General features: G+C 36.0%; 3 protein-coding genes and 1 long non-coding RNA gene across 4 annotated transcripts; all 4 read left to right on the top strand.

Annotated features, from left to right (window-relative positions):
- The first annotated feature begins 33,357 nt into the window (after positions 1 to 33,357).
- On the top strand, positions 33,358 to 33,972 carry LOC143570430 (uncharacterized). Its single transcript, XR_013141930.1, has 3 exons — positions 33,358 to 33,433; positions 33,672 to 33,768; positions 33,851 to 33,972. It is a non-coding gene; the product is annotated as an uncharacterized LOC143570430 (long non-coding RNA).
- A 121-nt stretch (positions 33,973 to 34,093) lies between these two features.
- Positions 34,094 to 34,814, top strand: LOC143570429 (auxin response factor 12-like). Its single transcript, XM_077056085.1, has 3 exons — positions 34,094 to 34,286; positions 34,445 to 34,592; positions 34,701 to 34,814. The coding sequence occupies exons 1-3, from the start codon at positions 34,161 to 34,163 to the stop codon at positions 34,805 to 34,807; spliced, it is 381 nt and encodes a 126-aa protein (XP_076912200.1). The 5' UTR covers positions 34,094 to 34,160; the 3' UTR covers positions 34,808 to 34,814.
- A 7,957-nt stretch (positions 34,815 to 42,771) lies between these two features.
- Positions 42,772 to 45,487, top strand: LOC143570440 (uncharacterized). Its single transcript, XM_077056093.1, has 3 exons — positions 42,772 to 43,041; positions 43,871 to 44,911; positions 45,080 to 45,487. The coding sequence occupies exons 1-3, from the start codon at positions 42,772 to 42,774 to the stop codon at positions 45,485 to 45,487; spliced, it is 1,719 nt and encodes a 572-aa protein (XP_076912208.1).
- A 10,284-nt stretch (positions 45,488 to 55,771) lies between these two features.
- LOC143570428 (serine/threonine-protein kinase ppk15-like) lies at positions 55,772 to 61,061 on the top strand. The gene is made up of 6 exons (XM_077056084.1): positions 55,772 to 56,546; positions 58,027 to 58,306; positions 58,395 to 58,502; positions 58,588 to 58,866; positions 59,113 to 59,256; positions 60,507 to 61,061. The coding sequence occupies exons 1-6, from the start codon at positions 55,792 to 55,794 to the stop codon at positions 60,690 to 60,692; spliced, it is 1,752 nt and encodes a 583-aa protein (XP_076912199.1). The 5' UTR covers positions 55,772 to 55,791; the 3' UTR covers positions 60,693 to 61,061.
- The last annotated feature ends 11,028 nt before the right edge of the window (positions 61,062 to 72,089 follow it).

The following is a 72,089-nucleotide window of genomic DNA, read 5'->3' as shown; positions in this document are numbered from 1 at the left end:
AGTGATCCAAATTAGTCGTTAAAAAAAGAGCATAACTAGCAAAGTTAACAAATTGTTAGGGTGGGATTTTTATGGGTAAAACTGAAATTTTAGATTGTCACTAGTGACACTGATAGTAGGGATTATTATCGCCCAATGTCTCATAATTTGGATTATTAAAATCCAATTTTTTATTTATAAATAACAATATCTATATCTATCAATCTATAATATATATAAATGAAAACCCTAAAATCCTATGTGTCGTGATGTGGTCGCTCCCCTTTTTTATGGAAGCCACCAAATTGCTTTATTTATAAACGGTGAACTCTCATTGATTTAGCCCGTTTTTATCCCGTTTAAGCTTTAAAATTCGCGGGTCATGGGTCTTTGGATGGGTATAGATTGGGTCAAACTATATCCTCTAACCCTAACTCTTCCATTCCTTAACCACCGCCCTCATTCGGATACAGAACCTTAAATCAATTCACCTCATCATCGCATCAGAGTCTCTCTCTCTCTCTCTCATCGGTAGGTAAGCTTCTTCGAATTCTTCATCAGAATCCATCTTAGAATAGGGATTTGCAAGTTTTCAATTTCAAGTAGATTGTGAGTTCAGTTCATGTTGTTAATTATTTAGTAGTTCATTCTACAAACCCCAATTGAAGACTTGAAATCTGCCTCACGATTTGAAGCGACGAATAAAAGCTATGTGATTTTTTAGGGTTTGGTTTATGAACTGGTGAAATTGAAGTGCTTATTGCTGATTTTTACCAGGTGCTGCTCTGATTCCTTCAATTTTGTCAAATTTCGTTTTAGTATGATGTAGATGACGATGATTATGTAGTTTTTGGGCAAACGTAACCCTAACTTTACCTCTAATTATGCTCATCAGGTAATCTAAGTAAAGATAAATATTCAAACATGTACAATTGTTTGTTAATTATAATGTTAACTAAATTACTCTTCACAAATTTGCTACATATTTTGTTAATTAGGTGAGTTTTCTTGGTAATTCAATAATTACATAAAGACTAAATTAAGGTTTTGACATGTGAGTTTCCATGGTAATTCAATAATTACATAAAGACTAAATTAATCTCTTAATTTAGTCTGATAATGGCATAAACTTTACAATTACCGTATCTGATCTTTCATTTTAGTGGTGTTTTTCAAGTAATTTCTTAGGTTCCGAGTTATTTGGGTCGGGTTGTTCGGTTCGGAGCTTAATGGAAATTGACCCAAGAACTGACCGACCCAATTACGCTTGGGTTGTTCAGATTTCGGGTTGAAGGGGCTGGCCAGGTTTCGGATTGGGACTGTAATGGGCTGTGCAAAATAAAAAAAATGATCAAACAATAATCGTTACCACAGTTTACATGGTTTGTGATAAAGAACATATAGTGATAATAGTTATATGGTATTAAACCAATTAATTACTTAAAGAGATTATTATAATAAAAAAGTTACGTGATATCTATCAGAAAACACGATGAAAATATGTGATTTAGACTGGGAGGCATAATTTGTTGCTGATACTTAAAATAAAAAGTTCTATAAAAAATGATCTAACAATAATCGTTACCGCAATTTACATGGTTTATGATAAAGAACATATAATAGTTATATGGTATTAAACCGATTAATTACTTAAAGAGATTATTATAATAAAAAAATTACGTGATATCTATCAGAAAACACTATGAAAATATGTGATTTAGACTGGGAGGCATAATTTGTTGCTGATAATTAAGATAAAAAGTTTTTTGATTTTCATATTATTTTATCTCTATTTGATCTTGCGTTATTGGGTGTTGAAGTGTTAACTAAATAAACATTAGTTTTGGTCAAAGTTCATCGTATTAGATACTAGATTACATGATCAATGCTTTGTGTTCTTGTGCAATGTTTAGAATTCAGGTCAAATAGCTCCACTGGATGAGATAACAGACTCAAGGAGAAGTATAGGTTTCATGTTTTGTTGGATGAAAGCAATTCTTTTTGTGTTCTTAGAAAATTTGGTAGAGGTCTCACTCAACGCTACAAAGTTCCCGTATATTATCTTTCTCAAACTCACTTTTAATTTTCATTATTTTGTTTAAATTCACACAAAAATTAATTAATAATAGATTAATATTTATCTTATTGTAGATTAATAAAGTAGATATATTAACTGCTGCTATGGGATATGCGTTGGCATCTGAAGGTGGATTATGCACCGGAAGTGGTAGAGTTGTTGATCACTAAACATGTATGAACGAAAATTATTTGTAAATTTGAACGATGATTACGAGCAAAAAGGTAATTTAACCTTGAACATGTAGTTCCTTAGCAACTCGGGTTATGTCCTTCTGCATCTTTGTCATCTTACTTGGAAATTGTTGCACTTATGGCTATTGATGTCTTTGAAACAAACCCTATATTTTAAATAAAGTTAAGGGATAATATCAAAGGGTTATGTACCGGTTTGTTTTATATGTACTTTATTTTACTATAATATTATTGATAACTATAACTATTAGTTTTGAATCCTTCTGATATGATCCAAAGATCTACTTGAGTTGACGCATTGTAATTTGAAGCATAACTGTTAACCTGATTATTGGTTTGTAATTCTTGATCAAGATCTTGATAAATCTTTATTATCATCACTATTTGACCAAGAAAAGGTCAAATGCTTGATTGAAAACCATTGAAATTTCTTCTTTTTTTTATTTTTTATTTTTTCACTTAAAAGATTGTTTTATTCATGAACCATTAAAACTTAAAAGAGTGGCACTGGTTGAAAAAATTATTTTGTAGGAAACCCCAAACTTTTGTCATGATTTGTTGTTGTTGGCCCAACAATGAGGTGTTTAATCGCAAAACAAAGATTATGCCCACATCATTAAAGGTGAAAATTTATGTAGGAGATGGATGACTTCGTTTGAGGGTTCTTCGTTTTCATGTTAGTTTGTTAAACATATCGTGTTTGTTTATGTTCTTTCATTTAAAATCTAACAACGAATGCAAATGAACATAATTGAAAACAAACATAAATAAACATATATTAATTAACAAATGTAAATGTCACGATTTCCAAATTTAATTAGAGGAAATTGTATGCCATTAGAAGTGTTTAATATACGACTAGGACTCACTCCAACCCAATACAAACATACAAAAAAAATAAAAAAATACTTAAATTTAACTTCAACTCCAACTATAAACAAAACATAATTTATTGATTCATGTACGTAATATTTGATTTTAATACAAAATATACTTCTCAAAGTATATGTTTAACTTGAAACCTAAACATTTCATCATACAAGAAAATTATATATTCATAATGACATTAAAAAAATCTAAAAGTAACCCGCGTGATACGCAGGTTAGAAGCTAGCATATATATAAATATTAAAAACGAATAATGTAATTGAAAAAAAAAGTATTGTGATAAAATTGAAAGGCAGCGTACCGTAATATTTGGTTGGACGAATTGAAATTGATAGAAAGAAATAGTGACGATGTATTTCTCTTCTCTTCTCTTCTCTTCTCGGAAGGAATTAATAATCATGCTTATCACAACCACAACGTAAGGTAAGGTAAGGTAAGCTTTATCTTTATGTGAAGATTTCATTTAGCCATGGTAATTTCGTTAGCACATGTATCTCATAAGTGTACTCACAGGTGAATACACTAATAGCATGTTTACACTTCAATACACAGGTGAATACACTATGGTTTTGAATTGTGTAGTCACTGCACTGGTGTTTATTGGTACTCATGGATGAATGCACCATATCCAGTGAATACGTGCTTCACATTAGTTATGTGATACCAACATAGTGTATTATTATCATTAATATATGCATATATTCTGGTATATATTTGTATTAACTGGACGTGTAATATAAAGTACCCTCCTCTGTTCCTATCGGCTAGTGCCTCAAATTGTGCATTTCATTTCCAAAAGGATACATGCTTTACACCATTAGTTTAAAATCTTCACAAAATTCCACATCATATTTCTCTAATCTAAAATTAAAAGACCATTTTTTTTGTAACGCCTGTTAATTCCGGTTTCAAGAATTAAAGCTTGTAGAATATGTATAATTCTCGGGATTTATTCGGCGTTTCTCGGAAGCCTTTACGTCATCTCGGTACGTTAAGCCATTTAACTCTTCTTCCATAATGCCTTATGTTTCAATTTGGAGGGACTTGTATGTAACTTGTTATTTTCTATCATAAAACAATTACCCTAACCCTAACTTCATTCTAGCGGCCGATCGCAGCTACGACCCCCCCTGCTCGTTTTTCTACTGCCCGGCCAAGTTTCAGCTGTGAAAACTTCAATTCAAGGTCGGTTTTACGATTCTCCATGTCTTTTACACCTTAATTGATCTTATTAACGCGCTTATTGGTCGTTAAGATTGAGTTTTGATGATAACAGTTTGCTGACAGATTCGTATACGTTTATTGTAGGGTATGTAACGCGATGATACTCCACTGTTTTTGATAGATTCTTGATTCCATGATATTCTACTTTGAGTCTAGTTTCCAGAAAAGTATAATACGTAATTTTTGGACGAGATTTAAATGGTTTTTATGATTTTATAAAATCGAGTGTCAAAGCTGATGCGGGATGTCGGATTCTGGTCTGTCTTCCTGACATCATAACTCTTTTTCAAAAAGTCCAAATTAGTTGGTTCTACTTCTGGAAATTAATATTTTGAGTTACGAATCAAACCCAATTGGAATCGTTTAATTTGGTTCGGTAATGAATTTTATAAAAATAAAACCATTTTGTTGCGCACTGAAATAGCTGCACATACCTTTCTGTGTTGGAGGAATTTTTATGAATTTTGTGTCCACTAGAAAAATATAATAAAAATATTTTTATAAACCGAAGACATTTACTAAAGTCTGGTAAAAATTTAATAATTTATTTCAAAGGTTATCCTATATAATTAAATCCATCTTCGCATGCTAAAATCTGCACGTTTTACTTGTTATTGATCGATAAGTTAGTTTTAGGCTTAACCGGTGGATGTTCAATTGTGTTCTTGTCGGGGATGTTTGAAGTGAGTTTTTGCACCACAATATTCCTAGGTATGTCCCGTATATCATACTTAAAGATCATGTTCATAGGTGTTCGTTAAGTTGATCAACTAGTTGTAGTTTAATTTTTATGTTCGGTTGTCTAGAATTATAGTTTGGCGCGTTTAACGCGAGGGTTGAAGTGATTAATGACCAATTAAGCTCGGGAACACTTGGTTTGACGTACGGGCTGTTCAAAATTCATTTTTATAAGTCATGGGGCTGAATTGGTTGTCGGTTACCCCAATGGGCCGGTACAACGCGCAATTTCGTTTATTGAGTAGTTGGTGCGTCGTACTTGCGAGTTACCGACCCATTTGACTCGTGTAGGGTCGTGTGGACTTGTTGGCTGTGATTTTATCATGTTGGGTCCACACGGGGCTGAGTTGAATGTTAATGGCCTAAACGACTCTTAAACGTGCGTATCGGTATCACGTAGTGCTTCCGGGGGTAATTTGGGAAATCTTTATTCCCGGGAGTACCTAAGGGTCGATTTGGTGAATGTGAGACCTCGGGGGCTGTTATTAACCCGAAATTTTTTAAGTGTTCCTTCTGGTTGCGTGAGGTTCAATTCTTGGGTCATGTTATTAACCCGAGTGGTATTGTGGTTGACCCTGCAAAGGTGGAAGCCGTGAATGAATGGGAGTCTCCAAAGTCTCCATTTGAAATCCGTAGCTTTCTGGGTTTGGCGGGGTATTACCGCCCCTTTATTCCCGATTTTTTGAAAATTGCTTCTTCGCTGACCAGGTTGACTAAGAAGAGTGTTAAGTTCGTTTGGGTTACTGAGTAGGAGGAGGCTTTTCTTGAGTTGAAGAACCGGTTGACGCATTCCCTGATTTTAGCTCTACCTGATGGCACCGACGATCTAGTGGTTTATTCTGATGCCTCTTACCAGGGGCTTGGGTGTGTTTTGATGCAGTGAGGTTGAGTCATCGCTTATGCCTCACGGCAGTTGAAGCCTCATGAGGCGAATTATCCTACCCACGATTTGGAGCTGGCGGCGGTGGTGTTTGCGCTTAAGTTGTGGAGACATTATTTGTATGGTGTTCCTTGCGTTATTTATACCGATCATAAGAGCTTAAAGTATTTCTTCGAGCAAAAGGAACTGAATATGCGACAGCGTCGATGGTTGGAGTCGATTAAGGACTACGATCTGGAGATTATGTACCATTCGGGAAAGGCTAACGTGGTAGCCAACGCGTTAAGCCGGAAGGAGAGACCAAAACCTATTCATGTGAAATCCTATCAGCTTATTCTCAAACCCGACATTTTGAAACAAATAGCCAACGTCCAAAATGAAGCATTACAGGTGGAATGGATTATGTCAGAACATATTTGGGGTCAGGAAAAGTTGTTGGAAGACGTCAGCGATGGGGTAAAGTATAAGGATGGGCGTTTATGGGTACCGAGGTATGGTGGATTCAGAGGTAAAATTCTTGACGAAGCGCACAAGTCACGCTATTCCATTCATCCGGGCTCGACCAAGATGTACCAAGACTTGAAAAAGAATTATTGGTGGCCTGCGATGAAGTTTGAGGTGACTCAGTATGTAAGTAAGTGTTTGACATGTTTACAAGTTAAGGCCGAGCATCAGAAGCCGTTTGGGAAACTTCAGCCATTGGAAATACCTGAGTGGAAATGGGAGCATCTTACTATGGATTTTGTGACTAAACTGCCTCGTACTCCTAGAGGTAATTATGACACCATTTGGGTAATCGTGGATAGACTGACCAAGAGTGCTCACTTCTTGCCGATTCGAGAGACTTTTAATTCTGAGCAGCTGGCCGATGTGTTTATTAGTGAGATCGTCTCTAGGAACGGGGTTCCAGTATCTATTGTTTCGGATAGGGATACGCGTTTCACCTCCAGGTTTTGGAAAAGGTTTCACGAGGAGATGGGCACCAAGCTCCTCATCAGTACTGCTTATCACCCGCAGACGGATGGTCAGTCCGATAGGACCATTCAGACTCTCGAGGATATGTTGCGGGCTAGTGTTATCGACTTTGGTGGTAGTTGGGACCGTCACTTACCGTTGGTAGAGTTCTCGTATAATAATAGTTATCACGCCACGATTGGGATGCCACCGTTTGAGATGCTGTATGGTAGGAGGTGTAGGACTCTGGTTTGTTGGGGTTCCATTGGTTAGAAGCAATTGGGTAGTTTGGAGGTGGTCGAGGCTACGACTGAGAAGCTCGATAAGATTAAGGCTTTTATGAAAGCCGCGCAGGATCGTCAGAAGTCTTACACAGATAAAAGGCGAAGGCCTATTGTGTTTGAGGCGGGGGACCGGGTTATGTTGAATGTTTCTCCATGGAAGGCATTATTCGTTTTCGTAAGAGGGTGAAGCTCAGTCCGAGGATTATTGGTCCGTTCCGTATTTTGGCCCGAGTTGGTGAGGTAGCTTATAGGCTAGATTTACCCGAGGAGCTCGCGGGGATTCATCCTACTTTTCACATGTCCCATATGAGGAAATGCTTAGCGGATGAAGAGGCCCATGTGCCTCTTGATGATATTGAGCTCGATAGTAAGCTGAACTACGTCGAGCAACCGATTGCCATTTTTGACCGTTAGGAGAGGCGTCTGAGGAATAAGGCGGTTAGGCAGGTGAAGGTGCAGTGGAGACACCGTAGGGGTTTCGAGGCTACTTGGGAGTCCGAAGACGAGATGATGAAGCACTATCCGTGGTTGTTCCTGCCGCATCGGGGTTCGGGGACGAATCCCATTGTAAGGGGGGTGGACTTGTAACGTCCGTTAATTTCGGTTTCAAGAATTAAAGCTTGTAGAGTATGTATAATTCTCGGGATTTATTCGGCGTTTCCTGAAGCCTTTACGTCATCTCGGTACGTTAAGCCATTTAACTTTTCTTCCATAATGCCTTATGTTTCAATTTGGAGGGACTTGGATGTAACCTTTTATTTTATATCATAAAACAATTACCCTAACCCTAACTTCATTCCTAGCGGCCGATCGCAGCTAAGACCCCCTGCTCGTTTTTCTTCTGCCCAGCCAAGTTTCAGCTGTGAAAACTTCAATTCAAGGTCGGTTTTACGATTCTCCATGTCTTTTACACCTTAATTGATCATATTAACGCGCTTATTAGTCGTTAAGGTTGAGTTTTGATGATAACAGTTTGCTGACAGATTCGTATACGTTTATTGTAGGGTCTGTAATGCGATGATACTCCACTTTTTTTGATCGATTCTTGATTCCATGATATTCTACTTTGAGTCTAGTTTCCAGAAAGGTATAATACGTAATTTTTGGACGAGATTTAAATGGTTTTTATGATTTTATAAAATCGAGTGTCAAAGCTGATGCGGGATGTCGGATTCTGGTCTGTCTTCCCGACATCATAACTCTTTTTCAAAAAGTCCAAATTAGTTGGTTCTACTTCTGGAAATTAATATTTTGAGTTACGAATCAAACCTTATTGGAATCGTTTAATTTGGTTCGGTAATGAATTTTATAAAAATAAAAACATTTTGTTGCGCACTGAAATAGCTGCACATACCTTTCTGTGTTGGAGGAATTTTTATGAATTTTGTGTCCACTAGAAAAATATAATAAAAATATTTTTATAAACATAAGACATTTGCTAAAGTCTGGTAAAAATTTAATAATTTATTTCAAAGGTTATCCTATATAATTAAATCCATCTTCGCATGCTAAAATCTGCACGTTTTACTTGTTATGGATCGATAAGTTAGTTTTAGGCTTAACCGGTGGATGTTCAATTGTGTTCTTGTCGGGGCTGTTTGAAGTGAGTTTTTGCACCACAATCTTCCTAGGTATGTCCCGTATATCATACTTAAAGATCATGTTCATAGGTGTTCGTTAAGTTGATCAACTAGTTGTAGTTTGATTGTTATGTTTGGTTGTCTAGAATTGTAGTTTGGCGCGTTTAACGCTAGGGTTGAAGTGATTAACGACCAATTCAGCTCGGGAACACTTGGTTTGACGTACGGGCTGTTCAAAATTCATTTTTATAAGTCATGGGGCTGAATTGGTTGTCGGTTACCCCAACGGGTCGGTACAACGCGCAATTTCGTTTATTGAGTAGTTGGTCCGTCGTACTTGCGAGTTACCGACCCATTTGACTCGTGTAGCGTCGTGTGGACTTGTTGGCTGTGATTTTATCATGTTGGGTGCACACGGGGCTGAGTTGAATTTTAATGGCCTAAACGACTCTTAAACGCGCGTATCGGTATCACGTAGTGCTTCCGAGGGTAATTTGGGAAATCTTTATTCCCGGGAGTACCTAAGGGTCGATTTGGTGAATGTGAGACCTCGGGGGCTTTTGTGATTAAGTTTGATGAGGTAGAGGGTTTAGGTAACTCGGACCATGTTAGAACGTCTCGTAGGATAAACGAGTCATCTTAATGTCATTAGTATTAGTATTGATTGAATGTAAACCGACAGGTGTTTGAGTTTTGGAATTTCTTAGGGAGTCTCTAGCTCGTGATGAATCCGCATCTTGTATCAGGTGAGTTCTTGATACCCCATTTAACTCTTTTTACGTTTTGGGCTAGCATGCACACCTAAGCGATTTTGCTTGATGAAATGTTTTAAACGATTTTACATAGGCTTCCTAGTATTGGTAGGCCTTGGAATGTTAAAGAATGCTTATATGTATATATATATATATATATATATATATTAGAATGGCCAATATTTGGTGAATGTTGTTTTTTTTTCGACTACTGAATGTTGCGTATGCGTACTTTGTGTTTGCATGCGCTGAATGTTACGTGTTTGGGTTGTACGTTTTCTCGGCCCTGAATGTTATTATTGAATGTTATATATATATATCTATATATATAGGAATGCACGTATAGATGATTATTTATTGAATGTGGTGACCTAACCAATGTATTTCCGTTTAACGTTTTAAAAACATTGGAATGATTATTAAGACTTTTGGTATTTAAAACTTGAACTCACCCAGCTTAAGCTGACTTTGTATGCATGTTAGTGTGAGTTTCAGGTTAGGAAGAGGATGCCTTATCGCTTGGACGTGCACGAAGCTACTTGGACGGTGAAGAGCATACGGGATTTGAAGATTTTATTATTAAACATTTATTTTTAAAAATTTTATTTAAAGATAATTATGTTGGTTTTGGGCAAAATTCCCGGGTTTTGAGAACTTATTTTATTATTTACGTTTTCCGCCGAATTGTACTCTGTGATGCTTATTTTGATGAAAAGGATTGTTTTAAGTTTAATTATTTTTACGAGTGTTTTGAATGATTACCAACTGTGGGGTTCACGGGGTTCGGGGCCTTACGTTTTTCAACTTTGTCTTTATATTAATAACTCCATTTTATATATAAGTGAAAATTGAAAAACTAAATCATCTGTTTTGTAATGCATGTTCTTGCATAAAACTGTGTTTTTTCTTGAACCCTCTACTCACATGTGTGTTGTGTGTTTACCGGAGTTTATGATGTAACAACAAAGTTAACAGATGCTACTAAATTTGAATTTGAGTAAATATGAATTTGGTAAACATGTGAATAAAGGTTTTTAAACTAATACTGTGAAGCATGTATCATTTCAGAAATGAAAGGCGTGATTTGAGCACTATCTAATGGTTTCTTCCTAGCCTTTTTAGCCTAACTCCACCTTTCGATAAATCGAGAATATGTAATCTCGTTACAAAAGTATAATATTGCTTTATTTTTTAGAGAAAAGGGTATTTATAGGAAAGTATAACGTGTAAAAATAAGAATCACTAGAATTTGAAAAACCACTTGAAAAACGAGAACCACTTTTTAGCCATCGGATCTACATGCGATGGCTATTTCATAATTAACGTGAAAACACATGTTTTTCATAAGTGTATTCACCATTTCACCTGTCGATAAATGTATTCAATGCTAAATAATATTTTTAATAGTGTATCACCAATAAATACAGCTTCTAATAGCATATTTACACGTGAATACACTATGACATATGCGTAGTGTATTCACGGATGAATACAAGTGGATTTAAGTGATTAGTCACTGGTTTTTACTTGTACTCACGTGTCAATACACGAAATCCAGTGAATATTATGAAAACACTCACATGGCATATTACCGTGAATGTATTTACTCCGGTATTTACTTGTATTCACTTAATAGCACACGTGTTTACATCAAAATTAAGAAAATACCACCGCGTTATATAAATATCAAAATAGTTGATAGCGTTATATAGACACGTTTTACCCGGCGGGATGTATTGATATGAACCCGTCTTAAGCTGAAGGGTCCAAGGGAGACAAATGGGTGGGGACACTGAACGGTCTACGTAACAGCAATATTTATTAATAAAATTGTGTCTATATAGGTGTTTATGTTTTAGTTTATGGATATGAATGTTTATGTTTATGTTTATGTTTATCAAATTTAAAGTTTTTATACCTCTTCTAATCGGAGATCTAATCCTTCTCGAAGTGGATTAACCAGAGACTAGCCCATCTCGAATCGGGTCAACTATCCTTGTTCTTGTTTATTTTAATCAATCAAATTTCGGGGCTTTGTCATTTGGTTCCAATGCCGGGAAAATTCAAATGGCGCTACCCTGAATTCGATTATCGCTATCCAATTATCAGCCATTGCGTTACGATTAGACTCCATCCTAGAAAATCTGAAGGATGATATTGAAGCAATCAAGACTCAGATGATCGGAGATGGCAGTTACCTTGAAAAAGCATGCGAGGATCGGAAGAACACAGTGGCGAAGGACAGTTTAAAGGCCGACAAAAAGATGCGATGGTCAGCTCTGATAGCTAGAAGGGTCACGATCAGATTCTTGAAATTAGATCCCATTAACTTGATTCACCTGTCAAACCTCAGTCATCACAATCCACTCTCAAAATCCATTTACACAAATCTGATTCGAAAGACGCAACATGTAAACTGTTGGAATCAGGGGGAGGGGAAGGGAATACCGAATCACTTGTGATTGAAGGGAACACACATGATAAGAAGGAAATGATTGAAATTAAACATGCCATCAAACGATCATTTAGATGAGGTTCAAATCTGTTAGAAAACAAAAGCTGGGGTCCATATGCAAAACACAAGAAAATTGTAAGGCCTTCACAATCCGCTTTAGCTTATGTATGGGTCTACGATGCGGGTCAGCCTACAATTGAATGGCTGATTGCTTGGCACAACAGTCAACAAGTCGTTTGTCCGGGTGGGATGTATTGATACAAACCCGAATTCTCTATGGGTTTGTTTTAGACTTTTTGGTTCGGATCCAAGGGAGCTTATGGGTCAAAGAAGTTATTAAGAGGGGTAGCTAGAAGATGAAGAGCTAAGGCTTAGATAATAAATTATGCAACAGTTACTAAGCAATTAGGATTTTATATATATATATATATATATATATATATATATATATATATGCTCTTGTTCTAGTTTACTGGATATCCATGTTTATATATTAAAAATTACGTGATATCTATCAGAAAACACTATGAAAGTATGTGATTTAGACTGGGAGGCATAATTTGTTGCTGATACTTAAGATAAAAAGTTTTTTGATTTTCATATTATTTTATCTCTATTTGATCTTGCGTTATTGGGTGTTGAAGTGTTAACTAAATAAACATTAGTTTTGGTCAAAGTTCATCGTATTAGATACTAGATAACATGATCAATGCTTTGTGTTCTTCTGCAGGACGCTTTGCCCTTTGAAGAAATGAATCTAGCCGAGGTGCATTGTCAACGAGCCTGTAGCAGGTATTTTATCTCAAAAGTGTCTATTGGTATTGTGTTTTATCTTTAATGGGTCAATCCATATAGTAATTTATTGAAACTGCTCAATTAAGATTGAGGTATATCTGAAACGGAAGTTTGTATTGTGGTTTATCTCAAACGAGTCAATTCAAACTGTGATTCATCACAAATAGGACAGTTTGAGTTCTAGTTTTATCTTAAATGGTGTTTTATCTCAAACGGGTCAAGGACTACTGAACAGATTACATAAATGTTTGAACCATGAAAGTACTTTGAACAATAAGTACATGATAAATTATATATATTTATCATTGTAAATATTGACATTTTTTTAAACTTTAATTATTTTTTTTCATACTATTTATAGTAGTTATGATAATATTATGTTAAAAATTAATTAATAAACGAGCCATACTTGAGGTGAAATCGAGCTTTATAATAGAACTCGAAACAAGCTAAGCCCAAGCTAAAGCTTTAAAATACAACTCGAAAGCAGCCAAGTTCGAGTAAGCGATAGAAATGTATGCATACCTCCTCAGCTGGTTTAAAACCAACTTTAGCTTTTTATGTTTCACTTTTTTTTCCTGTTTCAGGCTAGGCTTGCTCTTGAAACCCTGAATTCTGTAGATCTATACGATTTGAAGACCTTAGCTGTACTTTTCCTCAATTGTTACTTAGTCGAAATCCGTTTATTGACAATTGAAAGCATGGACACAGGATATATATGCAAATTGTTCCTCAAAATAACTTTCCATTAATTTTTTGCAACCCTCCCTTGCGTTTCAAACGAATCTTCTATCAGAACTTGGGATTTTGGTCCGAAGGAGAGACAGGTCTAGATACTAACACTCATGTTGATTTGATAATTTGTAGGAGGCATTTTTACAGTGATGAAAAACAACTACGGGACGTGCATCACCAAAGATGATAATGATTTTTAACACGTTTATAGCCAGATGGTCATTGGAACCGGCTATTCGAGATTGGATATTTGGATCTTAAATATGTGGTGACCTTGACACCAACGTCATCTTACGAGACTGGCCCATCATTTATTGAGTACATGCAATCGCAACAAAGGGTATGATATTGTTATTATTACAGTTAAGTAGGGCTGCTCTCCCGGTTAATGAATCGGGTTTCCGATAGATCATTTTTTTCATATTATAATCGATGCCCGATCCATATGGTTTTCGGGTAGATCAGTTCATGTTGTTTGGTGAACATATGAATTGAAATAAATTATTAGATAAATATCACTTAAAGTTTGATGAAATGTTTAGAATTCAGGTCAAATAGCTCCACTGGATGAGATAACAAACTCAAGGAGAAGTATAGGTTTCATATTTTGTTGGATGAAAGCAATTCTTTTTGTGTTCTTGGAAAATTTGGTAGAGGTCGCAGTCAACGCTACAAAGTTCACGTATATTATCTTTCTCAAACTCACTTTTAATTTTCATTATTTTGTTTAAATTCACACAAAAATTAATTAATAATAGATTAATATTTAACTTATTGTAGATTAATAAAGTAGATATATTAACTGCTGCTATGGGATATGTGTTGGCATCAGAAGGTGGATTATGCACCGGAAGTGGTAGAGTTGTTGATCACCAAACATGTATGACGAGCAAAAAGGTAATTTAACCTTGAACATGTAGTTCCTTAGCAACTCGGGTTATGTCTTTCTGCATCTTTGTCATCTTACTTGGCAATTGTTGCACTTATGGCTATTGATGTCTTTGAAACAAACCCTATACTTTAAATAAAGTTAAGGGATAATATCAAGGGGTTGTGTACGGGTTTGTTTTATATGTACTTTATTTTACTATAATATTATTGATAACTATAACTATTAGTTTTGAATCCTTCTGATATGATCCAAAGATCTCATTGAGTTGACGCGTTGTAATTTGAAGCATAACTGTTAACATGATTATTGGTTGGTAATTCTTGATCAAGATCTTGATAAATCTTCATTATCATCACTATTTGACCAAGAAAAGGTCAAATGCTTAATTGCAAACCATTGAAATTTCTTCTTTTTTTTATTTTTTATTTTTTCACTTAAAAGATTGTTTTATTCATGAACCATTAAAACTTAAAAGAGTGGCACTGGTTAAAAAAATTATTTTGTAGGAAAACCCAAACTTTTGTCTTGATTTGTCGTTGTTTGCCCAACAATGAGGTGTTTAATCGCAAACCAAAGATTATGCCCACATCATTAAAGGTGAAAATTTATGTAGGAGATGGATGACTTCGTTTGAGGGTTCTTTGTGTTCATGTTAGTTTGTTAAACATATCGTGTTTGTTTATGTTCTTTCATTTAAAATCTAACAACGAACGCAAATGAATATAATTGAAAACGAACATAAATGAACATATATTAATTAACAATGTAAATGTCACGATTTCAAAATTTAATTAGAGGAAATTGTATGCCATTAGAAGTGTTTAATATACGACTAGGACTCACTCCAACCCAATACAAAAAAAATAAAAAAAATACTTAAATTTAACTTCAACTCTAACTATAAACATAACATAATTTATTGATTCATGTACGTAATATTTGATTTTAATGCAAAATATACTTCTCAAAGTATATGTTTAACTTGAAACCTAAACATATCATCATACAAGAAAATTATATATTCATAATGACATTAAAAAAATCTAAAAGTAATCCGCGTGACACGCGGGTTAAAAGCTAGCATATATATAAATATTAAAAAATAATAATGTAATTGAAAAAAAAAGTATTGTGATAAAACTGAAAGGCAGCGTACCGTAATATTTGGTTGGACGAATTGAAATTGATAGAAAGAAATAGTGACGATGTATTTCTCTTCTCTTCTCTTCTCGGAAGGAATTAATAATCATGCTTATCACAACCACAACGTAAGGTAAGGTAAGGTAAGGTAAGGTAAGCTTTATCTTTATGTGAAGATTTCATTTAGCCATGGTAATTTCGTTAGCACATGTATCTCATAAGTGTACTCACAGGTGAATACACTAATAGCATGTTTACACTTCAATACACAGGTGAATACACTATGGTTTTGAATTGTGTAGTCACTGCACTGGTGTTTATTGGTACTCATGGATGAATGCACCATATCCAGTGAATACGTGCTTCACATTAGTTATGTGATACCAACATAGTGTATTATTATCATTAATATATGCATATATTCTGGTATATATTTGTATTAACTGGACGTGTAATATAAAGTACCATCCTCTGTTCTATCGGCTAGTGCCTCAAATTGTGCATTTCATTTCCAAAAGGATACATGCTTTACACCATTAGTTTAAAATCTTCACCAAATTCCACATCATATTTCTCTAATCTAAAATTAAAAGACCATTTTTTTCAACTTTGTCTTTATATTAATAACTCCATTTTATATATAAGTGAAAATTGAAAAACTAAATCATTTGTTTTGTGATGCATGTTCTTGCATAAAACTGTGTTTTTTCTTGAACCCTCTACTCACATGTGTGTTGTGTGTATACCAGAGTTTATGATGTAACAACAAAGTTAACAGATGCTACTAAATTTGGATTTGAGTAAATATGAATTTGGTAAACATGTGAATAAAGGTTTTTACACCAATACTGTGAAGCATGTATCATTTCAGAAATGAAAGGCGTGATTTGAGCACTATCTAATGGTTTCTTCCTAGCCTTTTTAGCCTAAATCCACCTTTCGATAAATCGAGAATATGTAATCTCGTTACAAAAGTATAATATTGCTTTCAGTTTTAGAGAAAAGGGTATTTATAGGAAAGTATAACGTGTAAAAATAAGAATCACTAGAATTTGAAAAAACACTTGAAAAACGAGAACCACTTTTTAGCCATCGGATCTACATGCGATGGCTATTTCATAATTAACGTGAAAACACGTGTTTTTCGTAAGTGTATTCACCATTTCACCTGTCGATAAATGTATTCAATGCTAAATAATATTTTTAATAGTGTATCACCAATAAATACAATAAATACAGCTTCTAATAGCATATTTACACACGAATACACTGTGATATATGCGTAGTGTATTCACGGGTGAATACAATGTGGATTTAAGTGATTAGTCACTGGTGTTTACTTGTACTCACGTGTCAATACACGAAATCCAGTGAATATTATGAAAACACTCACATGGCATATTACCGTGAATGTATTTACTCCGGTATTTACTTGTATTCACTTAATAGCACACGTGTTTAAATCAATTAAGAAAATACCACCGTGTTACATAAATGTCCAATACTTGATAGCGTTATATAGACACGTTTTACCCGGTGGGATGTATTGATAAGAACCCGTCTTAAGCTGAAGGGTCTTAAGCTGAAGGGTCCAGGTCCAGGGGAGACAAATGGGTGGGGACACTAAACGGTCTACGTAACAGCAATATTTATTAATAAAATTGTGTCTATATAGGTGTTTATGGTTTAGTTTATGGATATGAATGTTTATGTTTATGTTTATGTTTATCAAATTTGAAGTTTTTATACCTCTTCTAATCGGAGATCTAATCCTTCTCGAAGTGGATTAACCAGAGACTAGCCCATCTCGAATCGGGTCAACTGTCCTTGTTCTTGTTTATTTTAATCAATCAAATTTCGGGGCTTTGTCATTTGGTTCCAATGCCGGGAAAATTCGAATGGCGCTACCCAGAATTCGGTTATCGCTACCCAGTTATCAGCCATTGCGTTACGATTAGACTCCATCCTAGAAAATCTGAAGGATGATATTGCAGCAATCAAGACTCAGATGATCGCAGATGGCAGTTACCTTGAAAAAGCATGCGAGGATCGGAAGAACACAGTGGCGGAGGACAGTTTAAAGACCGACAAAAAGATGCGATGGTCAGCTCTGATAGCTAGAAGGGTCACGATCAGAGTCTGGAAACTAGATCCCATAAACTTGATTCACCTGTCAAACCTCAGTCATCACAATCCACTCTCAAAATCCATTTACACAAATCTGATTCGAACAACGCAACATGTAAACTGTTGGAATAAGGGGGAGGGGAAGGGAATACCGAATCACTTGTGATTGATGGGAACACATGATAAGAAGGAAATGATTGAAATTAAACATGCCATCAAACGATCATTTAGATGGGGTCCAAATCTGTTAGAAAACAACAGGTGGGGTCCGTATGCAAAACACAAGAAAATTGTAAGGCCTTCACAATCCGCTTTAGCTTATGTATGGGTCTACGATGCGGGTCATCCTACAATTGAATGGCTGATTGCTTGGCACAACAGTCAACAGATGTCGAATTGTCGACTTGAGGACAAGTCGTTTGTCCGGGTGGGATGTATTGATACAAACCCGAATTCTCTATGGGTTTGTCTTAGACTTTTTGGTTCGGATCCAAGGGAGCTTATGGGTCAAAGAAGTTATTAAGGGGGGTAGCTGGAAGATGAAGAGCTAAGGCTTAGATAATAAATTATGCAACAGTTACTAAGCAATTAGGATATATATATATATATATATATATATATATATATATATATATATATATATATATATGCTCTTGTTCTAGTTTACTGGATATCGATGTTTATATGTTAAAAATATTAGGGTTTGTTAACCTTGTATTTGGACAATTTCCATCTCGAATCGGCTAGCCGGAGACCAGCCCATCTTGAATCGGGTCAATTATCCTTGTTCTTGTTTATTTTAATCAATCAAATTTCGGGGTTCTATCAATACACACGTGTTTACATCAATAAAGAAAATACCACCGCGTTATATAAATATATCCAATTGTTGATAGTGCCTCAAATTACGCTTTTCATTTTCAAAATGATACATGCTTTATACCATGAGTTTAAAACCTTTATTCACATTTTACAAAATCCAATGCCATATTGCTCTAATATAAAATTAATTAAAGCATTTTTTTTCTACTTTGTCTTAATATGATAATCCCATTATATATTTAAAAAATTGAAAATTGAAACAGTAAATCCTTTATTTTGTGCTGCAAGTACTCGCAAAAAACTATGTTTTGCCTCTATTCTGTGCACACACATATTTGTGTAAATGAGTTGGATGCAATGTCAAAGTTAAAAGATGTTATTAATTTTGGATTTGAGTAATATGAATGTGGTAAACTTGTGATTTTAAACTAACGGTGTAAAGCATGATCATTTTGAGAGTGTAATGCGTGATTTGAGGCACTATCTGCCTGGAACCCTCCCTACATAATAACTTAACTTTATTGTTAATATTGTTGTGATTTAAGTAACAACCCTTTCTGTTTGTATGTTATTGGTTTTTAGGTGGTTAGGGCCATGGAAGGAGATGAGGCTTTAAAATGTTACCCATTTGGTCTGCTTCTCAGGTTTGCTTGGTTGAACTGAAATATGAGATTGTTTATTGAGTATGTGTTTATAATGTGTTTATTGTGTTTGACAGAAGAATTCAATAGCATGCTGCTTCTGGAATGAAGTGGATCCTCAGGATGCCTGCCTAATGTAAGAAATAACTACTGCTTTTTATAATTAGTTAACTAGTTAGTTGCACATAATAATTAGTTAACTTGATGTCACCATGCATTTTTAATGGGTCCTGCTATATGCACCATAATGGGTCAACTTTGAAAAGTTTAATGGAGAGAGAAAGAGAAATAAGATTGTCAGCTTTCCTCTTTTTCATAATTTTGTGTCAGTCTTAACTTTTATTTTATTTTTTTGGTCAAACAAGATATGATCAGCTTTTTTATCTTTGAAAACTTCAATTTAACTTTCCAAATCACTTTCTCTCTTGATCAGATACAAACCTTAGAAAACACCATTTGTATTGAAAAGAAAAATACAGTTAGAAAGTAACTTCAAATTCTGGCTTCGATAAATTTGTAACTTGTGTTGACCAAATTGTGAAGTCACAACATACAATAATCAAAGCAATCTTAGGAACTAGCAGAATTCAGAAGATTCACCAGCATGACCTACAATGTTTTAAGCTATTGCATGGCTTTGTTTCAATTGAAGCTCTCGAATTACTTAAAAAAGAGTGTAAACGGTTGAACGAGGATCGGGTAGATTGTGATTGTCGACTTCGCACCTGTAAAGGGTTGCCATGTGCTTGTGAACTTTCAATGTTTATAAGTTCAGGTAAGTATCTTCATCTACATCGGATTGATTTTTTAAAGTTGTTCATTTTAAAATTAATACTTATTTACTTTAAATGCAGGTCAATATATTCCTTTAGATAGGATTGATGTTTTTTGGAGGAAGCTAGATGTTTCACCTTTAACTTCTATGCAAGATGATGATGTTGATTGTGATGATGAACTACAAAGTTTTAAGGAAAGTTTCAACAGGTTGTCCAAAGATGGAAAGAGAAGTTGGATAAGAAAGCTCAAGGATATATTCACTCCAGGTACAAAATTATTATATATTTTATTACTTGAAATTTAACACGTATATTATAAAATAATCATTATACAAAATTCGTTTTAGGTAAAATCGACATTCGGGAACCTCGTGTCCAAAGGAATACTCATGGACGACCGAGTTTGAAGAAAACGCAACAAAAAAGGCATGACGATCCCGTTCGTCAACAGTCTTGCAGATTTACAACTGATAAACCTCCCCTTCAGCGAACCGACTCCCATATGCCTCCGAGGCATAGTTCATATGTGCAACCCGTAGAACGTGATTATGCCCAAGAGCTTACAAGGCACAATTCATTAAGAGACCATGACAATTCTCCCGGTTACAACAGTGGATGGGGGAACTACGAAACACTTGGTTTTTACGGGAACTATGATGATCATCCAACTTACAATAGTGCATACGTGAATACTGGTGAACAAACGTATTTTGGAAGCACTTCAAGTGTAATAGATGATTTATTCGGGTTTAACCAGAATACTGCTGAACAGACGTATTTCACCAACACTGCAAGGGTAACAGAATATGATTTCATGGGGTTGAGCCAGCATAGTGTTACATGTCAAAAATCAATAGACTATCGCACTTATATTGGTGAAATTCCAGAAATATTTCAACCGTATGTGGAGGATATAGAAAACGTCGACGGTGATAGAAATTGTGGGTTTCGGGCTACAGCTGTTGCTCTCGGGTACCACCAAAATGATTGGGCATCAATCCGAAGGTCCCTAATTGAGGAGATGGTGCAGTATGAACAACTTTACAGACTCGCTTTCAACGACAAAAACAATACGGTGGACGAATACAATGCTGTGTTCTCATCCTTGAACTGGTTTGGTAAAGGTTTTGCACCAACACAATACTGGATGATTATGCCAGAGACGGGGTATTTGATTGCAAACAGGTTTAACGTCATTTTTCATTTCATTAGTAAAGATAATAATAGTAGCTCGACAATATTTCCGCTTTGGAGAGGACCTGACCAGTTCCCAGAAAAAAGAATCATTACAATGGCACTGGTGCATTCAAATCATTATGTAGCGGTGAAAATGCAAGGCGAGTTTCCAATGGGTGTCACACAAAAGTTATGGACACTAAACAGACAAACTGCCGCATCTGAGTGGGAACAAATATATCAATCACGTCAACAACTATATAAAGATTGGATATGGAAACCTCCTGTATATAAAGTTATAGATTAATTGTATATCTTATTTATTTGTCTTTTATTTATTTAATTATATATCTTGTTTATATATAAGTAATAATAGTATAATAAAATATAAAATAAAAATAAAATTGTAATTAGTTTAATAAAGAAATAGTAATTAGTAATTAGTAATAATATAAAGAAAAAAAAAAGAAAAAGAAAAAATTAAACAAAGAAAAATAAAACGTAATCATTACAATGGGTGTCACACAAAATCATTACATAATCATTAAAAAGAAAAAGAAAAAATTAAACACAATCATTATTTAATAATTAGCGGTGTAAAATGAAATTTAAATGGTGTATTTAGCTCACCCCTTTTTAATGTTTAGTGCCTATATTATCCCGTGCCATTATGATTATAAACTTCATTCATTATCTATCTCTACAACCGTGCTGTAAAAAGGAAACTTGCCAATCAGTAATTACTTAACAGTATATACCATACGTAGTTATGCTTGTTTACAATTTAGGCTTTGACATCCGGTTCGTGTGCAAACAACATCTTACAATTTAGAATTTTTGTTGTTTTCTTTTACTTTGGCTGTTTACATTGGACATGCGTTGCCCTATCCTTTCTACCCTTTGTGCGTTTTTAAAGACTTTTTTACTTGAATCAGTCCATTTTATATGTGTTTGTGTATGCACAAATATATGAAAGCATATTATATTGGACCCGCATTTTAGCCTTCACATCTGCTTGGTGAATATTTATTTTACGTGGTTGTATCTAATACATTACAAGAAGCTATAGCGAATTACACTATAGTTTTGTGAATACACTATTAAAAATTATAGTGTAGTCATAAGTGAATACATTGTATCTACATATACAGGGGCGCGTTCTTTTTAGAACCCAATTTATGTTGAGCACCTTGTGAATCGCATAAAGCACCTGCACTTAGCCCGTTAAGGAATTAATAAGATAGTGGGGTATAATCGTCTGCTATATCACACTTAAAGCAAAGATACAAGTTCATTGTGCGGTACTCGCAGTTCTCAGCGTATTCTTGGATCTGAAACGAATAGCCTTCTTACTAGAACCAAACTCTAGATGTACATACTATATTATATCATATCTGTATATATATGTATAGAATGAGGTTTAGGTAAAAAGACACAAAATCCTAAAAAGGATAGGAAGGATCCGAAACCATTGATTAAAGAGCATGAATTGGGAGATTTTTATCAACCTTCACCAACTTTTTGAAATGCTAATAACTTTTTTATACACCTTTGTAATATTTTTTAAATTACACCATAAAATCTAGCTTTATCTTCAATGAGTATGAACATGCTATATTATTAAACAAAATGTCTTTTAATTAAAGTTTCTTGAACTGGGTTTGTTTGAACATTGTGTTATGACATTTAAATGGTGTTTTACATCTGGGCGCCAATTTGCATATGGCGTTTTACAACTAAGCGTCAATTTATGCACTGTGTTATACACCCTGCCTCAATTTACACACGGTGTTTTGCACACGGTTGCCAATTTACACACGGCGTTCTTCAATTGGGCGTTTATTTACATATGGTGTTTTACACTTAACAGATGCCATTCTACAGCTAGGTATTAATTTACAGATGGTGTTTTACACTTTACAGATGCTATTCTACAACTGGGTGCCATACGCGTTTTTACACCTTGAATTTTTTTTTACCCATTTGCCATTGCCCCCATGATACGTGTCATGTGTCGCACACTAGTTTTTCCCTATCCATTTTAGCCTAAATCTACTCTGATAAAATTGAGATTCTTTTTTCTTTAATAAAAGTATAATATTGTTTTATATTTTTTTAAAAAAAGAGGTTTTTTTGAAAAGTATACTGTGCAAAATTAAGAACCACTAAAAATTTGAAAAACCATTAGAAAAATGAGAACCACTTTTAGCCATTGGATCTACATGAAGATTTCATTTTGCCATAGCAATTTCGTAATTAACACGATAGCACGCGTATTTCATAGTGTATCACCAATAGATATAGCTTCTAATGGCATACTTACATGTGAATACACTATAGCATATACATAGTGTATTCACTGGTGTTTACTTGTACTCATGGGTGAATACACCATATCCAATGAATACGTGCTTTACATATTTAGTTATGAGATACTAACATAGTGTATTACCGTGAATATATGTATATACTATTGTATTTACCTGTATGAATCGAATAACATGTGTTTTTACCTTAATTAAGAAGATACCACTGTGTAATATAAATATTCATTAGTCAATAGTGCCTCAAATTGTGCATTTCATTTCTAAAAAGATACATGCTTTACACCATCAGTTTAAAACTTTTGTTCATTTCACAAAATTCTACATCATGTTACTCTAATCTAAAATTAATAAGAGCATCTTTTTTTAATTTTGTCTTTATATCAATAACCCCAGCATATATAAATGAAAATTGAAAAAGTAAATCATTTATTTTGTGTTGAATGTTCTTGTAAAAAATTGTGTCTTGCCTCGAACCCTCTCTAATACACACATTTGTGTGTATAATAGAGTTTATTGATGCAACGGCGAAGTTAAAAGATGTTATTTGTTTTGGATTTGAGTAATATGAATTTGAAAAACATGTGAATAAAGGTTTTTAAACTAATGGTGTAAAATGTATCATTTCAGAAATGAAAAATATGAGTTGAGCAATTGCTTCCTAGCCTTTTCAGCCTAACTCCACTTTATGATAAAATCGAGAATATATAATTGCTTTCTGTATTAAAGAAAACGGTATTTATAGGAAAGTATAATGCGTAAAAATATGAACCACAAAAAATTCGAAAAGCCACTTGAAAATAGAGAACCGCTACATGAATATTTCATTTAGCCCATGATACGTGTCATAATACACATGTTTTTCATAAGTGTATTCATCATTCAATAAATGTATTCATTGGCAAATAATATTTCTAATACAAGTGAATACACTATGGTATATACATAGCCTATTCACGAGTGAATACACTATGGCTTTATGTAATATAGTCACTGGTGGTTACTTGTACTCACATGTGAATACGCTATATCCAATGAATACATGCTTTAAGTTAATTATGAAACTACTAACATAGTGTATTGCCGTGAATGAATGTATTTGCTTTGGTATTTACTTGTATTCACCCTGCTTGTGGTGCGCACATATAATGTATATATGTGTGAACCATCGGGTGGGCAAAACTGAAATTACACTAGTTTTGACGTTATTTTATTAATCTCGTGAAAATAACGTTAAAAGTGGCGGAAGGTTAATCAAGCATCATGTGGTGGCGTTGATAGCCGAAAGACAAGGGTACATGCACCAATCGGCTGGTGTCCTGATGGTTGATGCAAAACTGCTATCGAGCCAATCCATCCCGAGCACCACATCGAAACAACCAAGCGGGATCAAATACAATCGCACCGGAAATCAATAACCGGACAACTCTATGGAACAACCCTTAATAACCCTAGACACGGACACAAATTTTCCTACGGCGACCTCAACCTCAAACCCATCGATTACGCGCTCGGGTGATTTATTCAACAAGGAACAAAAAGCGGTAGACACAAAACTCCTACTGGCGCCCGAATCAAATAAAACTGACGCCTGTAACTCATCCAGTAGGAAAGTACCTGGGATGATATTATACTACTGCTCAGCTACACGGTCAACACATACGATTTCAAAGGAACAAGAAATTATAACGGTGGAATGAAAGCTAAATAAGGAAAAAGTACCTGAAACGACATCCGCATCCTCCTTCGCTTCCTTCTTAGAGATGTTGAAAGCCCTCGCCCTGGCCTTCGGCTTCTCATCCATCTTCCCCCTCGAGGAAGTCCCCTGCCCGGACCCCCCCCCCCCCCCCCGCCTTACTGGAAGGACAGTTTGATGCCAAGTGACCCGAACCCTTACAGCGGAAACAGGTTAATGTCGGACACTCGAAATGAGGGTGTCCTACCTTATCACAATGAAAACAAGTGCCAGACCCAATCCTACATTCCCCTTTGTGCGGCTTCCCGCACTTCTTGCAATTACCCAACTCCGCACCCCTTTTGAACTCAGAAGTCTCAGTCTTTACCCTTTTCTCAAACGGATTAAATTTGCGTCCCCCGGGACGCTTACCGTACGAATTTGAGTTCCATGTCTTCCTATTCTCGGGCGGCAGTAACTTCTCCCTCTGATCATACACTGCTAGAGTGACCACCGAGTGAAAAGAGTTCATGTCGGTAGTCAACACACCCCAACGAATATCCACCGGAAGCCCCTTCACGTACTTCTTAATCCTCTTGGTTTCAGGAGTAACCAAGTCGGGACATAAACGAGCCATCTTGTTAAACTTGGTGATATACTCCCGACGCGACATAGTACCAGCCTCCAAGGTCAAGAATTCCTGCTCTATCTTATCCAATTCATGTGGAGGACAAAACTGATCGAGAACCAATTTCTTCAACTCATCCCATGTCATCCTCTTAATCGAACGATCACCCATAACTTGTGCCAAGTTATCCCACCAACATAATGCCTCGGAACGAAACGAGGCAGTAGCATAAGTTACCATATCATCCCCCTTGCACTTACTAACCCTCAGAACAGCCTCCATCTCTCTCACCCACTGATGTGCTGCCAATGCATCTTTAGTACCATCAAAAGAAGGGGGTCGCACTTCTTAAAGTCACCATACGAGCAACCCCGGGTCGATACACTAACTGTCCGCACCTCAGATTCATCCTCACTTGGCACATACACTTCCTCTTCCTCTTGTACCTCCGTACTCTTCCTTCCCCTATCCGAACCGTTACCAACCAGTGACTCCTCCATGGCCCTGACGGCCTCAGCAACGATCTCAGGAATGGCGCTATGAAGCACCTGGTAAACCTCATCCGCGATAGCCGCACGCATAGCAGGATCTAAGGCGGGGTTATCCCCCTCCTCATGAATCGAGGTGTCCTGCTGGGAAGTAGGAATCTCACTCTCGGCTTCGGCACGTGGCTTACGACCACGACCACGAACACTAGAACCATCTCTCTTAGCTTCTCGAGTATTAACCATGACTTATCCCTACAAAGACAGAATTTTAATATGGTCAGGTACAAGTGGCATTTAGAACATGTAAGGTAAGGGTAAACTGCTAATGACATTGATCAAGTGTAATTAGTCGTTTACTTTACCCGTCCGTCCTAATCACCCCTGCCCCTATCCACATTAGCCTTCTATCTAACACTTAAACAGTTAATCGCATACTGGAAGCTTTTAATTTTAAAGGAATGACTAAATAATTAAAAGTTACCTCTTGGCGTGCAGCTACTCGCGGTGGGCATACTGGTCTCTTTTCTTACAGTTCGTGTCCAAGCATTCGGGGATACCCGGATCCCTCGAACCAAGGCTCTGATACCAACTTGTAAGGCCCCGAACCCCGGGAACCCCAAAGTTGGTAATCATTCAAAACTCTTGTAAAATAATTAAGCTTAAAAACAATTCTTTTCATTAAAACCAACATCTCAAGGTATAATTCAGCGGAAAACATAAATAATAAAATAAGTTCACAAAACCCGGGAATTTTGCCCAAAATCAACATAGTTATCTATAAATAAAAACTTTTAATAATAAATGTTTAATAGTAAAACTTCAGTTCCCGTATGCCCTTCACCGTCCAAGTAGCTTCGTGCACGTCCAAGCGATAAGGCATCATCTTCCTAACCTGAAACTCACACTAACATGCACACAAAGTCAGCTCAAGCTGAGTGAGTTCAAGTTTTAAGTAAATAACATCAGTAGTAATTATACACAACACGTTACTAGACTAGACCGTAAGAACACTCTTGCCTAATGGGCCGTTCAAGCCCAACACTTTGGCCCAAGGCCCAACAACTTGGCCCGAGGCCTAACACTTGGCCCGAGGCCCAAAACTTGGCCCAAGGCCCAACAACTTGGCCTAAGGCCCAACTCTTGGCCCAAGGCCCAAGGACAATCAAATCAGGTCGAATGCGCGTGTAATAAACCTTAAAACCATTTATTAACGAATCAGCCCCGAATGGACCAAATTCCATTTTAAATCTTTTCATTCATCAAGGATATGGCACCCGAGTTGATAGGGTTGACGGTTTCTTTTTACAACTCTTACTTTAACGTTTAAACGAAAATTCGCGCACCCGCCGACTCGATTGACGAAGCACTAACCCCAACAGCCCCGAGCATCAAAAAAATAATTTTTCCACAGCCCTTAAACCCCCTCTAGGGCTGTACAAACTGATTCGGTCGGTCACCCGATCAATTAACGCATCAAACTCAACAATTTGCAATTCTACACCCGATAAACCCTAGTTTTCGAACTAAAATCGATTGACCAACCTAAACACCTCCATTGGCCATGAAATTATAATATGATGTACATGTCATATCTAGTGGGATGTTGATGCAAAAACCTCACTCGAAACAGCCCCGGAAAAGCTCAATTGGGCAGCCACCCGGTTAGCCTACAACATGACGTTTTTCAATCAATACGCGCAATATAAGGATCAATTAACGTGTAAAAGACTTGGGGAATCGTAGTACATACCTTGAATTGAATTTCTAAGGCTTAGAATTGGCTGCAAAAAAGAAAATCGTGGGTCTTGGGTCTCCTACCTGCCGATCGCATCTAGGGGGGGGGGATAGGGTTAGTTTATGTTATAACATAATATTTTACACTCTAGACCCTCCAGATTGAAGTGTAAGGCAAAATGAAAGGAAAATTTAGGTTCTTTAACGTACCGGGATGACGTAAAGGCTTCCGAGAAACGTCGGTTAAGTCCCGAGAGTTATATATATATACTTTACACGCGCTAAATCCTTAAACCGGAAGTTTGACGGGTGTTACATTTCATTAATATTTAACAAATAAATATTGAAAAAGTAAATCATTTATTTTATGTTGCATGTTCTCGCAAAAACCCACCCCTATACACACACACATATAGATGTGTGTGTAAAAGAGGCATGAATGTAATGTTAAAGATGTTATTAATTTTGGATTTGAGTAATTGAACGTGGTAAACATGTGATTTTAAACTAGTGTGTAAAGCATGATTTTCGGAAATGTAATCCGTGATTTGAGGCACTATCTACCTAGAACTCTCCCCTACATAATAACTTAGCTTCATTGTAAAGAGTTATCTATATAAGGCGTATAGTGGTAGAAAAGGTGAATAGCAAGTTTCTTTTAATGTGCCTGTTCATATTATTTGTGCTTTTCATTTTCCTAAGATCAGAAAGAAAGATGGGTTCTTCAAGTCAAAAGATAGGTGAATCATTTTTCCTTATTGTTATTTCTTTTATAATCTTATATTCATTTTTGTTGATTTCTTGATACGGTGTAACGTGTTCTTTGGGGCTTTGATTATATTGGTTTGAAGCTTTTGGGAGACATATTGGTCCTTTGTGTTTTTGTTTGATTAGTTTTATTCTTGTTATGGTTCTAGGTTTTAAGATCTCAAGAATCTTTTTTTTTACAATGATCCGATGAAAATCATTCAGATTGTTTATAAATTTCTATAAACATCTGTAACCAAAAAGGACATTTCTATGAACATTCGTAACCAGTTTTGATCCAAATAGAACATTTTAATTCATAACGAATTGAGTTCTCAAAAGTAAATTTCTTGAAGTAATCGGGGTGTTCATACATTTAATGTGTTTGAAATGAAATTCATGTTTTTATTGATGCGTAACTCTGAAGCAGAGTGTATAGATCCCAAAAAAACTATGAAATATCTTCTTTTTATGATTAAAATTTTGTTTCCGTTATCTTTTTCTCACACCATAAGCACAGAAATTAACAGTCTTGGATACAATCGCATTTTTTTTATTAAAGTTTTATTATATTCTTATTTTCTTCTCTCATCATAAACACAAAAATAAATAATTTGTTTGCTATTTTGGTTTTAGTTTTAGGTAATGGTGATCTTAATCTTTATGAGCAGCTATGGCATGAATGTGCTGGCCCTGCTGCTAAAATTCCTCAAGCCGGTGATAGGGTATATTACTTCCCGCAGGGCCACATCGAGCAGGTTTGTTTTTCTTTGTTCTTCTGCACAATAGTTGAATTGAGTAATTTTTTGTAATCTTATTGTTCGACCACATTTAATACACTTTAAAATAACTCCATAATTATTTTATTTTATTTTTTTTGTTTATATGTTTGTTTAATCAAGTTGGAATGAGTATTGGAATTGCACTGAAATTGTTGAAATAACTTTTTTGTTAATGCTAATTAATTATTTATTAATAATTCATTATAGTTCTATAAGGAGTTGCGGATTTTTTTTGTAATAGTGTAAGACCCCGAATTTCGGGAATCCTACAGTTGGTAATCACGTCCCCAAATTCACAAAATTTTAAAACCAATCAATTCGTTTTATTTAAAACAAGTTCAGAGTAAATAACAGCGGAAAAGTTTAAGTATTAAAAATCCAAAACACGGGTGCAAGTGTGCAAAAATCAAATGTAAATAAAATATTCGTTTTATTTGAAATCTTCATCTCATTAAAATCGTTTCAGAGTAGTAAACAGTGGAATAGATAACATCAAAATTCCTAAACCAGGAAAGTGACCAAAATTAAAATTTAAATACTTATGGTAATAATTTAAAAGAAACAGTTTGCGTTATTAATTCTTCGACTAGATGTGCCTTCAACCGTCCGGGTAGTCTCTAGCACGTCCAAGCGGAAATCTCTAATCCTCAACCTGAAAGTCAATCTAACATACACACAAAGTCAGCTTGAGCTTGAGCTGAGTGAGTTCAAGTTTTCATAAACAATAATTTATACTTTATTTCAAAGCTATAGTTATAAACAATAGAGAAGGTATAAATAAAATAAATTATATATAATTCACCAATTAATACAATCATCGTCGAACACACGTACACGGGCCTCTCCACCACGAGTCAAGCCTCGAGTAATATATTTGACCCGGACGCGGTAAGACCTAAGCATGTGACACGAGCCTCTCCACCACGAGTCAAACCCGAGTAATATATTTGACTCGGTCACAGCTTATACATCCGAGCACGAGATACGGGCCTCTCCACCACGGGTACAACCCGAGTAACATATTTGACCCGATCCCGGCTCACACATCCAAGCACGTGATACGGGCCTCTTCACCACGGGTACAACCCGAGTAATATATTTGACCCGATCACGGCTCAACATCCAACGGGCCTCTTCACCACGGGATTTTAAAACCCGAGTAATATATTTGACCCGCCAAAATGATGATCACGTCACACAGGCCTCTTCACTACGGGTACAACCCGAGTAATATATTTGACCCGGCCATGAATCACCATGCACACACACAACAATAAGCCTACATACATCATTCTTAGTCACGAGAAACTAAATATCATTACACAATCGTAGGCTATAAGGTACACATCCTCATACGTACATACATACCTCCATATATACATACATATATATATATTCCTACATAAATATATATATATATATATCATCCCATACGGGAACTAAGTAGATAGGTCTACTCATATTCAATTACTACCAAGTCTGCTAACGTCCTCGAGTCTAGACCATCAATAGTGTATGTAACCTTAAGGACACAAGACCATGAACGAGTCTAAAATATCCTAAGGCATATAAAATAATTCAAATATAGCTTTCAAAATGCACCATCACGAGTGATACCATGTAAAACTATTCAAATCATTGTAACGAGTAAAATCATTTAAAATTCTATTTCGGTGTGTATGCTAGCCCAAAACATAAAAGAGTAAAAAGGGCATCATGAACTCACCTGAATCAACCGAACACCTGCAATGAGCTAAGAAATCCCTAAGAGCACAATCACAAGCAAGGGCCTGTAAATTATACACAACGCGTTACTAAACTAAACTGTAACAACACTCTAGCCTAATGGGCCATTCAGGCCCAACACTCCGGCCCAAGACCCAACAACTGGGCCCAAGGCCCAACAACTTGGCCCGAGGCCCAACACTTGGCCCGAGGCCCAACCACTTGGCCCGAGGCCCAACCACTTGGCCCGAGGCCCAACACTTGGCCCAAGGCCCCTAAAACCTTTCAACTAACTAAAACCACCGGTTAAGCCTAAAACGAACTTGTTGATTAATAACGAGTAAAACGTGCAGATTTTAGCATGCGAAGATGCATTTAATTACATAGGATAACCTTTTAATTAAATTATTAAATTTTTACCAGACTTTAATAAATGTCTTAGGTTTATAAAAATATTTTTATTATATTTTTCTATTGGACACAAAAATCATAAAAATTCTTCCAACACAGAAAGGTATGTGCAGCTATTTCAGCGCGCAACAAAATGGTTTTATTTTTATAAAATTCATTACCAAACCAAATTAAACGATTCCAATTGGGTTTGATTCCTAACTCAAAACACTAACTTCCAGAAGTGGAACCAACCAATTTGGACTTGTCGAAAAAAGGTTATGACGTCAGGAAGACAGACCAGAATCCGTCATCCCACATCAGCTTTGACACTCGATTTTATAAATTCATAAAAACTATTCAAATCTCGTCCAAAAATTACGTATTATACCTTTCTGGAAACTAGACTCAAAGTAGAACATCATGGAATCAAGAATCGATCAAAAACAGTGGATTAACATCGCGTTACAGACCCTACAATAAACGTATACTAATCTGTCAGCAAGCTGTTATCATCAAAACTCAATCTTAACGACCAATAAACGCGTTAATATGATCAATTAAGGTGTAAAAGACATGGGAATCATAAAACCGACCTTGAATTGAAGTTTTCACGGCGGAAACATGGCGGGGCAGAAGAAAAACGAACAGGGGGGGTCCAGGTCCGACGGCTGCAAATAGGTTTAGGGTTTGAGTTTTCTTTTGTTTTATGATATAAAATAGTTACATCCAAGTCCCTCCAAATTGAAGTATGTATCAACTTGGGTGGAAAGTTAAGTGAGAACGTTTACGAGGTTTGCAAGGAGCTCCCGGGAAAATGCCGGGTCAAGCCCGAAAGGTGTACATAACACTACAAGATTAAACCTTTTGTCGGAAATTAACGGGCGTTACAAATAGCACTTGTTATCATAGACGTTTATGTTATTTTATATATCATTTGCTAATCTTTTTGACCCTGCTCATTTTTTTACCTGACGCAGTTGTAATGTAGATTTTTGAATCTGCCACTGATATGTAGTTATGTACATGCTTCACTAATTGGTTAAAAACTTTTAATTATTACTTATGATTTTTAATTTTTCTGAAAATTGCAACCCTGATGAATCCAGCTGTATTTGGAATTCCAAACTATTATTGTTACTTTTTATTTTTTTAATTTCTTATTGAATAAACCTGTCACTATTATAACCTGCTAGGTGAATGCATTCGTTGTGGACAGGGATGATCCAACTCCGCTAACCTTTGGGTTACCGGCAAAAGTTCCTTTCAAGGTGGTTGATGTTACGTTAAAGGTATGTTTTGACTTTGACCAGTGCATTGTATTTGACTATTGCTTAACTTTAGGTGTTTTAATCTTGTATATCTTTGGCAGTCTTTCAATTTTCAGCTGTAACTTTTTTGCAGGCAAATCCCGACACTGATGAGGTGTTTGCTCAGTTTGTGCTGCTCCGAATTGTAAGGGCGTTTATTTTTTATTTGTTATTTTTCATATTGTTGGATTGATTATGTAATATGGATTATTATCTAGAATGAAGGTGAGGGGGGTCAGGATGCGCCAGAAGCATTCTTGTAAATATTCCTTCAAATTGTTTCAGGAAGATTCTTACCATTTCTGACGCAAGTGGGCTTGGGGGATGCGGCTTACCCAAAGCCGATGTTGCAAAAGCACTTCCACTTTTGGTACAAGTCATATGTTTTAGAGATGATAATTATTATTCATTGTTTTAACTAATGTCATCTGCGCAGGATGTGAGCCAGGATCAAGCATCCCAACCTTTAGCGGCGACGGATCTACATGGAGTTAGATGGGGATTTGAACATGTTTTTCGTGGTAATGCCTGCCCTTTCGATATCATAAAGTTCATTGGAATGAAAAGTGTTTTGTGTAATGCCCTTTCGATATTATAAAGTAATGTTGTAGAATCTTGAGTACCTTTTTGTTTTTTTAATGAGAGATGGTTTGGGACTTTTGACATCAAACGTAAATGCTACCCAAGCTGAATATTATTTAGATCTTTTTTTGTGAGTTTATTACACAAGAGTTAATTGATTTCTGTTTGCAAGTGCAGGCAATCCAACGAGGCATTTACTAGTAACAGGTTGGAAAGAGTTTGTGAAGGGAAAAAAGCTTAAAGCAGGCGACACTTGCATCTTCATCAGAGGACTGTAAGTATATTTCCTTTCCTCTCAATGTGTTTACATAGAATTTTTTTTCCCTTTTTACAAAATGTTTATTTTCTTGTGACAGACACCGAAGTGAGTTTTACATCGGCGTTAAACGAGCGGTTAGGATACACAGAGAATGTATGGATTTATCCGGATTAAGTATGCGACTTGGCATTCAATCCGAAGCCTTTGTGGCCATGACGACAGGATGCAACTTCACTGTGCTTTACCATCCAAGGTAATTAATTAATCGCCTTTGCTTTTTTAGTGAAATGCAAAATAATATTATTAAATCTGTATATCGATTTACTGCTTGCAGGATGTGTACTTCTCCTTATATATTTCCTTGCAATATCGTCAAGGAAGCACTTGAAATTAATTATGTGCCCGGGATGCGTATTGAAATGCTTTGTAACGGAAGAGACCCTGAACATATAATCAGATTTTCGGGGACTATAACCGCAAGGGGAGATAGTGATCCTGTCAGGTGGCCAAATTCCGAATGGAGATGCCTTGAGGTATTAGTTAAATATGTTTCTTCAGTTGTTGGGGGACCATTCATAACTTTTAAATTTCATCTTTTTTATATGATTTTCAAGGAATTCTTAAAAAAAAATATCTTTGTGACAGAACATGATAAATGGTATATGTAAATTTAATTTTTAAAATCTTGCAGGTGAAATGGGATGTTTCATCATCCAGTGATATGCTTCCTCCCAGGGTTTCCCCGTGGGAGATCCGACCTCTCGGTTTTAATGCTGACCGAAGGCGGTCAATACCGTTTGAGCCCATCATTTGTAACATTCCGTTTTTAAGAACCAATGGTTAGCATTTCTCTTTTGGTTTGTCGTGAAGATTAAAATAGCTCTTCATTATAAAAACCAACTTTCATTTTCTGTTCTTTACAATGCTCTGATAAGAAGTTGTGACAGACAATAATCACTCGGGTGGCTTGCGAGGTCAAGGGTTGACCCCCTCTGATTTCGAGATTGGTAGCTCCTCTCGCCAAAATGAGGAAAATATGGAAGATATTGATTAAAGGTATTTCTACTCTTCTTATTGTATAATCTATCAACATAACCTGTTTATTTTATTTTATTTTTCTTATGAACCCATTATCTGACCCGTTCATTTGGCAACCATTTATGTGTTAGGCGGGTGAGCATTGGAGCCATGAGTTTATAAGTTTGTGATTTGAATCATGGTGGTCGCGGTGGTGAGAGGAAGAGTAGATCCGAGATTAGGTCTTTAACTTTTTTTTTTTAGTAAGGATGTGCTATTTGTTATTCAAATGATATTTTAATGCATCTATTTAAGTTGTCATAGCAAATTTCTTTTAAATCATATATTATGTGATAGCATTCTATTTGCAGACTCATAACCTTTCATGATTTTTTAGTTATATATTTGGATGAAGGATTTGCATGATTACATATTTATTTTTCACACCGTACCACTACCAAATATGCCTTTTCTATATTTTTTTTTACCAGGTTGATTAGCGTTAATGTCTGAAACACAAAAGGATTAACTAATACTTATGGCTGAAACTAGAGGTGTATATTGAAACCGGTTTGGGATCCAAAACCAGTTCGCAAACCAAAATCGATCCAACCCAAAAACTGGTTATGGTTCGGTCTTGATCCGCTCTGCGATCTGTAATCGGTTTGAGAAATCCGTTGAAAAGCTGAAAGGAGATGATGCATATTGCATACCCACATTTTATTATCTTTTTAAACAATGATGTGTATTTTCAAAGCTAAGGTATGTACAAAACCGGTTTTTTTTCAAACTGAACCGGTTTCTAAACCGAACCGGCTTGATCAAAGCCTGGTCAAAACCGGTTTGGGTCAAACTGTTTCGGTTTAGAAACCTGTTTAGGAGCAAAAAAGTCGATCTGGTCCGGTTTGGTTCGGTTTAGAACCGATTTAGTTAAAACCGGTTTTAACTAAACCGGTCTTGTTTTAAAACCGGTTGGGTAGATTAGAAGGGGAACCTGCCCCACAACCGGCGATTCGGGTCGGTCTGGGAACCAGTGTGGTTGAAACCGGTTTTACTGTCAAACCGGTTCAGTTCCGTTTGCATAGAAGGAGTCCCAAACCCATTTTTTACACCTCTAATCAAAAACATTAGAAGCAGATAATGGGCTTTATTGTGTTGGGTTTGCAAGAAAAGGCCTATATACTAAATGCTATAATACAACTGCCATGATGCCCAAAATTATATCCAATATTTTCAACCTAATCTTAAAACAAAATCCTTTATATTTATTTAAATACTTATACACTAGCTTTTGAACCCGTGTATTACATGGGTTTTGTCAAATGATAAAGATAAACAAGGTCTGTTATTTCAGTTGTGATTCTAAAAATACTTGTGAATTAATTTAATGTAGACTTAATGGAAAAAACAGGGTTAACGAAAAGTTCTAAAATAGCATGATTTTGGAAACACCAGGTGTTGATTTGCAAAAAATTAAAAAAATGTACTAAAGTTGTGTAGTTAGTCAAACATTATGTATAAAAATGACACTTGATTCAATAATAAATATAATTCACACTATGTTATAACCCATTTGACAAAATGGTTTTGACCCATGACCCATGAATAACTAGAACGAATGAGATGAGAGATTAGAAATTAAGTGAAATTTAGGCTTGACAGCTATGCAGTCAATATCGCCGATATATCAGTGATATATCCGTTACCGGTCCCTTGGCGATATATAAGTCGGAATATCGGTTCAGAATATCGGTACCGATAATATCAACGATATTGACCGATATTGGACTAGTATTTAACCGATATATCACTGATATTCCCGTATCAGTATTTTAAGTCTTAATTATCAACTTTTAGTCTTCAATGTTATTGTTTTAGGTCTTAATCAATTCTTACTTGTTAGGATTGTTAGTGTTTTGCGATTTGCAAAAGATTAATCTGTTAATGGTAGGAGATTATACTTAATTATTAGTGTTAAATTGCTATATGTATGAATTTTACATGATATTAAAATTACAGATATCTCACTGCGATAATCGATATCTCAGATATCGGTCCTTGACCGATATCCGATATTTTTCCGCATTAACTACTTAGCTTGACAGTTGACACCTAAGGTCCAACGTTTTCTTTTATTAGTATTGTAAGATTTTGACGTTGGATTATGCATAAGTTAGAATTTTGTAAGCAAGCCGGGTACCTAAGTTGATTCATGTTGGTGCTCTTGCACTCGAGTCTCTCGAGCACAGATCCTAGGTTCGAATACAACTTCCAGCTGTTTAATTAATCTATAAGACCACATGTTCTACGTAAACTGTGTTTTACCTAATCTCATTAGTTGGTAAGCTATTAATGTGTTCCCGTAAGTTCCTCAATAACTTGTTCTCGTAATTTCAAAAAAAATAAATTTCTCAAGAGGACTGCTACGACTTATAATAGATTTATATATCAAATATCATGTTTGTTGTAATTCTATTGTGTATATATTACTGTTATATAATACATAATACAATAAAGAGCAAAAACTATGATTTCTATTACATAAAATAATTAAACATAATAAATATCAAAAACCCTCAAATAAATTATTTATTTGAAAAAATAATCTTATTATAAGGCAATGGGCCCCAAATTTAGGTCTTATTTTTAACTTTATTTTGTACCCCAATACCTTTCACTTGACACAAAAAACACCTCATAAGGGCTAAATGTCCTATAAATGTCCCCTTAAAGACATAAGCACCCTACACTACCATATCATACCCCACCATACCTTATCCTATCTGATGAATGATTAGATCCTAATTTCATCAACTTAGAGTTATTATACACCAAAAAAGCAAGAGTCTGCCTGTTTTAACCCTACACTCAATATAATTTATACCAACTCTCTTCTAGTGGTTAAGGGACCATTTTGGCATTTAGCTTTATAAATAAGGGGTTGAATTTTTTAATGTTATTTTTATATATGGTGTATTTGGTCATCCAACATTTTTAATATTTATATACCATGAGTCTGCTGTTTATCAAAGTTCTTAACTACTATGTACAGGGGTAATTAAACATTTTTTTAATAAGAGAACGCTATATTTTTACAACAATGATTGATTTTGAATATACTATAGTCTATAGAGAATTCTAAACCGCCATCACCAATCTCTCGAGGTGGTTATGAAAGCCTCTAATATTAATATATCTTGTCCTTTTCAATAACTTAACAAAATTATTAACTTAGATTAACAAAGCTGATCACGTATGTTTTGGTTGAGTAAACAATTATGATCATATGTTTCACAAAAGAAATAATCGTAACTCAATTTCGACATATAATATAAACCATCCGTCATTCTCTGCAATTTACTCTAGATTTTGCTAAAACAAACCGATTAAAAAGCTATTCAATTAGTATACATAACCTTTTTATGTACTATCATTCGTTTTATTAACAATGTGAGGGATATTAGATTTTAATGACACAAACTTTGTCACGTTGGCCGACGCTCAGCCAAACTTTAAAAATGCAACATAATAATCCCAACTAACGAGTTTTTCACTAACGGGGTTTGGTTTCGTTAACAATACAATTATTAATCAATTTGTGTTTTATAAAATATACTTTATATATAAAGTATATCAGGTTATATTTCTTATTATAAATAACAGAAAATCAAAACTTATGGATGGTTGACAAAAAATTTGCTTAAATTTGAAGTTACTATAATTGTATTGTTAAAATATGATGTGCTAGTGTCAAATGAATTGACTTATAAATTAAACAGAACTAAAAAAAATTATGGGGTCAAAGTGAACAATTAAGACCATGACTCAACAAGTCACGGACTCATGGGTCACACTCTCACTCCTCGACTAGTAGGATCTCCCGCAAGTTCACATGTGTTCATTCAAGTAAAAAAAATTAAAAACTTTCTTAAAATTGGCTTCAAAAGACCTCGCGGACTTGAAATTGTAAGAGTTCGAGAGACAAACTTTGCTTTGGTATTGAAATGGTAGTGGCAGTGTAACGCTGGTGGTGGATGAATTATCCCACTGATGTAGTTTATAAGCTAGACGATCGAAGCCAAGGAATGACCTATGGTCATGGTTAGGGGCGGATCAGCTTATTCTCTGTTCATGCCTTTAGATTGTTTATAGAAGGTAAAATGTTTACACGAAATGAATGGAATAACCAAGTACCCCTAAAGGTAAAGTTTCGTGGGCGGAGAGTGTCTATAGTTAAAATTTCGACAGACATGACATTGGAAAGAAGGGAATAAATGTTAATTCGGTGTGTACATTAAGAGGGGACGGGACAAAAACTGCTGGTCATTTATTTGTGTCATGGAGGGTCTTATCCCATGTGTGAGACAATGTGATTTCCATGGTGTAAAATTTCAATTGTGTCTTGTAACTCAGTTAGGGATCTCGCTAAGGCAACAAACGCAGTTCCGGGCGCAACAACATAAAAGATGGTGATGCGTGCGATATTTTACTACTCTTCGGTGTATATGGAAAACAAAAATACCTTCAAGACCATAAGAAATGAACTTAACAGCATTATTTTTGATAAAAACATAGAGAAAATATTAGGGGTGTTCTTCGGGTTTATTTTTCGGGTTTTGGGTTTTTTGGGTCGGGTTCTTCGGGTTTCAAAGTTTTAAATCTTGACTCGAAACCCAACCCAAATCTCTCACGGGTTTTTCGGATTCGGGTAATTCGGGTTCGGGTTTTTTCGGGTTGGGTTAATCGGGTTTCGAGTATCCTAGAAAACAAACAAACAAAAGAAAAAAAACACAAAAACAAAAAAAATTTAAAAACTACAATGCTAAAATTAAAACAACATATACTTTTTTGCTTATAACACAAATAATCAAATAACAAATCAACATAATTTGGTAAAACAATTCAATAGAAGAGTAAAACTAACTCGCGTCTTAATCATATTCAACCGGGCGTGATTTGGTTGTTCGATTTCGGTTGCTATTAGTAATAAACGAAAAACATAAATTAATAATAAATAAATTAGAATGACAACAGTCAATTAGAGCTAGATTATGATAACTTTAGTGGCCAAGACTTAGCTTATTATACCTAAAAATATATTTAATTATTATTCGGGTTTTTCTGGTTGACCCGAAACTTATAAATCAAACCCGAGAACCAACCCAAATTACTTCGGTTCGGGTTCGGGTTAGTCTTTTCTCGGGTTCGGGTTATTTGGGTCGGGTTAGTTCGGGTTCGGGTGCGGGTTTTTTCGGGTCGGGTTTCGGGTTTCGAGTAAAAGTGACAGCCCTAGAAAATATGAATATCTTAAATTAAATTAGAGTTCTTGGTGTAATTTCACTTTCTAGTCAAGGATTATTGGAAGTGATTTTGTATTCTTGTTTCTTTATACGTAGCTTGTTGCTAGTTTTTTGTTTATGAAGTTTCCAACGTTCAAACAAATATGAGACAAACTAGATTACTGTTGTACGAAATGTGTTATTTGTATTTTCTTTTCTTTCATAAGTCATAAATCATGTCATTAGTATAAATTAGCATATGTTTTCTTTTATTTTGGCACATTGACGCCTTTGTACTTGTTTGTGAAATTCAATTTGTTTTACCCTGTATTTATCTTACACTATAAATAGAAAAATTGGATTTTATTAATCTCATCTTTTGATAAGGCCAAGAAGAAGAAACAGCCAATGGAAAAGGAAGGTGATGGCGTTTTGACTTTTTCCACTATGGGTGGCCTTATTGTGGGTGCTCTTACACCAATTGGATCATTCTAACGACTTACACTTCGATCTATTTTTGAACCAAATAAAACCCTAAGACTTGATATCAATAATAACATCTTTTATCTTTACTAGTTAGCCTTCGAATATCTTCTCATTTCCAGCTTTCCAAATTCTCTAACAAGCAATCATCACGATCTTGTGAAACACTTCCTTCTCGAGTTCTCTCGAACCCTTAACCCCACATTCTAATATAACTCTAACAAGTCTCTAATCGAGAAAGAATAAAGCGGAGGAGCCTTTCATGTAACACCCTGCTTCACATGATATCGTTGTATAGTATGTATATAGGAAGAATCAAGCGGAGTCGTTATTACTCTAACTTATAAGGACCATTTAGCATTCAAGAAAACTCCATGGGTGTTTATGATTTATTATTTCTTTTACCTTGGGAATAAGCTATCAAGGTAATGAATGTTGGAGGGCCTAGGTGAAACAATCATAACCAACCACACCTATTTATCCTACTACGATCATATTCTGATGGTCATCTTTCTCGCAAAACCGGTGGCGTAACAGATCTAACTCCGACCTCCTTTGCCTCCGGTAAAGATCAGGTGAGGTCAAGCAATTATTTTATGTGTTATTCTTGAGTTAAAGCTAGTAACCGAACTAATGTTTGCACATGAACTCTCTGCCAGGGCGGTGCGTTACCGTTATTGGCGACTCCCAAAACTCGTATTGGCGATCAATCTTCTCGCTTTGTCGGGTAAGCTCTTAAACCACAACCTATAGCGTGAATCTATTTCACCGTTCTTGAATGTTCGCAGTAACTAGTGTTCCTAATCTCGCGTTCTTGTAGGAGTTTCGTTCCATTCTTGTCGGCGATTCTCGAAGATCTTGACATGGATTACTCTCTTAGTTAACCAGGTATGCAAATTGATTTCTTTTGTGAAGCGTTAAGTTTGGCTAGTTGATTCGGTTTCGGCTTGTACTCAATCCTTACCGTGTGCCAAGACCCGGTTCACTAGGGCTTGTGGTGGTTGCATGGCAGACCACCGCCATGGTGGTGATTATTTCCGGCGACTACCATGCCTATTAAGGTGCCATAAATATTATTCGTCTGTTAAGTTTGCTCAGTCTTTACTCTCATTGGTTACAATATATATATATATAAATATATATAAATATATATATATATATATATATATATGACCCAATTTTAACAGTAACCGAATTGGGTCTTGGGATTGAGCATTATGGCTTGACACAAGGGTTGTGATACATGCATTAAAAGTATGTCTTGCAAATATAATCACTAGCCAATCTGGTCCTACTATGAAGTTTATTATAAACTCATGCATGGTTGCATGGGAGCTAAACAGAAGGGCCATATTAATGGGTATATACGTACATTTATGTTGTAGGCTCTTGGAACCGCGTTTAGAGTCGTGTTTCTCTCGTCGCTTTAGCTCTTATTAATTTGCACGACACGTCAAGATGAGTTTTAGACGCCCTTTTCTTTTTAAATGCTTCTAATGATTTAGGGCTGATATATATATTAAAACGTTTTTATGTACATGTTTAGTATACATGATTTATGATGAAGATGAACGTGTATGAAATTGATTTTGGAAACAATTATATGTTCTAAAGAATTTTACTTGATTTGTACGCACTTAAGTTGTTGTTCATATGATAAATATCGAACATGGGTTGGGTCAACTAAAGAAGTCCTCTCACAGGGCAAACTAAGAAGTCCTCTCACGGGGCAATTAAGAAGTCCTCGATCAAGGTCACGACTTTGTGTTTGGCTTGTTCGGGGCAGCTATGGATCCCTTACGACCCGTTATACCGACTACTTTATATGTTATGTTGCGTACTTTTATTTAAGCTATGTCATTTATTGCTTAAACGTTATTGATGAATTTAAAAACTAGAACTCACTCAGCAACGCTGACGTTTTCTATATATGTATATCAGACTGATTTTAGGTACTCGTCAGAAGATTTGGATCCTCTTGGCTGCACCAGAAGTTATCCGTTTGTTTAAACACTGGCATTTCGTTTATCCTATTTATTTTTCATACTTGAACTTATTTGGTTTATCGGATTATGCTTTAATTTCCGCATTGTAAGCCAAAACCACTGAACCCGAGCATGAAAACTCTCACCACTCGGAGACTGAGGCTAACTCTCACCCCACTGATGATAGAGTTGTCTTGGAACCAACAATTCGAGAGGCTATTGCCGATGAAGTGTACCAGGTGATTCGTGGTACCATGCCTGAGATCATGGCTGAAGCTATTAAGGCTATGACTAAAGAGATTGAGACTGAAAAGAAGGATAAGAAGACAACCGGTAGAAAGGATTCGGGAAAAAAGGGCAAGGAACCAGTAACTGTGTTTAGTAGTGATGAAGACGAAGGGGGTTCGGATAAAGAAATATCTAAGGGATGCAATTATGGTTCGTTTAAAAAGTGTAATCCTCAAGAGTTCGATGGTACCAAAGATGCTATAGCCGCTCATCGTTGGATCAGAGAAATGGATGCGGTAATAAAAATTAGTGAATGTAGGGACGATCAGAAGGTAAAGTTTGCAGCCCATTCATTCGTTTCTGAGGCCTTATGTTGGTGGGAAAGTATTACTATAGTCATGGGAGAACGGGCTATCCAAATAATGAAGTGGGACGAGCTTAAGTTGTTGGTGATGGAGCGAGCACCTTTGTCCGACTAATGAACTGAACAAGATTGAGAGGGATTTTCTAAAGCTTGAGGCTGGGAATATGACACATCGAGAGTATACTAATAAATTTAATGAGATGTCACGTTTGGTACCTGAGTGGGTTACTCCTGCAGCAAAGAAGATTAAACGGTACGTCTAGGGTTTGCCGATCGACATCTGTAGGCTGGTGATACCAGTTAAACCGGCTACTTTTCGAGAGGTCGTAGATCTCAGTGGTATTCTATATGATGAGAGGGATGATGTCCAACCATCTGAGACAAAGAAGAAATGGAACAATCACAACAACAATGGTAAACGATTTGGTAACAACAACTACAAGCCGGGAGAAAAGAGAGTTAAAATAAAGGAAGGTGAAACAAAAATGGTGGGTTCCAGCGAAAAGAAAGAATGTAGGAAGTGCGGTAAGATTCATTATGGGCAATTTCTTCTTGGTTCGAACCTATGTTTTAGATGTGGAAAGACGGGGCACCTTTCGTATAAATGTCCTGATGCTAAATGTGTTAGTTGTGGTGAAACTGGACATTTGCTCACTGCCTGCCTTAAGAATAAGCCAAGCGGTTAAGGTCAAGAGAAAACTTTTAGTGTGAAAGCGAATGACAAACCAAAATCTAAAGAAAGGGCATACAATCTCTCTCAGAAAGAAGCGAAGGAAAAACCCGATGTTGTGTCAGGTACATTTTCTGTTAATGGTATTCCTGCTACTATTTTGTTCGATTCTGGTAATAGTAAGAGTTTTATATCTATCGCATTATTCCCTTTACTAAATAAAATCCCTGAGTTGATAGATGATGTTTTTGAAGTAGAGGTTGCTAGTCGTAAGTCTGTGAAAATTAATGAAGCAATTAGAAATTGTCTTATAGAACTTTCGGGCTTTCACTTTCCTGCTAGACTATTCCTTATGACCCTGGGTGGCTTTGATGTCGTTCTTGGAATGGATTGGTTATCCAATTATGATGCAAACATTGTATGTGGGGAGAAATTAATTCAACTTAAAGCCCCTGATGGCAGCCCAGTCACGATTCGTGGTGATCGAAGCTGCTTAATGCCACGGGTTATTTCTATGATCAAGGATGGAAGGCTAATGCAACGAGGGTGCACGGCCTATCTAGCATATGTTATTGATTCAAAAGCTGATTGTACTAAACTCGAAGATGTTCCTGTGGTACGAGAATTTCCCGATGTGTTTCCAGATGATTTATATGATGTACCACAAGATCGACAAATTGAATTTCAAATCGACCTTATTCCAGGAGCTAAACCTGTTGCTAAGGCTCCCTATCGCTTGGCTCCCTCTGAAATGAAAGAACTTTGGACCCAATTACAAGATCTTCTTGATAAAGGGTTCATTCGGCTGAGTATTTCGCCCTGGGGTGCTCCAGTACTCTTTGTAAAGAAGAAAGACGGCAGCATGCGCATGTGCATCGATTATCGTGAACTGAATAAGCTGACCGTGAAAAACAAGTACCCGTTACCCAGGATTGATGACTTATTTGATCAGCTGCAGGGAGCTAGTTGGTTTTCAAGAATCGATCTTAGGTCGGGTTATCACCAGTTGAAAGTAAGGGAACAAGATATACCGAAGACTACTTTCCGCACACGTTATGGACATTATGAGTTTCTTGTGATGTCGTTCGGCTTAACAAACGCCCCCACAACGTTTATGGACCTGATGAATCGGGTATGCCGCCATATGCTTGATTGTTCAGTCATTGTTTTTATCGATGACATCCTTATTTATTCCAAAAATGAAAGTGACCATGCTTGTCACCTTAAAGAAGTTCTTGAGACTTTAAGGAGGGAAAAGTTATATGCAAAATTTTCTAAGTGAGCGTTTTGGTTGCGGGAGGTACAATTCTTGGGTCATATGATTAACCCGAGTGGTATTATGGTTGATCCCGCTAAACTGGAAGATGTTATGAAATGGAACCCTCCTACATCAGCGTCTGAAATTCGCAGCTTCTTGGGTTTAGCGGGTTATTATCGAAGGTTTATTCAGAATTTCTCTAAGATAGCCTCATCATTGACAAAATTGACAAAGAAAGGCGCTAAGTTTGAATGGGGATCTGACCAAGAAAAGGCTTTTCATGAATTGAAACAGAGGTTAACGCAAGCTCCAGTATTGGCATTGCCAGATGGTACCGAGGACTTGGTTGTCTATTCAGATGCTTCCTCTCTAGGGTTGGGTTGTGTACTCATGCAACGTGGAAAGGTGATAAGCCTATGCCTCACGACAGCTAAAACCTCACGAAGGTAATTACCCTACCCATGACTTGGAGCTAGCAGCTGTAGTCTTTGCATTAAAGATTTGGAGACATTATTTGTACGGTGTTAGATTCACAATTCATACAGATCACAAGAGTTTGAGGTACTTTTTCGAATAAAAGGAGTTAAATATGAGACAGAGACGGTGGTTGGAATTAATCAAAGACTATGATTGTGAGATAACGTATTACCCGGGTAAGGCTAATGTCGTAGCTGATGCATTAAGTCGGAAGCCTATTCGGGTGAAGTGGTGCCAGCTTATCGTGAAGCCGGATATTATGAAACAGATCTTTGAGGCACACACTGATGCTCTAAGGACCGGGAGAATTAACAAGGAGCGTATGGTCGGTCAGGAAGGGTCTTTGGTAGTTAACAGTGATGGGGAGAGACTCAGGTTCGGGCGTGTATGGATACTTCGTCACGGGGAGTTCAGAGGAAAGATTATGGATGAAGCTCATAAGACGCGTTACTCGATTCACCCTGGTGCTACCAAAATGTACCAAGACCTGAAGAAGAACTATGGTGGCCAGGCATGAAACGGGAAATAACCGATTATGTGAGTAAATGTTTGACATGTCTTCAGGTGAAAGCCGAACATCGAAATCATGGAAAGATCCAGTCGTTAGAAATACCAGAATGGAAATGGGAACACCTTACTATGGACTTCATAACTAAGCTACCACGTACAGCTAAGGGTTATGACACCATTTGGGTGGTTGTGGATAGGTTGACTAAGAGTGCTCATTTCCTACCGATACGCGAAACTCATACTTCTGAGAAATTGGCAGAGTTGTTTATTAAAGAGATTGTTGCAAAACATGGTATGCCTGTATCTATCGTGTCTGACCGAGACACACGGTTTACTTCAAGGTTCTGGAAAAAGTTTCATGAGGAGATGGGAACTAGATTGCATATCAGCACGGCTTATCATCCTCAAACGGATGGTCAATCAGAAAGAACCATTCAAACTCTTGAAGATATGTTAAGGGCGTGCATAATTGATTTTGGTGGTAGCTGGGACAATCACCTACCGTTGGCAGAATTCTAGTACAATAACAGTTATCATGCTAGTATCGGGATGCCACCTTATGAGATGTTATATGGTCGGAGATGCAGGACTCATGTTTGTTGGGGTTCGATTGGGCAAAGACAGTTGGGAAGTTTAAAAGTGGTTGAGGAAACAACTGAGAAACTCGATAAGATCAAGACTTTTATGAAGACAGCACAAGACAGACAAAAATCATATGCGGATAAAAGGCGTAGGCCGATAGAATTCGAAGCTGGCGATCAGGTTCTACTTAAAGTTTCTCCTTGGAAGGGCATTATTAGATTCCGCAAGCGGGGTAAACTTAGTCCAGGTTTATTGGGCCATTCAAAATAGTGGCTTGTGTTGGCGAAGTTGCTTACAGGTTGGATTTGACTAACGAACTTAATGATATTCACCTTACCTTTCACGTGTCTCATCTAAGGAAATGTTTAGCGGACGAAGAGGCTTACGTGCCACTTAATGACATTCAGATTAACGAGAAATTGAACTACGTTGAGGGACCTGTTGCTATACTTGACTGGAAAGACAGGCAATTACGAAACAAGACAATTAAGCAAGTGAAAGTTCAATGGAAACACCGAAAGGGGTCCGAGGCAACATGGGAATCAGAAAATGAAATGAAGAAAAACTACCCTCAGTTATTCTCTCTGCGGCAGGTTTCGAGAACGAAACCTATTGTAAGAGGGGTTGACTTGTAACACCCTGCTTCACATGATATCGTTGTATAGTATGTATATAGGAAGAATCAAGCGGAGTCGTTATTACTCTAACTTATAAGGACCATTTAGCATTCAAGAAAACTCCATGGGTGTTTATGATTTATTATTTCTTTTACCTTGGGAATAAGCTATCAAGGTAATGAATGTTGGAGGGCCTAGGTGAAACAATCATAACCAACCACACCTATTTATCCTACTACGATCATATTCTGATGGTCATCTTTCTCGCAAAACCGGTGGCGTAACAGATCTAACTCCGACCTCCTTTGCCTCCGGTAAAGATCAGGTGAGGTCAAGCAATTATTTTATGTGTTATTCTTGAGTTAAAGCTAGTAACCGAACTAATGTTTGCACATGAACTCTCTGCCAGGGCGGTGCGTTACCGTTATTGGCGACTCCCAAAACTCGTATTGGCGATCAATCTTCTCGCTTTGTCGGGTAAGCTCTTAAACCACAACCTATAGCGTGAATCTATTTCACCGTTCTTGAATGTTCGCAGTAACTAGTGTTCCTAATCTCGCGTTCTTGTAGGAGTTTCGTTCCATTCTTGTCGGCGATTCTCGAAGATCTTGACATGGATTACTCTCTTAGTTAACCAGGTATGCAAATTGATTTCTTTTGTGAAGCGTTAAGTTTGGCTAGTTGATTCGGTTTCGGCTTGTACTCAATCCTTACCGTGTGCCAAGACCCGGTTCACTAGGGCTTGTGGTGGTTGCATGGCAGACCACCGCCATGGTGGTGATTATTTCCGGCGACTACCATGCCTATTAAGGTGCCATAAATATTATTCGTCTGTTAAGTTTGCTCAGTCTTTACTCTCATTGGTTACAATATATATATATATAAATATATATAAATATATATATATATATATATATATATGACCCAATTTTAACAGTAACCGAATTGGGTCTTGGGATTGAGCATTATGGCTTGACACAAGGGTTGTGATACATGCATTAAAAGTATGTCTTGCAAATATAATCACTAGCCAATCTGGTCCTACTATGAAGTTTATTATAAACTCATGCATGGTTGCATGGGAGCTAAACAGAAGGGCCATATTAATGGGTATATACGTACATTTATGTTGTAGGCTCTTGGAACCGCGTTTAGAGTCGTGTTTCTCTCGTCGCTTTAGCTCTTATTAATTTGCACGACACGTCAAGATGAGTTTTAGACGCCCTTTTCTTTTTAAATGCTTCTAATGATTTAGGGCTGATATATATATTAAAACGTTTTTATGTACATGTTTAGTATACATGATTTATGATGAAGATGAACGTGTATGAAATTGATTTTGGAAACAATTATATGTTCTAAAGAATTTTACTTGATTTGTACGCACTTAAGTTGTTGTTCATATGATAAATATCGAACATGGGTTGGGTCAACTAAAGAAGTCCTCTCACAGGGCAAACTAAGAAGTCCTCTCACGGGGCAATTAAGAAGTCCTCGATCAAGGTCACGACTTTGTGTTTGGCTTGTTCGGGGCAGCTATGGATCCCTTACGACCCGTTATACCGACTACTTTATATGTTATGTTGCGTACTTTTATTTAAGCTATGTCATTTATTGCTTAAACGTTATTGATGAATTTAAAAACTAGAACTCACTCAGCAACGCTGACGTTTTCTATATATGTATATCAGACTGATTTTAGGTACTCGTCAGAAGATTTGGATCCTCTTGGCTGCACCAGAAGTTATCCGTTTGTTTAAACACTGGCATTTCGTTTATCCTATTTATTTTTCATACTTGAACTTATTTGGTTTATCGGATTATGCTTTAATTTCCGCATTGTAAGACTAGTTTCCGCTGCTATGGTTTTTGCTTTAATTCTAGTTGAACTATTTGCTTATGATGATGCCAACGGTAAGGCCTCCCAGGATTTGGGTCTTACATTTCACCATGAGCTCAAAGAATCCCACACCGTGGAAGAGCCGCACAACTGGAGAAAATACGATCGGACGTCCCGATTATGAATCACAAAGCACATACAAACAATCCGGGAATTCTATGTTTCTTTTTCCATCGTTTCCATTACTAAATATTTTTTCAACGGACAAAACAAAACAATAATAACTAATATAAAAATATAAACAACTATATAAATAAATATCTAGATTTGAAGTTTTCTAATTTTAAATTTTAATGTAACTTAATTGTTAATTCTAAATTTAATAAAAAAAAATACTGCATGCACACGTAATCTTAAAACATAAAAACAATATTAAATCCAGAATCGAAATTGAATGAGTTATAAAGTACTACAACTGATTCCCAATTTACAAGTGACAACGACATAATGCGTAAAAAAATTTGGAGTCTCGGGGAGGAGTCATTGAGCTGGAACAAATTTCTAGCTCGGGACGCTGTTCCTGGCTGTCTGGCTCGAACCGGTCTCTCTTCCAAGTCCGTACCGTGCAACCTTATATAGTAGTGACGATGCTTAGACGAAACGTCGAAGGTGTTGGACGAAAATGTGTATAAAAGTTTCATAAACGTAGGAGATCGGACTCAAATTTTCAGATGAAAATAGGTATATTTACACTACTGCTTAAAAAAACAAAGGGGGTCGGGGCCATCGCTGGCCCTAACTATTCTTCACCAATTAGGGATGACAATGGGCTGGGTATTGCTAATCTCATACCCGTACACGGTTATAAAATTCAGTCACATACCAGGCTCACTATTCGTATCAGGTATACCCGTTAGATTGTTAAAAAAAGGCTCTGGTTATCCACACACCCTTTGACTAATACACACCCACTTTCAAGTGGGTTCCATATGATAGTATAACCCCTATACGATCGTATGTAGGGTGTGTGGATAAACAAAGGGTGTAAGAATAACATGTCCCTAAAAAAATCTGTTAAGATTTTCCATGTATATTTTTTTTACCATTATAAGTATTACACACACATATATGAACTATCATAAATCAAAATATGACGTTACATACATATAAACATTATCATAAATAAATAATAATATTATAATTGTTATATAGTTTTATATATAAATTTGAGAACATATAAAACATAAATAATGTTTTTTAAATGCATGTCTATATCTTAAATACAAGATAATTTTTTTTTTCGTGTAGTAAACCTACAAAAATAAAGTGTTATTACCAATGTTAAGAAAAAATGAATTTAATAATTAAAAGTTTTTGGTTTATAATTCGGGTATCGTTCGGGTAAACGGGTATGTATTTTAGGGTAATCGGGTTGGGTATCACCAAATCTCATACCCGGTCCGTAACTGTAAAAAAGTTTTAGAACTAATCTCATACCTGGTCCAATACCCTTAGGACTTCGGGTATACCTATCTCGAATACTTCACGTTTCAGATATACTCGTCAGGCTTAGTTTATTTTGACATCCGTATCACCCATAAATGTATGTTTAAAATTTCTTCACCAATTAATATATGTTTAAAAATTCATTGCCAATATAAGTATCTTTGTATCTTCTCTTAATTATATTTTAATAAAAAATCAATCAAGAAAAGCTTACAAAAAGTGGGAAAAAGTAAAAGATATAAAATTATAATAAAAATGGGCACACAAGAAAAAAGAAAAGAGAAAGTATAGGGGGGTGAAAGGGACAGGATGCCAAATGAAAACGTTGGATACCATAATGACCGGCAGTGGGTCTTACCATTGTCATTATTATTCACCCTCCCTTGAAAGCTAGGTCACACCATTAAACATAAATTACCCTATAATCTTTTTAGTAAATGTAAACTTAATCCATAACCTTGTGGTCCAGTAGTGTACGGCGTGTCCCTTCTAGTAGTGTACGATGTTTGTGTCGCCGGTGATTTTGTGGTTTGTGGTATATGATGGTAGAAATGAGATGACAGTGCGAGATTGACCGGTGTATGAGTAATGCTGCCCGTAAGTGTCCCTTCCCCTTTAACAGTAATACAAGCGCGCAATATTAACAGAATTTTAGGTGAAAAAATTTTGTCCTTAAAAAAATGTAAAGGAAAAAGATAAATTAAATCAGCTTTTACGTTCCTCGACATTAATCTCTATTAAATCTTCTATTCATAATCAACTACATTTGATTATTAAATTAGACTTGTCCTACAACATAATTCAAGTTAAGCGTTCGGCATGTAAACTTGAGTCGTACTCATTAAACTTGAGTTTGACTCATTTAATTAAAAGACTTTGAACTTGAATCATTTCAAGCTCATATCTTAAGTAATTTTGAAGTTTGCATTTGGCTTAGCTCAAAGTTTATTATTATTGCTATTTAATCACTTATACTTCAGAAAACAAAAGTGTATTGTTTATTTTAAACTTGTTGTAAAAATTATTGTACAAAAGTTGTGTATTAACAATGTTTGATCGGTTTATTGTTTGTTGTATACAAATTATTTATTAATTATTGTATTTTCATGAAGTACATGTGTAGTTCACATGTCTCAAACTAGTGTGTGTGAAGAGAGAGACAATTAGTTTATTATATCTTAAGTGTGGTTTAGGCTCATGAGACTACTAAAGTTCGTTTATGAAACTTGGGTTGGAGCTCGTAAATTTAAGGAGCTTTATTTTAGGTTTGGGTTCGTTTAAGTTCTAGTTAATTCAAATTTTTAGCAAATAATTTCAAAGATCTCGAAAACAGTTAGTGTGTTAACAGCCCTATTTTATTATTAGTCATGTAAATATAATTTACAAAGTACAATTATATGATTTTATGTTAATCAATTAAAAGGATTGTATAAATATAGCGGGATCATTATATGTTTAAAAGTTCATAGATTTTGTAAAACAAAAAACAGATTAATGGTCACCGATATGCAAATAAAATATGTAGTCCATGTAATGGATGTATGGTTAACAGGTCAAGCAAAATTCTTTTGTTTATGTAATTACAAATCGACCGCACCATAAGCTAAGTGAATTTTAAAGAATCAAGCATTGGATAATCGTTGTCAATGACATCAATCGACTATTTTCGTAGTATGCATCATGGTATCATTGTGGAGGGTTCGTCCGTTCACTTTTCATATGTTTTTTTCACTACGTGCTAGCAAGAACCCTTTCTGACAATGCCAATACTGGAGCTTCAGCACACTACTCTAAGTGATCTCTAACTTTTTAAACACTTGTCATATTAGAAGAGCAATAAAAAAATGACAAGAGTGGATGTATGTGAGTGTTATATAAACACCTTTTGTATTTGTAATTATTGATCCCGACGAAGAGCTTGTAAAGGCCATATGCTCTTTGTTTTAGAATGAATCATGATGATTAAGGAAGTTGGTATGAAACCATTTTGCTACTTTGTCTGATTTAAAGGCGGAAATATTAATGAGACGATAATGTTACGTCTACACTCTTACCCGTCAGACATTATAATTTTTTTCAACAGTATTGAATTAGACAGTCTGTGTTAGTATTTAAATGCTATTGCTTTATAGTTTTAAAAAATGACATTAAAGAATGCATTGTGCAATATAAATTGTGCAGTGATAGCATTCACATGGTACAATTTTCCCATTCAACCTTTGCAGTTGTGCCTACTAAAATTTACAAGATGCGGATATGCGTCAAGCCAGAAACATGCATACATAATCGGAAACAAATACCCTAACCCATAAAAGTCACACGCATAGACGCATCATCTCCTTGTTGCTTTCTACAATTCTTTGGTGAAATCCGTTTTGTATCGGAAAATCACACACACCCTGTAGTTAGTCAAATTGTTACGATGAATTATTAAATTCTAACTTTGTTTTTATCGCATCTCTTGAACTAAGGGGTAATTTTGTAAAGTAATAACTAAGTTTCAAAAGTGCCCCAATTAAGTAACTCAAGTTTAAAAAGCGTTTCAATTAAGTTACTCTATGTTCATATTTTATTAAATTATATGTTTTTACATTTATTTTAATCATGTTTTGTTTTTGTTTCAATGAGGAAATCTTTTTATCTATTTTTTTGATGTTGATGCTGAATGGCAACGTGAATTTTATTTTTTTATTTTAAATATAATTAACTTTTTTAATTTTTTCTAAATATCTTAATCTTATATATATATATATATAAACAAAACATTTAAAAGCTCTCTGGTTGCTCACCATATTCTCTCAAGCCACCAGATTGTTTTATTTGTAAATGAAGGTTTCTTATGCATTTGACCTGAATTCATGGGTATGAGTCTCATCAAACTTAGATCGCCGTTAAACGGGTTATAACATCTAATTAAATAAAAAATTAATCTTACTAAATATTTAATATGAAAATCCTATAAAATAGAGATATCCATTAATATCTGTTTTTTTATTAAAAATAGATATTATTTATAAGTGAGAAACAATTTTATAGTAAAAAAAAAATAAGTGCGCCATGGGTCTCACCAAACACAGATATCTTTTAAATGAGTTATAACATCTCATTTATTCGTAAAACCTTTCATCATCAAATCCTAAGTATATTACTAACTTCCTTACAATAAATAAATTTTAAAATGAGAAAATATATAAATATTAGAAATGAAAAATATAAAACGAACCCGGTAATACAGGGGATAAAAGCTAGTAACTCTATATATTGCAAACCTAGATACACAAAAATAACTGATGAGGCTCGATTTGAAGATTTAGGAGAAAAACTAGAACACTTTAGTAAGTTAATTAGTGACATATTTCACACCACTTATGGTATGGTGATAAAAGTGTAGGTGTTACATTGGTTCAAGAGTAGAAAATTAGAAAAAATAATAAAAATGCTGTGTTAAAAAAAAACATGTTCCTGTGAAAAGACACGGACGAGAGACAAAAGTTAGTTTTCAAAGTTGTTGGAAGAATCCTCCCGTTTACCTTCCACTTAATTATTATTATTCCATCCTCTCTCTTTCTCTATAATTATTGACAGTAATTCCTCCGAATGATGCCAAATCCCCTCATGGAACCACTTTCCGACGTGGAACAAGTTATGGAGTTCTTCAGGAAACACGGCCTCTCACTCTCCGAGTCAGCCCTCATGGATGACGTCATCCTCAATTCCCAATTAGCTTCTTTCGATTACCAGAGATTCCTCTTCCCTGTTAAAATTAAAATACCGACACCGGAAGTTGGTGATTCCGATGATGAGTTTGTTAGCGTGTACTCTTCTACCACCCATTTCTCTTCCTCTTCTTCTGGTACGTACCCAACTATTTTCATTTTAGGGTTTACAACCATTAAAGGATCCATCAATAATTCAATTTCAGTATATTATAAGCATATGCTTTTAACAGATAAAAAAGGTTGTGTTCTTTGATTACAAACTGTTTATTTGTTGTATGCGAAATCAATAAAGTTAAGTGATGTTAGTATTTTGGACCACATTTCCTCTCTTGACTTTGACTTTGATTTATATTCATTTTGAATTTGATTCATATGCCATATTACTTGGTTTTGTATTATTGTATTGATCCAACTATTTATACTAGTACAACATGATAATTACAAGCAAACCTAAGTAAAGCATTACTCTAGTTAATTAGTTATAACTGATATTTTTATTTTATCTAATTGTTTATTAGGTTATGGGCTTGCTTTGATTAAACCAAAAGATCAATAACACACCTTTCTTTCCCAACAATATAAATATATATGTTTTTTTAACCAATTTATTTCTTATGGAGCTTTGATTATAAACTGTTCATTTTTAATTTCATCTGATTCAGTGATTTTACACTGGAAATTGGACCACATTTTCTGTGTTGACTGGCTTTGACTTAATATTCGTTTTGATTCAAATGCCATCAAGATCACTGACTTCACTTCACTTCACTGAAGATTATTAGTAATTAAAGGATCAATAATTCAAAATGTGTATATGTTTTTTTTTAAATAACTTGATCTTTGATTACAAATTGTTTATTTCTTCTATGTGAAATTAGTTTCATACAAAGGTCATTTGATTTTGATTTTTGGACCACATTTTCTGTCTTCACTTTGACATAATAAATTAATATTCATTTTGATTGAAGTGACATCAAGATCAATAGTTTCTTCACTTACTTCGTATCCTCTGCGGGCTAACTATAAAGATTAATTGTTTGTATAAGGTATTGTGTATTAGTAATCTAACTATTTATACGAGTACACCATATTAATTACAAAGAAAACCTAATTAAATCATTATTCTAGTTGTTGTAACTAATATATTGTATCTAATAGTTTACTAGTTTATTGGTTTGCTTTGAGTAAACAAAAAGATCAATAAAAGAAGTTTTGTTTCACAAGTTCAACTTTCATTCTATGTTCAATTATTTTACTTTGGATTTGGGACTATCATTTGTATTGATTTGAGTTCATTGCGAATAAATTCATCAACTTATTTTATTCGCTATTAATCATTTTAGTTCATTCTTTTCACAATATCAGAGTTGTGAGTTGTGACCCACAATCCAAGACTTAATTATAATGCACTTATATGTTATCCTTTTAAATGACACGAAGAGTACCGCCTACAATGACACTTATTATCTGTTTAAGCGAATAACCATTTAAATACCCTATAAGATGGTTGTTGACAGTTTTGCCCTTTTGATGGTTAAAATTTGTGCAGAATTCACAAATCCATATGGAATAAAAACCACAATAGGGATTAGTTCTCATGCTTCATCAGACAGATTGTCACAATTTGGTACTGCTCGTGATTACCATGACTTTGATATACAAAATGACATAAATTGGTACACGGAACGAGATGAAGACTATGCAATGCCACCTGTATTTGACAACTCAGACCCGTTCAGTGGTCCCACCGAGGATAAGTTTGTGATGAGTTCAGATAAAGAGAATCAAGATGAGAATCATCAGCTGTTTCTTGATCCTATAGTTGACCCCTTTGGTCAAACTAACGATTTGGATAAACCATGGCCTTTGACTTTGACTTCTGTTAAAGATGGCGTTAAAGTCACTGATTATTATGATTTAGATGGGAAATGTGTTGAGCAAGAGGTGAATGATAAAGGAGTTAGCTTTAAAGATTTTCAAGAAATTGATACCGGGCGTAAAACAGATGTGTATCATCTTGTTGGGGGATCTGAAAATACCCATGAACCGAAAAGTCACATGGGTGAGAAAGATGTTGACTTTGACTTGGATAGTCAATCTGAGGGTATATTTGAAAGAAGTCTCCAAGAATCTCATGAGAATGATGCTGCAAAATTCAAAGAAGATGATCATGACGCGACCAATAATGAACTTTCGATCTATGCAAATGAGGATGATTATGAAGTATTTGATTTAAGAATTATACACAGGAAAAACCGGTTAGTAACAATTTTAAGGATGCATTTCGTGTAGAGGGGGCAAAGTAGGTAACGGGTTAAAGTAGGTTGCTTTATGTGTGGGCTGACAAAAACAAGCTCGCTGCTGGCTTGAAATCGGCTTGTTTGTAAACAAGCCGAGCCGATTCGAGTTTGTAAACGAGTCGAGCCTGAGCACAATTCAAAGTCGGCTTGGCTCGGGTCGTGCTTGTTCCCTAGCGGGTTCATTGGCTTGCTTGTTTAAATGAAAGCTAAATTTTAATATATATAATCTAAAAGTATAAATTCATTATTTGTAACGCATTTTGTAAATTAAAGCCCATATGACATTAATTAGTGAAAAAAAAATGAAATAAAACAAGAATATAAAAGTGTTAAGCCTCAAATTTAAGAAGACTAGATATACTAGAAAATGTTATTTCTTTGTTTTCATAATATATCAACATGTGGAAAATGTGTAAAGTAAACAAAAAAGGTTTTTTTGTTAAAATAAACGAGATGGCTCGTTTGCCATGAGCTGGCTTGAGTTTTTAACGAACCGAGCTCTAGCTCAACATTTCAGCTCGTTAAGATAACAAGCTGAGCCGAGTTGGCTCGTTTAACTTCGAGCTGGAGCCTGCACCCAACCTGGCTTAACTCAGCTCTTTTTCAGGCCTGAGCCAGCTCGGCACGGTTCGTTTAACTTCGAGCTGGAGCTCGTGTGATAAATATGATTTCAAACCTTTAGATTTACAATGAAGTGGCAGGTAAGCGGGCAACAAGCTGCGCCGCAACCACCTTTTGGATAGCAAATCCAATTCTACTAAAAACAAAGTTTTGGCTCTCATGGGCCGATAAATTACTATGCTCGACTTTCGGAACTTTGTTCAGAAGGTCCACGGTATCCGGAGCTAAGAAACCAAATGTGCCAAAGGCAAAGGGGATAAACACGTGTTGATTCTCCAAACAAACTTTCTCGTGTTTAACAACCTTGCCCGATGCCGCCTTCAATGCTGCCTGGCCTGCTACAAAACCATTGTCCCTAAGACCAACAAGAGGGGACACTCCTGTGAGATCCACACAAGCGTGTTTCCCCACTACCCACCCAAAAACAAGAATATCGGCCGGTCATAAAGTAGCTTCAAGAGGATCCGTAAGAAAGTTTACAGGGGCCTCCTTTTTTACCAAAATTCCGGCCTGTTTAAAAACATCGCATAGAACATCCCTCACCAAATCATGTCTGTACTTAAACCCAGGTAACTCTTTACAATGAACTTCGTGTTCGCCAAAAGAATCCAAGCAAACCTTGCGGCAATCGGTTTTAAACCTATAGATTAAAACCGATTTAATCTCATTTTATCTTCTTGTGTATGTTTTATCCCTTGAAGGGTTATAAACTAAAACAAGCCGAAATGATTCATTTTCATATAAATGGGTGGAAGTGACCCGCTTTTAACTTCAAGTTTGGAAATAAGTAAATAACTCGCATTTATAACGTATGTAGGACGGGTTTTGAAGAGAATAAGGATCTCCCAATTGTTATAAACGGAATGCTCGGGTCCCAATATTGTGTTACCGAGTATCTTGGTTCAGCCGCATTTAGTAAGGTTGTTCAGGCACGTGATCTCCAAACGGGAATTGATGTTTGTTTAAAGATCATAAAGAACGATAAAGATTTCTTTGACCAGAGTTTAGATGAAATCAAGCTTTTAAAATTTGTAAACAAGTATGATCCGGCAGACGAACGTCACATTTTACGCCTTTATGATTATTTCTATTTTCAGGTAAATTCAATACTAGTTTGATGCTAGTATGAAACACACTTCCAGTTTGATTGACTTTTTTATGTCTTTGACTTTTGAAATTTTGCAGGAACATCTTATAATTGTGTGTGAATTACTATGTGCAAATTTGTACGAATATCAAAAATATAATAAAGAATGTGGTGGGGAGCCGTACTTTACATTGAACAGGATACAGGTTTGAAAAATTAGTACTTTTTTAATGTATAATTAATTAATTGTAATGATTTTCAGAAAGTTTGACTTTTGAATGTCAAAATCAGGTGATAACAAGGCAATGTTTGGAAGCATTGGAGTACTTACATGATTTGGGTATCATTCATTGTGACTTGAAACCTGAAAATATTCTTATTAAAAGCTATAGCCGATGTGAGATTAAGGTCATTGATCTTGGAAGCAGCTGTTTTCAAAACGACAATTTGTCGTTATACGTGCAATCTAGATCTTATCGGGCCCCCGAGGTTATTATTGGGCTTCCCTATGACCAAAAGATTGACCTTTGGTCTCTTGGTTGTATTTTAGCAGAGCTGCATACGGGTGATGTATGTTCTTCAATTCTCTTTTAAAATTTTCTGCTTAGACTTTGAAAGTCAAACAATCCACTTTTAATTTCAAATAAATTAGTACCATTTATTTAGTTGGTGTGGAAAAATCAACAACTGGATCAAATGATATGACAAGTATGATAAATACTATAAGAATTGACTTTATTTGCTAAATAAAGTTTTGACTTTCAAAGTCAGGAGGTTAGGTCAATAATTAACTTGATTACTTCTATGTGAAACCAGGTTTTATTTCCAAATGATGAAGTTGTGATTTTGCTTGCAAGAGTGATTGGAATGGTCGGGCCAATTGATATTGAGATGTTGGAGAATGGACAAGAAACTGATAAATATTTTACCAAAGATTTTGATATCTATCACATAAATGAGGTTTGTTTTCTACATAATCTTCTAAAATGAGACTCTCTTCCGAAGTTCCAAATAGTTTGAGAACCAATCATTTTATTATTTATTTCATATATTTAATATCATTTGAGACAAGTTTTGTCATTATTATTATTACTATAGTATAAATAAGAACTTTGCTGCCGCAAGTGCCCTATTGGGCCACTTGGCGGCACCGTATTGGTCCGTAAGTTTTTTTTTTCTTTTGTTTTCCTCTTTTTAGTTCAGCTACTGTATGAACGTAACAAAACCGACCGAGCATCATTTTTTTCAGTTTTGGTACAATAACGAACGTAACCGAAGGAAATTTTGTTTTAGTTCTGGTATCTTAACAAACAAGACGTAAACCGACCAAATTCACGTAGACTCACCATCTCAACGCCTAGGAGCGACAACGCTTGGGTTTTTCCAAAGCCCGAGTTTTATCGAACCACGCCATCCCATTGGTCCACCTCAAATTTTATATTTTTTTTTGTTTTTAATTTAGTTTTTGTAGTGTAACGAACGTAACTGAAACCGGCCGAATTCACGTCGAGTTACCTCCTCAACGCCCGAGAACAACGCTTAGGTTTTACCAACCAAATGAATATCGTTTTAAATATTTTATTTTTTCATATGTTACTCATTTTAGATGCCTAGGTTTCCCGATTGAATAAATATACTAATTTAGTTTATAATAAATACGCTATACGAGTGCAGATATTTTCTTGTTTGGTTTTTTTTATTGTGAATATTTTAATATGATGAATTTATTTTTTAAGTTAAGTTCCGATACTGTAACGAAGGTAGCCAATATCGACCGGATTTGTGTTGACTCTCCTATGCAATGGCCGGGTTTTACCGCCGCGCATCTCGCGGGCAAATTTCTAGTTTATTATATGTAATTTTGTGATTATGTATATGATTACAATTTTGCATGTGTAATAACCAATTTACATATAAGTAATAATAACATTGCATATAATGAATGACACAAATAACCTCAATAGTATTAAATATATAACTAAAATGATTGGTTGTTAAAGAGTTCTTAAACTATTTGGAAGTTCTGGAATGATCTTGATTCTATATATATAGCGTATAAACGAAGGTACTTGTCCAAACCAATTTTTGTCCATTACTTTTAGTTTCACAAATAATTAGTGTATTAATACAATTTAAAAAAAACATGTAAACTGTTTCGGTTGATGTGACCGGTTGGTTTCATTTCATTTGTTTGGCTCTAATGTTTACAGGAAACTGATCAAATGGAATACATAATCCCACAAAAAACATCACTGGAAGAACACCTTCAAGTTTCTGATGCATTATTTCTTGATTTTGTGAAAAGTTTGCTAGAGATTAATCCTCAAAACCGGCCCACGGCTAGTGAAGCCTTGCAACACCCATGGCTCTCTTCATCAGTCAGCCATCATATTTGAATCTTGGTTCAAACCCAAGTGACCCATTTGTCGCTCGATGGTTCATGGAGTCTTGGTTCATACCTTACTTGAGTAGTCACTGATAGGTTCATGTGGCTGGTTGCGAGTTGCACCAATGCTGGTTCTTGCAAATCGTGATTCGAATTAGCGTGAGTGGTTGATGATCATTCTTGTTCTTCTTTTCTGTTTATTAGTCTTCTTTTCGGGTTTCTTTTTGCATATTGAAAATGGCATTCTCACCATTTTGTTTTGCTTGTTTACATATCATGTAAATTCCTTTTGGTCCATATATACACATTTCAAAGTATTGATGCATATATATGTATACAAGTTTCACAATTGCATGAGTTCTTTTAACTCAGGGAAATCATATTTTTATCAATGATTTTTATATGTTTTTCCTCATAATGCATGTGTGGCAGAGGCAAGAGTATGCAACCCTTTTTTACTTTTTTTTTGGTTGAAATGGATGTTAAATAAAAATAAATAAATAATTCTGGTGTCAAGTCTCAGGATGCAGCGAGATTTGGCTGGTTTGAACCTGAAATCTCGGGCAAACCACCATCCCCGACGTGAAGTATTGTATTGTTGTAAGTACTCAACAGGATAACATGAACACCAAGAGCAATCAACACAAGATTACTTTGAAACTCTTTCTTGATTATCACTCTTTGAATGATTACAAGTAATAAAAGCTGTAACTACTTAAGTCAGTTGTACCTACTTGGTTTTGTGTTTTATCAGTTCCTAAGGATCAATATCAACAATTTTGAGATTAAAAGATGCTAGTGCTACTAGAACTACATTGTAAAATATGAGGCTTTGGCAGTTTGGCCTCATTTGAGTAGGAATAGCAAAAGAACCAATAGCCTAAGGGCAAAAGTAACCTCTCTTTCTTTTCTTTTTTTCTTTTCGGTTGTTGTTTTCTTTTGTTGGGACATAAATCAACCAAGTAGGAATCCGGAAACATAAGGTAAACTTCTCTTTCACAATTTGCTAGGATTCATGTATATTTTAAGTTACATAATTTTTTGAAATAATTTGGTTAACTGAAAACACTTTTTGTCATTTTTTTAAATTCGTTATTTGATTTGTGGCATTTCCTAATTCTGAACATTGCAGCCTCATGCAAAGGAGAACGCCAAAAAGGAAAAGTTTAAGTTAAGTTGAAGGGGAAAAAAACACGTGGATGTGGGCTTTTGTAATTATTGTATTTGTAAGGACTAAAGTTAAATTGATATATGAGAATGGCAATAGCTGTGGTTGTTTTTGTATGTTGTAAGTTATAATGGTTGTGCAAACACCTATTTTGAAATGGGACGATTATGTCATGCTCATTAGATTTCATTCGTTACATTCAAATCGACCGCACATGCCCCGTAATGGGGTCAAAAAACTAGTTTAGTACAATAACATACAATTATACAAATCCTAGAACGAAATCATGGACGCGAATTTATTTGAGCAAGTTATAAATTTGAACTCAGTTCAAATATTTATAATTTTATATGAGCCGACTAGGAGCTGTTTAGTAGCCTCTTAACAATCATTAAAAGGCTGCATCTTAATGGTTCATAACCTCTGAATGGTTAAGACAAGTCTTAACCATTTAGAGGTTAGGAACCATTAAAAGATAGCCTCTTAATGGTTGTTATAGGCTACCAAACAGTCCCTACTCGAGTTGAATTACAAGTAAGATTTTATGAAGTTGAAGGAAATTTCAATAAAATAAATTACACCCGGTTCATAAATAAGTCATGACTTATCTGAAAGCCCGTAACCTTTTTCTTTTTCTTTCTTTTTTTTTAATTTTAAACGATCAACAAATAAAGCAGTAAAGCCTTGCATTAAGAGTAACTTAATGACAAAAGACAACCTTATACGCTCGAGATCGTAGACAGCACTTGGTAGCCCAAACACACCTTCCGAGGAAAACCTATTGCTTAATTATAACTTAAGACTTTGCTTTTTCTAATCCAAATATTCACTTTCATTACAATCACAATTGAGTTATGTCTTATTGGTAGAAAACAATAACCTAATTTAATAAATATTAAAGAAGGTGTATTTTATCGATTTATGTGGATCTATTGATTTTTTCTTAAAGTAGTAGATTTAGTAAGAAAAAATGGTTTTTAGGTATCTGACATCGTACAAATGGATTTTAGGTATCCAGCTATCCGAGATAGCTTGAGTTTATCTCTCCTAGTGGTTTTTCATGTAAGTGACGACGTGTACATCTGTGGTGACTAGATAGGCTATCTCAGATGGCTGGATCTAAGTGATAGCACAAGATGAGACCAACCATCTAAGATAGCTGGATTGAACTCCTACTTTGTTCTCTTTCACACCATTTCTTCATGTGGCAGCAAAAGAAAATACCAGCCATCTAAGATAGTTGGGTTGAACTTCCTATTTTCATTCACTCCAAACTCAAAGGTGTACTCCTATGAAAATGCAAATATGATTTGAAAGAATATAGCTTTAGTTGATGGAATGTAACATCTTTTGAACACTATTCTCACTAGTATCCTATGCAAAGTAAGTCACAGGAGTTGATAATTTTGAATACACACATAAAAAAAACTTTTTCCTATATATTTATCCAACCTTTCCATTTACAAATATTCCAGCTTTCTCAAATTACTACCTCACCTAGTCACGTTCATAAATTTTTAATGGCGATTTGCGTTTGTGGTCAATATGTTATTCGCACATCCTGGACTGACCGCAACCCGGGATATAGATTCTACTCATGTCCATGATTTGTAAGAACCCTAATTTTCATTATTAATCTTCATTTGCCAATTTTGCTTAAATTTCAAATATTTTACAAGGTCCAAATGTCAAAAAATTCTAGGTTTGATAAACTTGGCCATATGCGATCGTGTCGTAGCCATTATTCCTGGACTTTTGCATTCTAAAAACATGCTTGAATATGAAGTTACCGTAGCAAAGCATCGTTTGAAGAGCACACTTGAAGAACAATTAATGAAAGCAGGGAGTTCAATCTAGCTTTCTTAGATGGCTGGTCTCATCTTGTGATATCACATGGCGGAATGATGTGTAAGGGAATAAATTTGGATCCAGCCATCGGAGATGCCGACCCAGTCATCATAGATGTACACGTCGTCGTTTACGTGAAACGCCACTAAGAGTGATAAACTCAATCCAGCTATCACAGATAGCTGGATACCTAAAATCCATTTGGTCTATTGTCAGATACCTAAAAACCACTTTTTTCTTAATAAACCTACTACTTTAAAAATAAAATGGTGTTGTAAAACTAGCCTAATAGCCAAACATATGAGAACGAGACGGAGGAGAAAGATGAAGTTTTCATTCATTATGTATATAATACAATGAGATACAATAGAATATTATATAGGGATGGGAAAACTTGGAGAAGAAGCCAAATCTATTTTAGGTGTTGATAACCATAATAGTTATTATTCATAACACTCCCCCCTGGTTATCAACTTCATACACTTCGGAATGCTGCGTTGTTAAAATCCTTGCTAGGAAAGCCCAGTGGGACAAAACTGTTTTGGTCAAAAATTAACAACAGTGATTTCGTAACCAAATTAGTACTCGGGACTTGGTGCTTGTATGAAATGAACGTAAAAGTGCTTGAACACGAGGATTTATTGCGAGGAAAAAACCCGTTATCCTTAGGTTAACAAGCAAAAAAACCCCAGCGATGAAGACTATCACCACCGGTTTATAAATAATAAAGGTGATTACAATTGTGGAGCTCAAACTTGATGGTGATTACAGAGAATGCGAGTACTAGTAAGTTCTCGAGTGCTAGAGTGTAACACCGTGAAAATACCCCATCTAGTTTTGGGCCAAAAATGTCAAGATTAGAAGTTAAGGGGCTAAAAATGCTAATTTTGAAAGTTTAAGGACTTAAAATGAAAATTTTTTGGGTTTTTAGACCCATCGCGCTACGCGATGGTCTCCTGATGAACTCCGTCGCGCTACGCAACAGAGAATCACACATTTCAAGAAAAAGGTAGGCGTCGCGCTACGCGACGAAGAAACTCACGGGCCTCATCGCGCTACGCGATGACCAGGTTAAGTAACCCGGGACACGTGGCCAACCACGTGTCAACACGTGGCAGCTTCTGATTAATTGTGGCGTCGCGCTACGCGACGGCCTTGGGGAAAAGGCCATCGCGCTACGCGATGGTCTACAAAACTCACCTATAAAAGGGCAGCTACGGGTTCAAGCCATTTCATCCCATTTTCGCCTTAGTTTTCACATAGTTAACCTTGGTAAGCGTGAAAGAGAGTTCCGAGATGCCGTGGGATGTTTTTGCGAGGAGACGAGGTGTCGTTATGCTGTTTAACGAGCTGTCGATCATATAAACGAAGTACAAGCCGAACCGCGGCCAATTATTTAGCCCTTAAGTCTTGTCGAGCCGATTAAGGTAGGATTAAGGTTAAGTTACTTTACAAGTTACTTTAAATAACTAGTTATAACTTAGTTAAGAGTATAGTCGTTAAACTGTTAATATTTTCCAAGTAATGTTTTATAAAGTAAAGACGTTGCTTCCTTGTGAAGTAATGTTATCAAAACTATTATTTTGACGGGCATGTAGTAACTGGAAGGGGGGTATCATTAGTAGACTCTTCTTGCCTAAGGAAAGCAATTCGTACAAATCCCAATCAACCGCGGGACCCGTTTGCTTACCTGGAGAAGTTTGCCAACGTGATATCCTTTATTAGGCCAAAGCGTGCTATTTCAAACGTCATATGTAAATTCAAAGTATTTTCATAAAACGACTATAACGATACCAAGGTTAGGACAGACCTACGAGTCTGCTGAAACTGAATCAGACTTCAAGTCAGCTGATCAGACCTTGAGTCTGCTGAACTGAAACAGACTTAAAGTCTGCTGAATAGTATCAACTAGATACTTATGCATGCCTATTATGAATATAGGTTGTTAAGCATACTGAGAAGAGGAGTTTGATATTATCCACTGATATACGAGGTGAACACGTTAACCTTTTACTGTTTGAACTGATTTTACTCTTGTAATAGACAGGTTATTTATTACAAAGAGTCTGATAAATGTTTGCATGAGATATAATCTCTAAAATCGTTATAATACAAAATAGATAATAAAAAGCAACTCAGACCGAATACACATGTGTCTGGATCCAAACATAACTGATAATTGGCATACAAAACCAAGTCAGTCATAACCAGTTCTCCATATGGGTTACATAGCCTAGGGGAAGGTTGTCTCCGAACAGGGGCTATGTACTCAGCGAACCTTTGAATTGTGTGTGTAGGGCAGTGGTACAAATCCCGGGAATGGACAGGCATTCCTGCTGAGTTTGTGAAACAGAAAACTATGTTTGTATTTAACGACTGTTATAAATGTTTTATCGAGTCAACGTTTCACCAGCATATTGCTGACGTGTTTTTCCACCCTTGCAGGTAACTAGATGATAATAGATGATATACAAAGATTGGAGTCATAGAAGATCGCTCGAGACGGCTCGTTTTTGAATATTACAAATCCTTGTATTATTAATATCACGGTTTTGTAAAACTGAAACTCGGTTGTTTAATTCCTGAGTAGTTTTGATAATGTAAATTAATATTTTAATATTTAAAGACTTCCGCTAAAATAAACCCGCTACTCTGATATATTTACAAAACAGGTACCAACTGATGGTCACACTCTTAGGCCCTGGATTGGGGTGTGACATAGAGTGTGTGTTATGATCCATTTGGAGCTCTATTTATACAAAAATATAACTAACAAGAAGTCCTATATTTAAGGAAACTCTTAGACTGAATCAATTAGCCGTTAATTCCGTTAGATAGCATGTTTCCTTTGTCGCCACGCTCTAATAACAGTTAGTGCGAGTTCTTGGGAGATCAAGCAATGGCCTTTGACCTGGTAAACATGGAAAGTAGCAAATGTCGTGTTAGTTATATAATGTAATTAGGATACCATATACCTTTGAGGATACCGCATCCTGGATTCGTTCTGAATATAATCGTTGCTGAGGATACTGAAAATCCGTGCCCTAACAATTGTCCCCAAATTTTAATGGCTATAGATATGCACTACAACCGTAAAATTTTTGAATTTTGAATTTCAAATCTTGCGTGGTGGATTTTTAATGCACGTGTCAGCCGTTTTGGTTACTCGCCAAACCCTAGGCCGTCTTTATAATTACCCGGATAAATAACATTTCTATCCATCTTCTTATCCAGGTAACCTCTTTCTTCCTTTTGTTCTTTATCTTTGTGCAATCATGAGTCCGAAGCTCCATGATTCTAGTATTGAGGATTTCATTTCCCAAAATCTTCTTGCCAATCCCGTGAACGAGATATGCACGTTCAATAATAACGATATTGCGAGCTTACAATCCTGGGGCTGCTTTCCTCCAGGAACTGTTTTCCGATCATTCGATCCAGCTGTCTTATCTTATCTTGTCTCTAAGACCTGGATTTGTTTTCCGTTTTTGTCATTCAAGATCGGCTTTACTTACCCCTTTCCAGCTTTTACCACGGAGTTTTTTTATCAAAACTGGGCTTGGTTTTATCCAAACCATGCCGATGGTTTGGATGACCTTGTTTGTCTTGGAGAGACTAATTGTCGATCATGCTCTGGATCTTACCCTTTCTGAGCTTGCCTCCGTCTATGACCTTCGTAGTCATGGATCCTCAAGATACCTTCTCAAAACCAGATCTGGTCGAAACCCACCAGTTTTGAAAAACACCCAAAACAACGACCAATGGAAGAAGCAATTCTTCTTTATTAGGAGAGACTCGCTTTCGAACCCTAAAAACCTCCCATACCTTTGGGTGACCAAAAGTAGGATATGTTGTCTTGAAACTGTATGTTGTTATTCTTGTGACTGATATGCTTTTCTCTGGTCTTATTGCAGCTTTGAAGTTCTTTGAAATCGCTCCTCCTAGCAGAGAAACCGAGAGCAAGCTAAATTCTTTCTACTTCATAAACGAGGAAGAGAGAACGTTTCTTTTCTAGTCTGGTTTCCAGGAATCATCTCCATCCGTGAGCTCCGTTATGTCTGGTAAGGAACATTGAATTGTTAGTATAGATATTCTAAGGATTAGAGATACTAACCTGTACACTTGTAGGTAAATTTGCTTCAGCCTTTGCTTTGGATGACATTGACAGCATGGTCTCTACTCGTAGTACCAAGAAAAAAGAAGCCGCTTCTGCCTCCTTACCAAAACCTGAGAGCAGTCGTGCCAAGGGATCCAAAAAGAGGAAAACCCAGGAAGTATCCGATTCTTCTCCGACCTACAATCTAGAGTTTAACAAGGTATACCTCCTGCCAGTATCCTCATATTTTCAAAATAATATATGATGAGGAAATTTTATTTTGGACAGGGTTTGGAACAACTATCCTTCTGCTTTAATGATCTTCATTATGAGCTTCTTGATTCCAACACAAGCATAGCCGAGATGTTGAAGATTGCAACTGTCAAAACTAATCTTCTTGACAAGCAGACCAAGGAAATTGAGGAGTTGAAGCAGGAACTCTCGATGGCCAAGAAGGAACTCGTCCACCAAGAAGTGGATCGTCTAGCTCAGATCCAAGAGGTTACTGGAGGGTGCGAAGAGGTCTGCGACTATTTCCATCTTCCAGTCTCGGCTTAAGATGGCCAGGGAGGCCAAAGATGCCGGTGTTGACACCTCCTTTTGGGATGTGGCTGCTTGGGAGAAAGTTTTGGCTGAGCTTAATGGTGAGGATGCGGAGGATGCTGGTCCTAGTGGTGTGGAGAAGGTTGTGGATGTGGCGATCAAGGGAGCGATGAAGGCGATTGGTGATGAGGTGCAATTGGGCAGTGATGGCGGTAAAGAAAAAGCTTAAGCCCAATTTTTATGTGTTTGTGTTTGATGTTGGGTTGTAATGGTCGTTGAACAATTTACCTTTTTCTGTCTTGAACAGTAGTATGCTTAGGATATTAGGATACATGGGTGGAGGGATCTTGACTTTCCAAGACGAAGCCCATGTTATCTTGACTTTTGAACTTCTTGCAATATTCGGGTGGAGGGATCTTGGTTTTTCAAGACGAAACCCGGGTGTTGCCTTTTTAATTTTCTGCACTTATGGTTAGTAATAGCATAATCTTTTGACTTTAAGTATTGTGTTCAGTAACTTGTAAATTTGGAATATCGTTTTAATTTTCCGAAATAAGTTACTTCGAGGATAAAGTATCCTAAGAGCATACTTCTTGGATATCTATAATTTCAGAAAAGGTATTTGTTGAGATCTTGTATTGAAATGTCCTGAGGACCATTTATCCTAAACATAGAATACTTTTATGTTTTTAGAAAACACAATTTAAGAGACTTATTAGGAATTGATATGAAATAACTTCAGGATAACATATCCTTATGTCTTGCGTGAACCATCACAATCAAACCAAAATATTATAGCTTGAAGTATAAATTGAGTGATAAAGCTAAATGTAAAGAGTATCTTCGTGGAGATCATTTATAAATCTAATGGGCTTACACGTGATGTCCCCCACCGTTGATCTTTCTAAGTATCAAGCTTCTGGGATTTTACTAAGTTAAAAATAACTTAGTAACCTTCTTAGATTAGCGATCTGTCAAAGCAAAGTTGGATAATTCTGGCGACAAAGCCCATTTACTGGTGATAAAGCCTTTTTACCGGCGACTAGGCCTTTACTTTAGAGACATGAAAATGTCTAAACTTGAGATAAAACTGGGGGAAATCTCAAACGTATGGGCATGATAATGCCAAGACTTTAGATAACACAAAAGTGTTATAAACCTTAGATAACATGAAAATGGTATAAACCATATGTGTGACACGTCTGCCACTTATCTTAAGGATCCGGTATATAGCCAACAACAGACGGATTGTCAGCTCGTCTGGTCAGCCTGCCTCGAACTATATCCGAATCATCGTGCGCTCCAGGCGTCGTTAGAAAGGTGAAGACCTTTAAACCTTTTGAGATATCCGGGATATCGTTTTCGTGCGCCCCTGGCGTTCGTTGGAAAGTTGAAGACCTTTAAACCTTAGGGGATATCAGGGATATCATATTCGTGTGGGAGGTGATCAGCCTCTGACTGTTTTCGAGATAACGCATCTTTAGGATAACTGCAAAACACTAAACTCTTGATGAGGGGTGGGTGTTAGCTTGGCTAACACCCCTCCGATGCTTAAGTCAGTAAACTTGATTTAGAGAAAATAAAGTTAAAAAAAATGTAAGAATAGATAAGGGAACATACCTTCATCTTGAGGATAGCAACATACCAGTTAAGTATACTAACAAAAATACGCCTTGAGATGGATAGCATTCCAAGCTCTTGGTATAGGAACACCTTTCATAGTGATTAACCTGTAGGCCCCTTTTCCTGCCTCCGAATCTATCAGGTAAGGACCTTCCCGCTTTGGAGCTAGCTTTCCATCTGCTGGGTTAGTGGTATTCTGAAATGCTTTTCTTAATACCATGTCTCCTACTTGGAATCTTCGAATTCTGATATTCTTGTTGTAGGACTTGGCTATTCTCTGTTGGTATGCCACCATTCTGATTCTGGCAAGATCTCTGATTTCATCAATGGTATCCAGTTCTTTGGTAAGACTTTGGTTGTTGGACTCGGTATCCTAGATACTGGTTCTTGCTGTAGGGATCACCATATCGGTAGGGATAACAGCTTCGGCCCCAAAAACCAAGGAGAAAGGTGTCTGTCCCGTTGCATTTTTTGAAGTGGTCCTGTCGGCCCAAAGAACAAATGGTAGTTCCTCAGCCCATTTTCCCTTCTTGGACCCCAATTTCTTCTTCAGATTGTTGACGATGATCTTGTTACTGGATTCTGCTTGACCATTAGCTTGAGGATGTACTGGATTTGAAGTCACCATCTTGATTCCCCAACTTTCACAAAAGTTGGTTGTTCTTCTTCTGATGAACTGTGATCCATTGTCACAAACAATCTCTGCTGGGATACCAAATCGTGTTAAGATGTTGCGTTTGATGAACGAGATCACATCCTTTTCTTTGACTTGAACAAATGCCTCTGCTTCGATCCACTTGGAGAAGTAATCTGTCATGGCCAGCATAAAGACTTTTCCACCAGGAGCCTTGGGCAGCTTTCCTACAATATCCATTCCCCATTTCATAAATGGCCATGGGGAGATGACAAGATATAATGGTTCAGCTGGTTGATGTAATATGTTGCTATGTATCTGACAAGCATCACACTTCTTGGAGAAATCCATTGCAGTTCTCTTCATTGTTGGCCAGAAGTAACATGTCCTTAGTATCTTGGATGCCAAGGCTCTGCCCCCAGTGTGGTTTCCACAATCGCCTTCATGTATGTCTTTGAGAACTTCTTGTGCTTCTTGATATTCCAAGAATCTCAAGTATGGACCTGCAAGTGATTTTCTATACAAAACATTATTTACGACAATGTATTGGGTTACCTTCATTCGGAAAGCTCTGGGATTTTCCCTTTTTGGGATCTCGTTATCCTGAAAATACCGTATTATGGGATTGGTCCAAGATGCTGGATTATCCTTAGAATTCGATCTCTCTAAGACTTTGAGGTTCTCCTTTGTTGCTGGAGTCAAGATATGCATGATAGGTATCTTGACATCTCCTGGTATCTTGAGATCTGATGCCAAGTTTGCTAAGGCGTCTGCTTCTGTGTTCTCTTCTCTTGGTACCTGCACTATGTCAAATGTTTCAAAACACATAGCTAATTGCTTAATTATTTCTAAATATTTCGCTAAGTTTTCTGAATTCACTGCATAAGAGCCATTGAAATGGTTAGCTAATAACAAAGAATCAACATAAACTTGAAGATACCTAACCTTCATATCCTTAGCTAATTGCAAACCAGCTATTAAGGCTTCATACTCAGCCTCATTATTAGTAGTCTGAAATTCACAAGATATAGATAGAGGTATTATGTCCCCTGTGACGATTTTAGCAGGATACACAGACCTGTTCCTCTTATATTGGAGGCACCATCGGTATGAAAAGTCCAACTTTCCTTGACGTTCAATTGTTGAACTTCCTTTTCAACTTCTTCAAGTATATCCTGGCTAAAATCAGCCACAAAGTCGGCAAGTGCCTGAGATTTTATGGCTGTCCTTGGTTCATACAAGATATCGTATGCACTAAGTTTTACAGCCCACTTTGCCATCCTACCTGACATTTCTGGTTTTCTCAAAACAGCCTTAATACGATAGTTAGTTTTTACATGTATAGCATGGGTTTCTAAGTAATGTCTTAGTTTAGTTGAAGCCATTATAAGTGCTAAAATTAACTTTTCAAGATAAGAATACCTGGATTTAACATCTAGTAGACTTTTACTTACATAATATATTGGATGTTGTTGACCTTCATGATCCTTGACCAAGA

The sequence above is a fragment of the Bidens hawaiensis genome, unplaced genomic scaffold, assembly GCF_021521415.1.
Source record: "Bidens hawaiensis isolate Kalapana, Puna unplaced genomic scaffold, B.hawaiensis_p1.1 tig00024985_1, whole genome shotgun sequence".
In the NCBI taxonomy this organism is placed as follows: Eukaryota; Viridiplantae; Streptophyta; class Magnoliopsida; order Asterales; family Asteraceae; genus Bidens; species Bidens hawaiensis.
Note: the sequence above shows the minus strand (reverse complement) of the source record. Positions and strands in the feature narration are given on the sequence as shown.

Excerpts from the sequence above, each read along its gene's own strand:
- LOC143570429 (XM_077056085.1), top strand. The coding sequence starts at position 34,161 with ATGCGTATTGAAATGCTTTGTAACGGAAGAGACCCTGAACATATAATC. Across the intron at positions 34,287-34,444 it reads CCGAATGGAGATGCCTTGAG|GTGAAATGGGATGTTTCATC; the intron begins GTATTAGTTAAA and ends AAAATCTTGCAG. Across the intron at positions 34,593-34,700 it reads TCCGTTTTTAAGAACCAATG|ACAATAATCACTCGGGTGGC; the intron begins GTTAGCATTTCT and ends AAGTTGTGACAG.
- LOC143570440 (XM_077056093.1), top strand. The coding sequence starts at position 42,772 with ATGCCTGAGATCATGGCTGAAGCTATTAAGGCTATGACTAAAGAGATT. Across the intron at positions 43,042-43,870 it reads GGATCAGAGAAATGGATGCG|AAAGAAGCGAAGGAAAAACC; the intron begins GTAATAAAAATT and ends AATCTCTCTCAG. Across the intron at positions 44,912-45,079 it reads TTATGGACCTGATGAATCGG|GTACAATTCTTGGGTCATAT; the intron begins GTATGCCGCCAT and ends TGGTTGCGGGAG.
- LOC143570428 (XM_077056084.1), top strand. The coding sequence starts at position 55,792 with ATGGTTGTTGACAGTTTTGCCCTTTTGATGGTTAAAATTTGTGCAGAA. Across the intron at positions 58,307-58,394 it reads ATGATTATTTCTATTTTCAG|GAACATCTTATAATTGTGTG; the intron begins GTAAATTCAATA and ends GAAATTTTGCAG. Across the intron at positions 59,257-60,506 it reads ATATCTATCACATAAATGAG|GAAACTGATCAAATGGAATA; the intron begins GTTTGTTTTCTA and ends TAATGTTTACAG.